Here is a 72,089-nt window from a genome sequence, read left to right on the forward strand (position 1 = left end):
GATAAGACAGCCTACAAAAAAAAAAAATGGTTAAAACAATATTGTTTAAGGGCCATTAGGTCAATAGGGTAAAATGTTGGACACTAATTTGATGTTTCTAGATTTCTTTCACTGCATTATAGCTATGTAATATTAGTGTTAATCTGGTCCTTGTAATAAGAACTAAATGGCCAAGCAAGGCACATAATGAGTTTTTGTTGATGTTTTGATATAGCCTGCTGATTTCATATCAATGCATATAGATTATCATTACAATGTAGTATCATTAAACTGTTGGAAACAGCAATGAAAAAAAACTTGTTTAAATTGCTGGGAATATTTATAAATAAATGCACAGATGTACAATAAATGTTATATATACATTCAATGTAAGAACAAATATCATGAAAATAAATCATTGTGCAATACATTTTGAGAGTTGTTACTTCAAAGTATAGGCTTAATGACCCATAAGGCCACCCCACAGCTTTAAATTTATACATGTGTGACCAAACCAATGAACAGTTAGCTGAAAAAAAATTAGACTGGCCTTATGATTGTGGTCTAGGCTGAAAGGCTCGTTGGGGGGGGGGGGGGGGGGGGAACGGGTTACTATGACCGGGTATACAGGGTTGCTCGTCAGGATTGACTCATTTTGGCAATTTTGGTCTATAGAAGTATAGAGATGCCCAGGCCCCTTATCCAAATAAGGTATAATAATTTGGGTCCTTGACAACACAGGTCTAGAGATGAGCTATATTGAACTGTTAATGCTTGCCATAATGATATATCTTAGTCTGAGCAATTAAAGGTAGTTTTGTGAAATTTAAGTTCTATATAATTATTTCACCATATAAAATTAGGTCTAGAGATAGGTCACTTTTGCCACTAGACGAGGTCTCTTGATACCCGCTAAATTTTCCAAAGCCAGGTCTAAAGGTCAGAATTCACTGAGGAGCATCCCGTTCCAAAAAAATGGAAGAACCCCCACCCCACCCAGGCTCAAAGGAGCAGGCAGAGATGCAAAGGCTAGATAACACAGAAATCCTAGTTATTCTAGGGCCTACTGTAGTTTATTTTAGGCTCAACCCTACAGTTTTATGACTTAAACTTGTAGGCCTGTGCCAAAAATTATATTGGGGGATTTTTTAACAGAGCACTTCGAGAGACAAAGATTTTACTTAAGTTGCACAGATCCATAGCTGTAGGCCTACTTTAGTCATCTGTCTTATCACAGCATTTCAAATTATTGTTTACAGCAATAGTTTATGGTAAAATATTAACATTTGTGTACAACTAGCCCCCTCCTTCCCCCTACCTGCTAAAACAAAGTCATTGTAAGTTAACTTTCAAACAATAAGGAACAACTTTATTTTATTAGATCCTTGTAGGGAATTATGTAAGCTTTGTAACGAGCCATCAGACAAGAAAATCCGCGCAATATTAAGCGAATAGTGGCGGAAAAACGCCTGCTGCATTGTTTGAATTACCGCGCCAAGATGGCGGACTTGTTGACGTATGTCCGGCCGGCCGATGCGGCATCTAGGCTTTTATATCTATGGTCGAGTCTATTTTTGAAGCCGGTTTTAAATGGAGTTTCATTGATTATTTTCTTGAGTATATTTAATATATATATATATGTATATATATATATATTATATATATATAAATATATCTATTATTTATTAAGATATATATATTATATATATATTAAGATATATATATCCTTATATTAAGATATATATATATATATATATATATATATTATATATTATATATATATATATATATATGAAGATATATTTATTATATTATTATATAATTATATATATATATATATTATTATATTAAATATAATTTAAAATTATAATATATATAATAATATATATATATATATATATATATATATATATATATATATATATTCATATATATATGACATTTAAGTCGCTCATCTTTTTCTTTTCTTCTTTCCCCGTCGAACACCATAACTAACGTGTTGCGAAAAAGAAGAAGAGGAATAAGAATGGAAGGATGAAGGAGAAGAAGGAATGAAAATTATATAATTTATTTAAATTAATAATAAGTAATATAATAAATGTGGAGAGGAGGAGGATGAAAAATTACAATAATAATAAATATAATAATAATATAATAATAATAATAATAATAATATTAATAATAATCATAATAATAATAATATATTGAGGAGACGGAGGAGTAGGATGAAAAAGAAGAAGGAAAAATGGAGCTGTATTATTAAAAAAAGAAATAGCTTATTTGGGAGTTTACGGACTATTTTTGGCCAAAATAGTGGATTCGTGGACTTCCGAAGGTCAAGAATCTGTGAATGCCCAACAAAACTAATTAAAAAAAAAACTTGTGAGATGTTTGCTGGTGGTGTCCTACGCTCCGCTGACCCTCGTGGTTATAACGCAATTTAACTTTCATCTTACGCTCTTGGCTCCAGCCGTTCGTTGAAGGCATATACATACAGATCGCGGACAACAGAACGACAACAATTATGACTGAGATGCTATTCACGGCAAAGAGAGGCATAAAATACATGTATACATATACATATCTGTGGATTTGTTTCTTCATTTTAAGACTCATGATATTATTATTATTATTATTATTATTATTATTATTATTATTATTATTATTATTTTATTTTTTTATTTTTTTATTTTTTGCTCTATCACAGTCCTCCAATTCGACTGGGTGGTATTTATAGTGTGGGGTTCCGGGTTGCATCCTGCCTCCTTAGGAGTCCATCACTTTTCTTACTATGTGCGCCGTTTCTAGGATCACACTCTTCTGCATGAGTCCTGGAGCTACTTCAGCCTCTAGTTTTTCTAGATTCCTTTTCAGGGATCTTGGGATCGTACTTAGTGCTCCTATAATTATGGGTACGATTTCCACTGGCATATCCCATATCCTTCTTATTTCTATTTTTCAGATCTTGATACTTATCCCTATTTTTTCCCTCTCCTCTTCAACTCTGGTGTCCCATGGTATTGCGACATCAATGAGTGATACTTTCTTCTTGGACTTTGTCAATCAACGTCACGTCTGGTCTGTTTGCACGTATCACCCTATCCGTTCATTATTATTATTATTATTATTATTATTTTTTTTTTTTTTTTTTTTTTTTGTTTTTTTTTTTTTTTTTTTTTTTTTTTTTTTTTTTTTTTTTGCTCTATCACAGTCCTCCAATTCGACTGGGTGGTATTTATAGTGTGGGTTTCCGGGTTGCATCCTGCCTCCTTAGGAGTCCATCACTCTTCTAACTATGTGTGCCGTTTCTAGGATCACACTCTCTGCATGAGTCCTGGAGCTACTTCAGCCTTCTAGTTTTTCTAGATTCCTTTTCAGGGATCTTGGATCGTGCCTAGTGCTCCTATGATTATGGGTACGATTTCCACTGGCATATCCCATATTCCTTATTTCTATTTCAGATCTTGATACTTATCCAATTTTTCCCTCTCTTTCTCTTCAACTCTGGTGTCCCATGGTATATTGCGGGACATCAATGAGTGATACTTTCTTCTTGACCTTGTCAATCAACGTCACGTCTGGTCTGTTTGCACGTATCACCCTATCCGTTCTGATACCATAGTCCCCAGAGGATCTTTGCCGTGATCGTTTTTCTATCACTCCTTCAGGTTGGTGCTCGTACCACTTATTACTGCAAGGTAGCTGATGTTTCTTGCACAGGCTCCAGTGGAGGGCTTTTGCTACTGAATCATGCCTCTTTTTGTACTGGTTCTGTGCAAGTGCCGGGCATTCACTTGCTATGTGGTTTATGGTTTCACTTTTCGTATTGCACTTCCTACATATGGAGAGATGTTATTTCCGTCTATCGTACTTTGAACATATCTGGTTCTTAGGGCCTGATCTTGTGCCGCTGTTATCATTCCTTCAGTTTCCTTCTTTAGCTCTCCCCTCTGTAGCCATTGCCATGTGTCATCGCTGGCTAGTTCTTTAGTCTGTCTCATGTATTGTCCGTGCATTGGTTTGTTGTGACCAAGTCCTCTGTTCTTTTCTGTCTTTCTCCTATCTACGTTAATTTCTGGGTCGTTTCATCTGATTTTATTAGTACCTTCTTTAACCATGCCACTCCTTTAGCCACTCGTCTTCACTGGTTTTCAGATATTGCCCCAGTGCTCTGTTTTCGATGTTGACGCAGTCCTCTATACTTAGTAGTCCTCTCCCTCCTTCCTTTCGTGTTATGTATAGTCTGTCCGTATTTGCTCTTGGGTGTAGTGCTTTGTGTATTGTCATATGTTTCCTGGTTTTCTGATCTATGCTGCGAGTTCTGCCTTCGTCCATTCGACTATTCCTGCGCTGTATCTGATTACTGGCACCCCTGCCATGTGTTTATGGGCTTTTTATCATATTTCCGGCGTTGAGTTTTGACTTGAGTATCGCCTTGAGTCTCTGCATATATTCTTTCCTGATCGTGTCCTTCATCTCTTGGTGTTTTATATCTCCTCCTTCCATTATTCCCAGGTATTTGTATCCTGTCTCATCTATGTGTTTGATGTTGCTCCATCTGGTAGCTTTATCCCTTCAGTTCTCGTTACTTTGCCTTTTTGTATGTTGACTAAGGCGCATTTTTCTATTCCAAACTCCATCCTGATGTCCCCAGATACAATCCTTACAGTCTGGATTAGGGTATCTATTTCCTTGATGCTCTTACCATACAGCTTGATGTCGTCCATGAACATCAGATGGTTGATTCTGTTGCCTCTTTTCTTGAGTTGGTACCCGGCATCCATCTTTTGTCATGGGAATCATGGCTACTACGAAGAGTAGTGGGGACAGTGAGTCGCCCTGGAAGATCCCTCTCCTGATATTAACCTCTGCTAGTCTTATTCCAGAGCTTGTAAGTATTGTATTCCAGTTGCGCATTGATTTTTGAGGAAGCTGATGGTATTTTCCTCTGCCCCATATATTTTCAGGCATTCTATTAGCCATGTGTGTGGTATCATGTCGAAGGCTTTCTTATAGTCTATCCATGCCATGCTTAGGTTGGTTTTCCTTCTCCTACTGTTCTTCATTACCATTTTGTCTATGAGGAGCTGGTCTTTTGTGCCCCTACATTCCTTCTGCAGCCTCTGTTGGTGGGGGATGGTGTTTGTCTCTCTAGGTAGTTGTATAGCCTTTCACTGATGATACCTGTTAGTAACTTCCACATTATTGGTAGGCAGGTGATAGGCCTGTAGTTACTGGCTATATACGTATTAAAATTATTATTACTATTATTTTTTTTTTTTTTTTTTTTTTTTGCTCTATCACAGTCCTCCAATTCGACTGGGTGGTATTTATAGTGTGGGTTCCGGGTTTGCATCCTGCCTCCTTAGGAGTCCATCACTTTTCTTACTATGTGTGCCGTTTCTAGGATCACACTCTTCTGCATGAGTCCTGGAGCTACTTCAGCTTCTAGTTTTTCTAGATTCCTTTTCAGGGATCTTGGGATCGTGCCTAGTGCTCCTATGATTATGGGTACGATTTTCCACTGGCATATCCCATATCCTTCTTATTTCTATTTTCAGATCTTGATACTTATCCAATTTTTTTCCCTCTCTTTCTCTTCAACTCTGGTGTCCCATGGTATTGCGACATCAATGAGTGATACTTTCTTCTTGACTTGTCAATCAACGTCACGTCTGGTCTGTTTGCACGTATCACCCTATCCGTTCTGATACCATAGTCCCAGAGGATCTTTGCCTGATCGTTTTCTATCACTCCTCAGGTTGGTGCTCGTACCACTTATTACTGCAAGGTAGCTGATGTTTCTTGCACAGGCTCCAGTGGAGGGCTTTTGCCACTGAATCATGCCTCTTTTTGTACTGGTTCTGTGCAAGTGCCGGGCATTCACTTGCTATGTGGTTTATGGTTTCACTTTTCGTATTGCACTTCCTACTATGGGAGAGATGTTATTTCCGTCTATCGTACTTTGAACATATCTGGTTCTTAGGGCCTGATCTTGTGCCGCTGTTATCATTCCTTCAGTTTCCTTCTTTAGCTCTCCCCTCTGTAGCCATTGCCAATTCGTCATCGCAGGCTAGTTCTTTAGTCTGTCTCATGTATTGTCCGTGCATTGGTTTGTTGTGCCAGTCTCTGTTCTTTCTTCTTTGTCTGTTTGTATATTTCTGGGTCTTCGTCTACTTTTATTAGTCCTTCTTTTCCCATGCACTCTTTAGCACTCGTCTTCACTGGTTTTCAGATATTGCCCCAGTGCTCTGTTTTCAATGTTGACGCAGTCCTCTATACTTAGTAGTCCTCTCCCTCCTTCCTTTCGTGTTATGTACAGTCTGTCCGTATTTGCTCTTGGGTGTAGTGCTTTGTGTATTGTCTATGTTTCCTGGTTTTCTGATCTATGCTGCGGAGTTCTGCCTTCGTCCATTTCCACTATTCCTGCGCTGTATCTGATTACTGGCACTGCCCAGTGTTTTATGGCTTTTATCATATTTCCGGCGTTGAGTTTTGACTTGAGTATCGCCTTGAGTCTCTGCATATATTCTTTCCTTTCCTGATCGTGTCCTTCATCTCTTGGTGTTTTATATCTCCTCCTTCCATTATTCCCAGGTATTTGTATCCTGTCTCATCTATGTGTTTGATGTTGCTCCCATCTGGTAGCTTTATCCCTTCAGTTCTCGTTACTTTGCCTTATTTTTGTATGTTGACTAAGGCGCATTTTTCTATTCCAAACTCCATTCTGATGTCCCCAGATACAATCCTTACAGTCTGGATTAGGGTATCTATTTCCTTGATGCTCTTACCATACAGCTTGATGTCGTCCATGAACATCAGATGGTTGATTCTGTTGCCTCTTTTCTTGAGTTGGTACCCGGCATCCATCTTCTGTAGTACTTTTGTCATGGGAATCATGGCTACTACGAAGAGTAGTGGGGACAGTGAGTCGCCCTGGAAGATCCCTCTCCTGATATTAACCTCTGCTAGTCTTATTCCAGAGCTTGTAAGTATTGTATTCCAGTTGCGCATTGTATTTTGAGGAAGCTGATGGTATTTTCCTCTGCCCCATATATTTTTCAGGCATTCTATTAGCCATGTGTGTGGTATCATGTCGAAGGCTTTCTTATAGTCTATCCATGCCATGCTTAGGTTGGTTTTCCTTTTCCCTTCTCCTACGTTTCTTCATTACCATTTTGTCTATCAGGAGCTGGTCTTTTGTGCCCCTACACTTCCTTCTGCAGCCTTTTCTGTTGGTGGGGGATGGTGTTTGTCTCCTCTAGGTAGTTGTATAGCCTTTCACTGATGATACCTGTTAGTAACTTCCACATTATTGGTAGGCAGGTGATAGGCCTGTAGTTACTGGCTATATACGTATTATTATTATTATTACTATTATTATTATTATATTATTATTATTATTATTATTATTATTATTATTATTATTATTATACTAGTTATGGCAAAGAAAGACAAAATATGTGTATACATATACACATCTGTGGATTTGTTTCTCCCATTTTAAGACTCACGATATTATTATTATTATTATTATTGTTATTATTATTATTATTATCATTATTAGATTATTATTATTATTATTATTATTATTATTATTATTATTATTATTATTATTATTATTATTATTATTATTATTATTATTATTATAGTAGTGATGGCAAAAAAGACAAAATATATGTATACATATACATTTTAATTATTATTATTATTATTGGTTGCAGGTCCACAATAATATAACATGTGACAGTTGATGGTCTTTAAAAAATATTAATAGCTTTCGAACCTTGTGCTAGATGAACCTAGCACAAGGTTCGAGTGCTATTAATATTTATTAGAGACCCTCAACTTTCACATGATATATTATTTTGGACCTGCAACCGTTGTCATCATTTTCGACACGCAAAACTGTTCCCGTTACTATTATTGTTATTACTAACCTTCTTAAGTATTGAATGATCTAATTCTACATCTCGTTTTGCTCCCAGTATAGAAACAAAGAATCAATGACAATTGTACAATGATGCTTTCAGAATCAAAATTTACATTATGATGATGGTGAGCAGCTCATGTGTGTCTAAGAATAGCAACGGTTTCGCTTCACTACAGCCCTAGATAATAATATAAAACACACACACACAACACGGGGGTGGTCCACACAAATTTGGAAGAAACGCGCTGCAGTGTTCGAGATAAAGCGGTACCAGATAAGACTATCTATCGCATTTCGTCATAACAAGCATTTCCTCTTCGCCAATGTCGTGTCTATTTTTGTAATCCATGCCCTCTCTACCCAGCAGAGCAAGATTCGCGGATGAATACAGCGAGAATTGAGGAAAGATAAGGAATATACCCTTGTCTTCGCCACGAGGAAACGACTGGGAGTGGGAACTTCTGTCATTTGTCATGATCGAGTGTCGAGTCAAGTGTCGAGGGCTCGCTCGGGTGATTGGAGCGAAGATATTCGACACCAAAGCAACAAAAGGAGTTAACGGAAAATAAAGATACCGAGCCTCTTATCTTTTGTGAGTTGCTGAATAAAAAAAGGTTACAGTTATACTTATTTGTGGCTGATAAGTTTACGGATTTCCTCCCATAATATTGATTAGTATTTGTTGGTAATCATGGTGTAATGAAAAAAACAACCGTCACTCGGAAACTAGAACGACTTGAACTTTATTAGAAAATGAAGAATCGGAAGCACTCATAGAGTGCATTCTCTGAGTGCATACTTCCCCTAATCCAACAGGAGTATGCGGACTAGTATGCAATCTTCTAGAGTGAAATTGTCAAGGCATCCTAAATAGTATGCCACCTTCCAGAGAGAGACTGTCAGGGCATCCTGAATAGTATGCAATCTTCTAGAGAGAAATTGTCAAGGCATCCTGACTAGTATGCCATCTGCTAGAGAGAGATTGTCATGGCATCCATAGGGTTAAATTCCTCATCTGTAGTCTTACCATATGTTTTGAAGATATAAAAAAAATATTATAAAAATATTACTCTTTACTGAAAAGGTAAAAAAAAAAAATCGTGGATCTGCCTCCAACTCCAATTTAAATTCTAGGGATTATTTCCATAAGCCGTATCTTACGTTTGCGCAAAATAATAATAATAATAATAATAATAATAATAATAATAATAATAATAATAATAATAATAAAATAATAATAATAATAATAATTATAAACTGAAATTTTATTTATAACTTTCCGAGCTATTTTGCACAGTGATAGATTTCGGAGAATACAGAACTTCAGTTCAATTTCGATAGCAGGAGAAATGATCATCTTATTGTACTCAATTCCACTCATTGCAAAGGACGATATTGCAAGGCACGATTGTTCTAGTCTATGATTCATGCCATAGAATTAAACTATGAAATAAAGATTTGCTTATATTTCTAATTTGGAAGAGCTCCGCTCTTTAAAATTCAATGATAGACTGAAAAAAAAATTAAAAATAAAAACAGAAGACGAATAGTTGGTGGGCGAGTGAGACCAAATCTCTCTCTATTCTCGTCACTCTCTCTCTCTCTCTCTCTCTCTCTCTCTCTCTCTCACTCTGAATGCCTTGCTGGAACATTTTATGCGAAACCCTAAATATATATATTATATTATATATATATATATATATATATATATATATATATATATATATAATATATTTATATATATGTATGTATGTATGTGAGTATATATATTTCAATGTATACACATTTGTACTATATATATTCATATATATATATATATATATATATATATATATATATATATATATATATATAGAGAGAGAGAGAGAGAGAGAGAGAGAGAGAGAGAGAGAGAGAGAGAGACTTGAATTACCGAGAATCACGAACGAAGTTGGTTGAGTGCGTGCAGCTTGAATCAAAATTTATCAAAAAAACATTTTAAAATAGTAAAAAAAAATGACAAAAGAACAGACACAGAAATCGACGATAATAATGAATAAATCAATGAGAAATGACGGAGGACATTACAAAGAGTGCAAGGGTACAAGTACAGCGAATCTCGTTGCTGGAAGTGATAATAAAAGCGAAGGAAAATTCAAATTAGATGTAAGATACGTTAGACGCAGTGGCAAAGCAACGTCAGTGATAATAATCGGTCATAAGACCGCAATTTGTGTTGATGACGATCAGAAAGATATAAACTAGACGAGGGCAGTCTTGGAAAGATTATAAGCATTATAGGTGAGAGACTTTTTGTAATAGAGGCAATGACTTGGAGACAGTAAGAGCGATAAAAATATTATTATCATTATTATTAATAATAAAAAATGTAAAGCATTTTTAAAGTAATTAACTTGTACAGGTAAACAAAGAGAATTGACATAGATTGATATATTTTTATGATTTATATATATATATATATATATATATATATATATATATATATATATATATATATATATATATATATATATATATATATATTATATATATATATATATATATATATATATGTGTGTGTGTGTGTGTGTGTATTGTAAAATACATAAATACAATTAAATTCAAAAAGAGACAACAATAATAATAATGATAATAGCAACATAAAGACAGCACAAGCCGTAAGAAGGTACGATCAACCGAAAATCTTTATCACTAAATACGAAAAAAAGAGAGAAAAAAAGAAAAATATGAACCGATGACACATCGGTGTCTCCGCGGAATAAATAGCGTAATTGGCAACTCGAGTAATAACAGAAGATAAACCAGCTGAACTATCAATGCGATAAAATGTGTAACCATGTCTCTCGGAGGTCAGTGCACCTGCGACATCCATTTACTGAGCATGAATGTGATTTTGCCCTTCTAAAGAGTTTCGTGGTCTATTATTATTATTATATTATTCAGGATCAGGGTATTAGCGACATAATCGAGCCTGCAAAGCAAACAAGTGAATGCTTTCATATATATATATATATATAGATTATAGTTATATATAATATTATAATAATAATATATTATACTATATATATAATATAAGCATGTTCTCCTCCTTGAACTCTCGATTAGCAAGATAATATCCCCGTAAATTTGTTTCATGGGAATTTTAATGAATTCTGCATAATAATAATATAATAATAATAATAATAATAATAATAATAAAATAATGATAATATACGTATATAACTACAGGGTGTCCATAAAGTCCCAAGTACCATTACAAGTATTTATTGCTTGTAACGGTACCGGGACTTTATGGACACCCTATATATATATATATATATATATATATATATATATATATATATATATATATATACATTATAATATTGCTGAGCTGTATCCACATTCTTTTATGATGATACCAAATACGTTTCCAATTTCCACTGATATCCATCAATAACCTTTTAAGATATGCATTTGACAGATGGACAGAAGGACGAACAACAAACACACGTGTATGGACAGATACATACCCTCTGTCCATCGTGAGGTCTCGTGGACAGGAAGAAATGTGTAACCTCCCCCCCACAAAAAAAAAAAAACTAAAAAACTAAAGAGGCAGCCATAGATGTAAACAGAACGTCCGTCCAGCATCACATTCGATGTTTAAGAATTCAGTTTTGCACAGACAAATTATTTTAGAATAATACGAAACGAAACCACGAAAGCACCTCCGAAAGAATCGCCGTCCATAGCCGTGAACTATAACGGTGCTGAAGCACTGTCTAACAATAAGCGTCTGATAACGAAGGTACATTCTGGTTCCAAAATAGCTGCCTCAGTGCACTTGGAATTATCTCCAGGCAGGAGGAAGAATGACACTGGTTTCGCGCGATAAGTGTAGCTTTACGTTTAGTTAAGTGTCGTTAATTCGTCAGGATTTCTCGCCGAGCTCGTATATTCGTCCTAGTCCGCCTTCCTTTGTTTTCCCTGAGCTAAACATTGTCGATTCATTTCGTTCTGTTATTTGTTCTGCACTGGAAGACCTACATAGGCCTACTTGGATGAGAAACATGAGCCGGAAGGCTGAGAGAAAAGTGGAGATTTGTAGAAGCAAAAGCACAGGGAAGACACTAGTGGCGGAATTTCACAGATGACGAATCTTCCTGAAAATAAATTTCATTATGTTTCCCACACCCAAATATTCAATAGAATTTCCTTTGAACTAACCTAACTCAACCCAACCTAACCTAACCTAACTCAACCTAGGGGCATGGCAAAAAAAAAAAAAAAAAAAAAAAAACCGGAGCTGGTGCAATACTAGCACTATACATCTCGGGAATTTGCGTACAGGTACCCAATTTTTTTTTTTTTTTTTTTTTTTGATTTTTTTTTTTTTTTTTTTGAGATTTGGTCATATGGGAGTTTAAGAAACATCCAAAGTTCCAACAAATAGGACATGCTAAAATGAAAGTAAGCAATAATTTTTGGTTTGTTTTAACGTGTGTTGATTTATGTCACCATACTTAGTAGAAGTCTGCATCTATTGACGACTTTGGGTTTTATTGGCACTAAAAACTTATCTGACACTGTTTGGTCTAGCTCTTCTTTGTATCATTCTTAACTCCTGCACGGGCTTAGGTCAAGAATATATAAACATTTATTTAACTTATATAATGAATAGTTATACTATTATCGCTATTATTATTACTTAGGGATACATTTCTTCATTTGAAGCAAGTCTATTGCCAATGAAAATACCCTAGGCCTAGAATAAGAAGAAAAGACTTAACGAAAAGAGTATACGAAAGGCGGGGTAAACGGAAAAACAAATACTCACAGACAAATGAAGCAACGACCTAATTAATATACTTGTAGAAGGGCAGGTAAGTCTACTGGACTTGACTTAATCAACGAATTATATCTTCTTGTGATGCAGAACCTAGGAACGAATAAAACGCAACCTTTCCCAGCCAGGTGAACAGTTGTTGATGCTGACGCTCGCAAAACTTGAGGGAGGAGATGTAATGCCACTCAAAAATAAAAAATCTCCTCTCACACCCCCCCTCCCCCCACCACCGTCATTTCGAATTCGCGAACGTCAGCATCAACAACACTGCAAAGAAGACTATTCAACCGTTTTACAACGAAGGTCATGGAAAACATGTGTGGTGTCACGACACCTCAAGAGAATGTGGATGCTGACACTGGGAAACGAGAAACACCACTACTCTCGCGTTACGTCTAACCTTGGGCTTAGTTATCCTTTTCCGAAGATTTCCCGTCTGAGAAAATTCTACACTTTTAATTTTGCACATTTTAAAGCTGATACATTGTGTATCAGTTATGCCTCCCACGTTATAAGAATGATAACAGTGATATTAATGATCAAAGGAGAGTTGTACAACACCAAAAGCTGTAGACACAGCTTCCTGGGAGCATTTTGTAAGAGGCCAGGGACATGTACCTACAGCAACCTCTCATTATGACTGTTGTTTCGAAAGTGTTTAACCTTCGGGCTCTCTTTGAAAAATCCGTAGTGTTTAGTTAATCTTGCATAGCTAGAACTAAAATATATACATACTTTCTTTTTTTTCACATTGCAGAATCCACGCCATTACTTCTACCTCTCTGCAAATAAACTTCCAGTTTACCATCTTATTATGTAATTCCTCAATAGCTCACATAGGTAGCTCTGGAGCTGGAGCTTCATTATGACTTAGTGCTTCTCAGATCGGTCTACTCCACGCCTCTCAGTCTAGGCCTAGCTCCGTCTGGCCCCGCCGTTGCTCTCATGTGACTTGTCTTCTTCTGGGTCTAAAAGTAGATCTGCCAATCGCAGCCAATGAGATTCCTAAAAATTAAGGTTATGTAATGATGATAGGAAAATTAAAATCAATTATGGCGGTGAAAGAAAACCAATAATTCCCCTGCAAAAGGGCAAGCAAATAAGAGCGAAGAGAAGCAAATAAATAACAAATGGACTTATTAATTGACAAACCCTATACTCTCAAGCCAAAACAACAGCGGTCATCGACGTCCAGAAGTTAAGGAAGCTCTCTGGCTGTATACACATGGCTCGAGCACCAATGAAAAAGAATGAGATGTGCATAATATTATGATGGTACTACTCATACAGAATGACAATGAGCTGTTCGTATACACCGTGGGTGTCTATTAATCATTCCTCAGCGGAAATTATGGAAGGGTGACGGGAATCCTTAGAGATGCAAGATTGAGCTGGATCAATAAATAGTGATTTGTAGTTGGTATCTGGTAATGTTAACGGCAGGCTCGCCACCTCCTCTACTCTTCTCTTTGGTCCTTGCTAGAAAATAACTGAACAGAAAAAAGTACATGGGACTAGTAAATTCATTTTAAAATTCATTGATTCAAAATTGGCAACTTTTGGCTCGTGCAACAGACATTCGGAGTCTGCTGTGAGCGACAATATGTCAGAATGAGGAACAACACGCTACCAGAGTAAGTGAGAGACACTACTGTTTTATATATAATTGAGTAAATGAGTAATCTATTCTGTTTTCTTATGTGAAGAAGCTGATGCTTTAGTTTAAATATATAATGCTTCCGCAGGAGACGTTATGTTACGTTTAACCCCCATAATTTTTCAAGGCTTAGAGACCGTATGAGATTTTGAAGTCTCCTGACAAAGATTTAACGAGAAGTTTTTTTTTCTCTAAGTTGGTTTGGGTACATTAAATTACCCCATATGACAAAACCAAAAGATGCAATGCATTACTACTCTAATAAATCTTGCATTTTAATTTTTACCTACATTTTTCAAAAATTATTTATTAATTTGTCAGTTTATTTCATTTTTCAATAAGTGATCTTTACGTTCTGTATTTCCCATTTCCTTCTGTTGTTTCTTTCTAATGAACGCCATATATTTTGGAAGATTGAATTTCAAGTTAGTGGCCTCTGAGGTCTTGTTCCATACGAATGAGTTTCATCTGAACAACAACAACAACAACAACAACAACAACAACAACAACAACAACAACAATAATAATAATAATAATAATATAATAATAATAATAATATAATATTATAATAATAATCTTTTTACCAGATACACAAGAGGGAAGTCCACATTATATCTGTCTACAGGAGAATAATTGATTCGACTCCTGCCATTAGCTGCATAATAACGTTAGTTACGTCACCAAACGCAATTCAACCACCGGTCACGTTCACCAAGCCTCAAACGCACTACAGTTAGCGACATTTAGCTACGGCTATCATGTGGCTTTTCTTGACAACCTTTCGTTAAAGACCTACAAGAATTAGTAAAGATCTCTCTCTCTCTCTCTCTCTCTCTCTCTCTCTCGCTCTCTCTCTCTCATCTATATATATATATATATATATATATATATATATTCTATATAATATAATATATATATATATATATCTAAAATGAGATTCCAAGACTAACATCTTAGCATATCCTAAAAGAGCCTAAGGCAACAGAGGTCCAGTTAGGCGCCAAGTAGTAGGGTAGAGAGATCTAGACCATGGGTAGAGACTACAGACGCCGAAGAACAGGTCTTCGTGTCCTTGGGATTTATTTTGGTACTTTTTTTTAGTCTTTTTTTTTTTGAATTCTTACTACGCCCTTTAGCACGACGCGAGGCAGCGCTGGTAGTACCATGGCTAGACGTAACAGTTAGGCGTAGAAATATGAAGCAGTGGTACTGGTCATTTCCCTGAAGTTCTGTTTAGTTGTGATAATAAGCAGCGTCTCTTCGGCCCATATATATATATATATATATATATATATATATATATATATATATATATATATATATATATATATATATATATATATAGCTGCAATTCCTTTCATTATTCATTTTGCTTGTACCTCGTAGGTCCTAGCGCTAGGCCTAAATTTTATATCCTATTCCATTCAAGTAATGCTGTTTTTTTTTCAGATTTCTTTAATTTATGTTTGCTCGGAACCTAAATGTATAAATTCAAACTGAGGGTTTGTTGTTTAGGCTTTAAAATGTGTGTCAAAGGCTGGTTTGACTAGTAATTAATTAATCAAAACTAATAATTTAATTAATCAAAACTAGTAATTTAATTAATCAAAAACTATATTGATAGTAGTTTTTGATTCATTAAATATCAAGTGTTTTATTCCCTTTTTTGCAAAACCTCTCTTAACTACCACTTTTAGTACTAAAGTATAATCTCATTTGCACATATATATATACGTATGATATATATATATATATATATATATATATATATATATATATATATATATATGCATAAACAAACACATACATATGCAATTATATATGTATATAAACACTCATAGACGTCTGCATGGAGACAGATTATGCAGCCTCGCTGTGTACCCAAAATACAAAACCAGGTATATATACTTGGTATGGTAGCAACAGTTTCTCATTAACACTTATTTCTGTACCAGGGTGCAATGGAGCAATTGAATAACCAGTCATAGAGTTGCCGTGTATACATCGGAGTAACTGCATTCCAGCGAGAAAAGGATACACAGATTCCAGGAACCTTTGTCTTGCGAGGCTAGGAGACCTTACAGACCTTACAGACCTTACATCTTGTTCGGGTTGCCCCAGGTCCCTCAGTGTGAGGCACCTCTAATGTCTACCAGAGAGTTGCTAGTACATCTTCCGGTATATTTTGCATCTTCCAATCTTGGATGGTCTGGGATGCAGTTTAGATATTTGTCGAGCTTATTCTTAAACACATCTACGCTCACTCCTGATATATTCCTCAGATGAGCTGGCAACGCATTGAATAGACGCTGCATTATCGATGCTGGTGCGTAGTGGATTAATTTCCTGTGTGCTTTCCTTATTTTTCCTGGTATAGTTTTGGGCACTATTAATCTACCTCTGCTTGCTCTTTCTGATATTTTTAGTTCCATGATATTTTCTGCTATTCCTTCTATCTGTTTCCATGCCTGAATTATCATGTAGCGTTCTCTTCTCCTTTCCAGACTATATAATTTTAAGAATTGTAGTCTTTCCCAGTAGTCTAGGTCCTTAACTTCTTCTATTCTAGCTGTAAAGGACCTTTGTACACTCTCTATTTGTGCAATATCCTTTTGATAGTGTGGGTACCATATCATATTGCAATATTCAAGTGGACTACGAACATATGTTTTATAAAGCATAATCATGTGTTCAGCTTTTCTTGTTTTGAAGTGCCGTAACAACATTCCCATTTTTGCTTTACATTTTGCCAACAGAGTTGCTATTTGATCATTGCATAACATGTTCCTATTCATCATCACACCAAGGTCTTTAACTGCTTCCTTATTTGTGATGGTCTCATTATTAGGTCCCTTATATGCATATAGCTTTCTTTCTCTGTCTCCATAATTTATTGATTCAAATTTATCAGAGTTAAATACCATCCTATTTACCTCTGCCCAATCATATACTTTGTTAAGGTCTCTTTGTAGAGCGTTCCTATCTTCATCACAAGTAATTTCTCTACTTATTCTTGTGTCATCTGCGAAACTACTCACTACCGAATCCTTAACATTATTGTCTATGTCTTCAATCATAATAACAAACAGTATTGCAGCTAACACCGTACCTTGCGGCACACCGGATATTACCTTGGCTTCATCCGATTTCTCGTCGTTTGCAATAACTATCTGTTTTCTGTTGTGTAAAAATTCTTTTAACCATCTTCCTACTTTATCCACGATATTGTGTTTTCTAATTTTCTTCGCTAATATATTATGGTCTACTTTATCAAAAGCTTTTGCAAAGTCTAAATAAACCACATCTGTTTCATTTCCGCTTTTCATATTTTTGAATATGTTTTCACGGTGGACTAACAGTTGGGTTTGTGTACTTTTTCCGGGTACGAAACCATGTTGTCCTTTATTAAACAAATTATTTTTTATTAAATGTTTCATAATATTTTTCTTCATTACCCTTTCATACACTTTCATTATATGTGATGTTAGACTCACAGGCCTATAATTACTTGCCTCTAGTCTTGATCCACTTTTGAAAGTAGGGGTAATATACGCTAATTTGTGCTCATCATATATCTTGCCTGTATCTACACTTTGTCTTAATAATATTGCAAGTGGCTTTGCGATAGAATGAACTACTTTCTTTAACAAAATAGCAGGAATTCCATCAGGCCCTGCAGCAGCTCCATTTTTAATTTCATTAATAGCCTGCACAATATCAGCTTCATTAATATCTATGTCAGCTAAATATTCACTATTTTCATCCCTTACTTCTATATCATTATCTTCATTATCTATTCTAGGGGTGAATTCTCTCTTATATCGTTCTGCCAGTATGTTGCAAATTTCCTTTTTTTCATTCGTTAATCTCTTCAATTCTCAGAGGGCCTATTTCTATTCTTCTTTTATTCATCTTCTTCGCATATGAGTATAATAGTTTGGGGTTTTGCTTGATATTTAATAGGGTTTTTTCTTCCAAGTCCCGTTTTTCATTTTCTTTTGATTGTATAATCTTTTTTTCTGCATTTTCTATCTTACTTTTTAGTTCTATAACTTTCCATGCATTTTTTTCTTTTGCAAGACCTTTTTTTCCACTTTCTGATTTTCTGGAACAAGATTCTTCTGTCTCTTGGTATGCATGAATGATGTTTACTTTTCTTCTTCGGTATATATTTTTCCACTATTATCTCCAATATTTTATATAATATCTCCGTATTTACCCTTATGTCATCACTTACGAAAATGTTATCCCAATCTTTGTTTAATTCTTCATTAATTTCTGACCATTTTATATTTTTACTGTAGAAGTTGTATTTTCCATATCCTTCCCACTTTTTCATTTCTTGCTTATCTCTATTTTCACTTGCTTTGGAATGAACTGTTAATTCTATGACATTATGGTCTGAAATACTCGCATTATAAACTATTATTTCTTTAACATAATTCATCTCGTTCACAAATACTAGGTCTAAAGTATTTTCCTTTCTTGTTGGCAGGTGATTTATTTGTTGAATGTTGTATTCTAGTAGCATATCTAATAGCTTTTCAAATTGCCTCTTATCTTCTGCACTACTATTACTCTCTTTTTTATATGTATAAGTACAACCACAATCTCCTATTCGTTCTTTCCATTCTACGAAAGGAAAGTTGAAGTCACCAGATAGGAGAATAGTCCAGTCCTTGTGATTTCTACATATATCATCCAATTTTTCAATTATTAAGTCAAACTCTTTAGTATTAGGAGGTCTATATATTACTATGTTCATCAATTTTTCAGATTCAAATTCTACCGCTATTAGTTCACATTCTGAGTTACTATATTTCTCATATATTTTTTCCTTGTTTTTTGTCTTTCCCATATATTGCGGTTCCCCCTTGATTCCTATTTTTTCTATCTGATCTATAAGTTTGGAACCCTTTTATTTGATCATCATTCCCAGTCTCTTGGGAATACCAGGTTTCACTTATATTCATTATATCTATTTTCTTTTCATTTTGGGTTAGTTCTCTAAGTACTCTATTTTTCTTTTTGAGTTACTCGTAACTAAACCCTGCGCATTCATCACTATGATGGTTTGCGTGTTTTCTCCTTCATTTAATACTGATAGTAATAAGGATTTTCCCATGTCTCTTTCCTGTTCTGGTATGTTGTTCTTTTTTTTCATTTCCAGAAATTCTGACATTAAAAAATCCAACTTTTCCATAATATTTGATCTTCCTTCATCATAATTATTCATTTTGTGTCTGAATCTGCAATTTTCTCCGTTTCTGCAATATCCTCTTGCATAATAAATACAGTTATTATCTCTTGAGTAGAATTTCGGAGCTGATGCTTTGAAATTCTTTGCTGACACCTCTGCATATCTCATTGGTGGTTTGCTTTTCTCTTTTACCTGATATCTTGATTTCTCTCTTTATTTGTTTCTTTCTTATTTTGGATTTTATTACTTGGTTGGTTATTTATTTGATTATGATTCATGGCTACAGGGTGCATATATTTGCATTTTTTGTCGAACTTACATCCTTTTCCTTCTTTTAGGTTTTTACATATTTTTGGATGCAGATCTCTGCAATCATCCCATATCCATCTAAGTATGCACATTTACCATATATTTCATAGTTTTGACATATCTTAGGATGTTTGTAGTAACATCTTTCTCCAAATCTGCAATTCCCTCTTTTCAAAAGGTTGCAGATTTTGTCTTTCTTGTCTATTTTTTCCTCTTTCCCGTCATTGTATAGATCTGGGTAGAGCCTCTTCGGGATTTGCTTTTCTGTTGTCATATCGTAATTTATTTCTTCGTAGGTATGCTGCTTTATTTGCCTCATATGTAGTATCAATGAGTATCTCTGCATCCATACTTTTATCTTGTTCTTTTGTTTTCCTTATTTTTTTCTGTCATTTCATTTTTGTTTACTTCTCTTCCGTTTTCCTCTTCTTCTTTTTCTTCTTCTTCTTCTTCTCTTCTTCTTCTTCATCCTCAACTATTTGTACATTCAATCTTGATTTAATAACATTGTCTATCCATGATAGACATGTTGAACAAAAAATTCTTGTATCTTTTCTCAAATCTTGTATTACCTCAGCACACTGTGGATGGGTCGGAATGTTGCATGCAGCACATTTTCTGATTAGGTTTTGTGGATTGACTATGCTATACCAAACCTTACACAGTTTGCATGCTTTTGGCATTCTTTTTCCTAATGCATCAATTAGTATATTCACAAGATTCACCTTATTCATTTTCTTTGTCGGAATATGTTGGTTTATGTATATTTTCTTTATGAGTCTCTTGACCACTTGGATTTTATTTGGAACTTCTTCAATTATTTTCAAGATGTTTTCATTAGATTTGTTCCAGTTTGAAGGATTATATCCTTCTAATATATCTATGAATGCTTTTGTATCTTTTTGGTTAGGACTGTTGCTGATTTCATAGAGAGAGAGAGAGAGAGAGAGAGTAGGGTATTGTTATCATTCATCTCTCTCGTACTATACAAAAACCTCTCTATCTCTCTCTAACTTATTTCGTCTTGTTATAGTCTGTTATTACATTGCTATTCGAAACCAACATATCTGAGACAAAGTTAATTTCCTTCTTAAATTTAGGCTTTCGCGTGTTAGGCTTTCTGGTCTCCTTGTGACTCATTTCCGATAGTACCAAACCACTTTAATTTTTTGCCCTCAAATGACGTTTCTTTATTTTTAAAGACCGTGGTATTAATACGCTCAAACCTCCTGGTTTATCCGGCATAGATATCTTATTTCTTTACAGGTTAAGCATTAACTACCATAAAGATAATCTTTGTTTATTTCTTTATAACATTCATAAATTATTTCACACTAACATTATCATCTTTGGTATAAATCATTCAAGTCAGAGTAAACCACTGATCTCATACTTGTCAACAAAACAACAGACAAAAATATACACACTTCTTAATTAAAAATCACAACTAGTTATCACAGGCTCTTGAGGTAAAATTTACGTAAGGAAAAAAAGACTTACTGTAAATATCTGTCAATCACCAACAAAGAAATGTATAAGAGATTTCAGTTCATTCATACTTCTACGAAGATGATTTTTATATAGCAGGCTAGTGACTTTTGTAAATCAAAATACTTAAATGTTGCAAGACTGATAAAGACTTTTTCTTCAAAGGTTATAATGGTACGTTCGTGTTTTGGATTGCTGTAGTAGAAGCAGGAAGACGACATTTTATTTAAAATGAAAATCGAAGTGGAAATTAAAAGAAGAGCTTAAATAAGGCATCAAATACTTGACGTTAAATATACTGTATATATAGATATATATATATATATATATATATATATATATATACATACATATCTATCTATATATAATATATATATATATATATACAGTATATATATATATTATATATATATTATATAATATATATTAATAGATATATATTATATATATATATATATATATATATACACTACATACATAGATGTGTAGATATACAGGGTGTCCATAAAGTCCTAGTACCATTACAAGTATCTATTGCTCAGAATGGTGCTGGGACTTTATAGACACCATGTGTATTTATGTATATATGTATGTGTCTATGTGTGTGTTCAACTAATACATTACATGATCCAGTCACGATTAATCAAAGAGAGAGAGAGAGAGATGCAGCCGTTTTTAACGTTGTCCCCATCTGGTCGCGGAACGAGAGGCCGCTGTTGTTACTGACGGTGCTTGGACGGTACTCCGCATGTATCAAGTCTCCTTCGTCAGTATTAGCGTTCTCAAGCCGTCGATTCATATCCAGCAGCTCTCCTCCGATTGCTGACTATGTAAGCGATCAGCACAATCACCACTAGCCCGCCAAGGGCGCAACCCACCACGATTGGTATGATACTGTTCGACTCCACTGGACAGTTTGTGGCTGAGGAGGATTGGAAAAAGACGGGATTATTAGGCGGTAGTGCAAGGTCATCTCGTTGGTTTACTAATTTACGTCTGAGAGAGGGGTGGAAAACCACTGGATTATTAGTATATCTGAAAGGACTGCCACTCTCGCTAGACCAAGTAGGAGTCGGTTTACCTTTATAACTGTTTATATCTTCCTGAAAAGTGAAGATGATTGATAAATAAGGCTTTACCGTATGATGATTTGGATCGTCTCTTCTCCCTCGTGTCGTGGAATTGGTCGTGGCTGAGGGATGATTGAAAAGCGCTGGATTAAATTATTAGATCGTTTTAATGGTTTCTGTCCACTTCGTGAGGCACTTAGTGGTTTGAGGGATAAATTGAAAATCATTTGATATCTGATTATTTTAATTTTCTCACTGCACTCTCGGGACAGTTTTTTGGACCGAGAAAGGAATTAGATAGTAACAGATCAATATCGAAATTTGAAACTTGAAAGAAAAAAAAAATGAAAACCCAACAGAGTGGAGAACAAATTTAATTTATTCAAGAAATCCACATATCTTCCCCTTCAGTGTGGAGAACCAGGAGCCACTAAATCCTAGCCAGGCTCTCCACCCTGGAGTAGGACTATGACGCTCCAAAATGGTATGTGGATTTCTTAAATATATTAGTATTCATTTTTTTTAAGGAATCAGATACTCTAATTTTTCTCCTTTTTTTTCTATCTCGGGTTTAGTCAGAGCCGAAGGAAGACTGAGAACCCTCAAAAACCAAAACTGGATGGCCATCTTCTCATCTTAGTTTCTCCCTTCTGTCTCCTCACACCATTTTCTAAAAATCAATAGCAGAGCCCTTAAAAGCATCCCAAACAACTCTTCCTGCCCTTTCCCCCTCATATGGACTCGTAAGTGGAACTTCTTCGTCGACGGCCCGCCATGTAAATAACGAGTACAACGAGGACCACACCGGCAAGAACGCAGCCCACGATGATGGGGATGATGGTTGTCTTTGGGCAAATTGTTGCTGGGGATTGGAGAAGATTCAGGCGTTACACTTGGACTTATTTATTATTATTATTATTATTATTATTTATTATTATTATTATTATTATTATTATTATTATTATTATTTTTATTATTATTATTATTATTATCATATTGAGAAAGTAAATCCACATTAGTATGCGTGTTTGGTTTTGTTGTTTGAAATACATGAAGCAGAAAGCTTACTATGACCCGCACTGTCCTTGTCAATCTCGCATACTACTGTGGCTTTACTTTCCCATTATTAATTCATGTGATTATGAGTTTCTTTAAATTATTATTCTTGTTATTCAGAAGATGAACCCTATTCTTACAGAACAAGCCCTAAGGAGCCATTGACTCGAAATTCGAGCTTCCAAAGAGTATGGTGTTCATTCGAAAGAAGAAACAAAAAGTAATCGGAAGTACAGAACGAGGGAATCGGTCAGAAAAAGAAACAGACAAATTGATAAATAGATAAAAATGTAAGTAAAAATAAAAATGTAAAGAAAAATATATAATAATAATGATAATAATATTAATAATAACTATTATTAAAATAAATATAAAAACTAATAAAAGAGTAACACTGGACAACAACAAAAGTAAAACTGCAGATCGATGAACTGTATTTCTCGTGACGAATCCTAATCACTTTAAAGCTTACTGGGCCTTTGCTTAGCTCTTCGCTATCTGATTAGAATTTAAATAGTTCTTGGAGATGATCAGACTGACAAAAGTTATAAGTTCTAGGTAACTGTATTTACCGGCCATTTAAATATAATAAAAGGCTGATTTGAGTGTTACCGATATTACTTTGTTTATTTATTGCTTGTGCACTCAAAGCAGTTTAGAATTAAAATTTCATGTTGGACAATATTTTGTTTTCGCACTGAGTACAGTATCCTTCTTATAAAACTTAGAATAAATTTATTCTGTCAGTAGATCTGGTAACCTATCTATTCTTTTGCTCAGTAATTGATAGTGATTTTCATAATTAGCAGATTACTAGCGGGCAATGCCTAGTTTGCACTACACGTGGTGTACAGTTGGCCCTCGACCTACTGGTGCATCACTTTCTGCCCATTTGCCTTTATCTATTCCCTTTGAACCATTAGAATTTAATCATCCATATTTCTCATTCTGTTTGGCTCCAGTTTTTACACCTCACTGGGGTAACTCCTTCGGTGCAGCCACGTGAAATCCAAGCCAATGACTCAAAGGTCGGGTGCACTGTTTTATATAAATCCTAATATGTAGGAAAGTATAGTATGGACCAATCACGGAGCTAAACAAACGCATGGAACGAACCTGTGGTGAAATTTCCGTGCGCCATCAGGTTGTAAGCCTCCAGCTGGAAATCTTGTCCCAGAACTGCCGTTATTTCCAGGCCGTGTGAGGTCTCCCCGTCGATCGCACCGGTAACGTTGTCACTCTTGAAGGAGGAAATGCAGCTGTAACTGGTGTTGACCGGGATGTCACTGGGTCGAAGATCGAAGTGGGCCACGATGGTCAGCGTCTTATCTGCGGTGGAGGATAATGGCCAGAAGAAGGCAATTAAGTCCAAGGTCTTACCTCGCTTTTATGTTATGGTGTGTTGCTCCTCTCTGACGCTACGTGTCTTGTGGTCGTAGACTAATTACCAGTGTTTTTATCAGTATCTCTTTGCTTGGTTGTTGAATATACCAAAAAACCTACTTAAAATATTAATAGAGTTTTGCTAGATGATGGGCTAGAGGCTAGGGTGAGAGACTTGACTTTGAAATGGATCCAGTGCCAAGTTTCATTTTTTTTTTAATTAGGGAGGTAGGCAGATTTTTTTTTTTTTTTTTTAATTTGGGAGGTAGGGCAGAAACTTTTTTTTTTTTTTTTTTTTTTTTTTTACTGTAGGAGGTAGGCAGAACTTTTTTTTATTTTTTTTTTTTTTTTTTTGGGGGGGGAAGTAGGCAGAACTTTCTTTTTTTATATTTGGGAGGTAGGCACAACTTTTTTTTTCAATTTACTAAAATTTTATAGAAGCAATTTTAACGATCTTGATGATTTTTCAGCAAGGATCCAAAGTGGTGTACAGGAGTGTATATATATATATATATATATATATATATATATATATAAATATATATATATATATATATATATATATGACCTCTATCGGTATTTTGTCTCGAAACTGCAATAAACGAAAATTTGTTCTTGATGTTTATCCCTTTATATTGGTAAGAAATTGGTGTCATGCTAATGTTCGTTTAAAATAGTCACGAAAACTAGTATGTTCTATTTCAATTCTTCGCATTACACGAAAAAATACTGGCTACATGTCGCAAATATACGGCATATTGTTAGTTGCCAAAATAAATTGCCATTTTAAAAGCCTTTTTATTGTATTTTTTCTGTCAAACATACAGCTTAATTGTGTTTCATAACCAACACTGATGTTTAGAATGATTTCAATCAGCTGAATTAAGAGACAAACCTTATTTATGGGTCATTAAGAAATATGAGGAAATCACTAGGATTCAACAGTACCATATACGTACTAAGCTCAAGACAGTGTAGGTCTAGCTATCTCAAGGCTAGCCAAAAGCAAACTATAGTAGATTCACATCAACGGAGCATTTCATGTCCAGGCCAGTCCCTTACGACGCTCCTGAATGGCTGTTGATAAGCCTATCACAGGGCTGGAAACTCAGTCTCTCTTGAGAGTTCACATGGGTAGTATCTATGTTCCACCTCTCCTGAGGGGAGGTAGAACATATATCCTGCTTATGTGAACTCTCTCGAGAGAGACTGAGAACTTCCAGCCCTGTGATTGGCTCATCAACAGCCAATCAGGCGCGTCATAAGGGACTGGCCTAGACATCAAATGCTCGGTTGATGTGAATCTACTATAGCAGTAGATCTAGACTGAACGAAACAGACTCAGAACTCACTGGCATTAACAGCATCAGGGAAGGTCTTAGGATCCATGAATATATTGGCTGTCACGGCGTTCAGACCCCAGGTCTTGCCATCGCTGGACTTGGAGAAGTCCATAGTGATGTTGTGTTTGCCGGATTCCCAATCGAATGCCAAGAACTGACTCTTCCCACATGATCCTGTGACTACCGCTCCCTCTTGTGGATGCTTGGGTGAAGTTATGCTGGCTGTCTTGTTGCTCTGGAAAATAGAATTTGTGCTGGGGTTTGTACTCGAACGTAGACACACACACACACATATTCGATGTATATGATATATATACATATACATACGTAATACACATATATACACATACAGTATATATATATATATATATATATATATATATATACATATATAGTACATAAATGTAGGCCTATGTATATGAATGTGAATATATTTACAATTAAAAAGCTGCTTTTAAAACAGGGTGGTTTCATAGAACTTGCAGTCATTGGCATGTTTATTCTCTAGTTGTTGGATATTCTGTTCATTAAGCTTCGCAGAATTTCCATCTGCATCACGTCGACCTTTCCATAAAAAAAACCGTCGTTTATCACCGACTCACACGTACTACCACACTTTGTCTTCCGATTCTAAATAACATAAGTCATAACAGCCCATCAAGCTATAAATATGCCAATAAAAAGAAGTATACAATAACTTTCTAACACTGTAACGAAGTCCTAACAGTTGCGTAGCAATTTGTCCTAGAAGTCTCATGTGATCAGCAGTAACGCAACGGGTATTATGCCAGAAAAGGACATAACAGTGCAGGGATCTCATACCCAAGGAATACTTTATATAATATATATATATATATATATATATATATATATATATATATATATAACATATATATATAAGTATTTATAGTAAAAAGTGGCCACATCATTAAAATTAGGTCTATGATCTATGGTATACATAAAATACCAAAAAAAAAAAAAAAAGTTCAATAAATCATAAAACGAAGCTGTGGGTCTGATTATACATCACAGCCAAAACAAAAACAACGAGAAACATCATCATCATATTCATCATCACCATGGAACATCATCAAACATCAGAACTCAAACTCAACATCATCATAGCCAAGATGTGTAAGATGAGGTGAGTTACGCAGAGGTCGAATTTTCAAATTTCCCGCGCGTGACGTCACAAGGTAACCGTTGGGGCCGGTACCTCTTTCCCCTTGCACGTGGTAACAGCACGGCGGGAGTTTTCACGAATTTGTGACAGTTATTGAGGTATTTTATGATTTAGCGCATTATTGCCATGGTGATCTATGCTATTTATCGCTGCTGTAACACAGGAAGTGACGATATTGGAAGTAAAAAGGTTAGCTTTGACCGAAGTGGGTGAACGAACATCTGCAGAAGTAGTAACCATATCAACACCAAAAACGCAAGAGTATGTTCGGTTCATTTTCAACAAAGCGTTCATGTAAGACACCTTAGGCTATGCATGAATTACTTAACTACAGCCATGCAAATGCAAGAAAAATGAATGAAGAGCCCATACCGAACCAACGTTTGCCTCTGCATGATAGTGCCACGGTTGATACAGGTATTTAAACATCTTGACTCTAGTTTGGTCTAGTCTCCTTGTTACATTTTAAATTGTGGATAATTATATCAACTATAGGCTGATATGAATACGTCTATCAACTAAAATGCATAAACGTATATTCCGTACGGTCCCCAATGTAAGTCAACTATATTTAGCTGGATAAGAGTGATAAGATTATGAGATTGAATTAGGCCTAGACCTATGCCTAGTTAAGAATGCATGCGGAGTGGATATACTAGTCTGTACGAGATATACAAACACGAACATTTTATAAAAATTGTTTTCGTGTGCATGGAATGGGCCTATTATTTGTCGGGCAAAGGAAGGGACAATTATTTTCGAGGGAGAGAGAGAGAGAGAGAGAGAGAGACTGCAGAAGAGAGAGTTTTGGGTAGATCTTAGCCGGTATTCCGCGGCGGGCTAGACCATGGCATTTGACGTTTTTCTTTAGAATTTTACCTCCTGAACTAGAATTTAAAGTAATTATAGGTTTACAAGGATACTTGTAGCAATTAAAGTGCATATACTGTATGTAATATCTTCCAATCGTTTCCTAATGCAAGTAGATAAACCATGTTCACGGGGGGAGATCGACAAGATTGGAATTAGGCCTATAGACCTAGGTTTGTTGAGAATAACTGCAGAGAAAAATGAAAATGCTAGTAAACACAAAAGCGAGATCGGGGGCAACATATTATTATAATTGTTTTCATGTGTATGAAAAAACCAGTTATTTGTTTGGTAAAAGAAGGGGAAGATTATGAGAGAGAGAGAGGAAATTCACCCCAAATTTTTTCATGTGAAAAATCCTTTTAAATTTTCGTTGTAAGGGACGTCATAATGATAAAATACATATATATATATATATATATATATATATATATATATATATATATATTAAGTTTCTTATCACATCATTATGATTCATATACATGCATTGAGCTACATGTGTCTTTAATATCCAATGCGCTCTACCTCGGAATTAATATATTCCTAATATATGCTAACCGAAGCGGAATATTTTAGTTGACAAACTTCCTCCTCTCCTAATTTCTCCTCTGTGCGGTGGTTCGGACCCACGAGAGGACGATCTTGTTATCAACAAAAAATTTTCCCTTCGGTTAACATATATGAAAACATATTAATTCTAAGGTAGAGCGAATTGGATATTAAAGGTAATATGTGGCTTAATGCATGTATGTATAAATGTATATATATATATATATATATATATATATATATATATATATATATATATATATATATACATACATATATATATATATATATATATATATATATATATATATATATATATATAGAGAGAGAGAGAGAGAGAGAGAGAGAGAGAGAGAGAGAGAGAGAGAGAGAAAGGATTCATAGCACACAAGTTTTAGGAAATAAGTATCCATCATGATACAGATGGAACAAGTGTGGATTGGATCTTATATGTAAAGAGCACAATATTATAGAGGCCTGCGCAATTTCAAAAACGATCCGATACATATTGAAGAGTTGTTCAAAACTTTTCATGGAGAAACGTTGGAGCCGGAAGTCATGGCAGTATCCAAGAATATATAACATTTTCACAGAAGAGTACATTTATGAAAAAAAAAAAAAAAAGGTCTTCTTGATATTTTCAAGGACAAAAATATTAAATTTCAAAGGGAAACAAATATTGCAAAGTAAAGGCAATCAAAAATGAAAAAAAAAAAATTAGTTCAGTAATTTTTGATAAACTTAGATAGATTTAAGGCAGTGAAAAGGGAGTGTTCAGTGAAATATAAATAGTTTGCATTATTTTCCAAAGTTCAATTTGCATTTCATATGTGAGATTATGAAGAAATAATCATAATTTTAACGAAAACAATGCTATGAACTCAAAGAGGCACCGGTAAAGTCGTATGAACGCTCAGCACCCAAGCTAGACTCGTGACGTCACTGAACACAACCATCCTTATCTTCATACATTCTGATTAGCGCCTCAGTGGCGTGGTTGGTTTGGTGTTTGCTTCTCACCTCGGTGGTCGCGGGTTCGATTCTCGGCCATTCCATTGAGGAGTGAGAGATGTGTATTTCTGGTGATAGAAGTTCACTCTCGACGTGGTTCGGAAGTCACGTAAAGCCGTTGGTCCCGTTGCTGAATAACTACTGTTTCTATGCAACGTAAAAACACCATACAAACAAACAAAACATACATTCTGATTATAATAACATCACTTACCGTTTTGCCTTCCTTCGAAGTCGCCTCATAAGTGATGTTGTAATTGAATTCCCCTTCGAAGATGATGCAATAGGTCACGTTCTTCGCGCTGTCGTCGGTGACGTTGTAATAATACACCCGCTTTGGAATTGGGGTTGGGGTCTCCGTGGTTGTGGGGGATTTAGTGGTGGTGTTTGTTGTAGCATTGGTTGTAGTTGTGTGAGTGGTTTTTGTGGTGGTGGTGGTGTTAGGAGCGGTTGTGGTGGTGGTATCTGCGGTTGTATGAGTGGTTTCTGTGGTGGTGGTTTCTGTGGTTGTGGTAGCGGCGGTGGTGGTGGTAGGAGTGTCTGTTGTGGTAGTAGTGGTAGTAGCGGTTGTTGTGGTATCGGTATTTGGGATGGTTGTAGGAGAGGGTGTTTGAGGAGCGGTTGAAGTACTGAACTCGCACACAACACCTAAAACGAAAGATGGAAAATTATATGAGTACGGAAACACGGAAGCAAGAAGAGAGTTTCAAAGCTTGTCAGCAGATGGCGGCGAGATAATCTTCAGAAATTTAGTTCAAGTCATTTTAGCCAACGATGAGGATGAATTGTTTCTATCATTCAGGTGTTCATAGACCAACGTGTGTAGCGCGCTGAAAGAATATCTAACCTGGAAAGGGACTTCGAGAAGACTTAGAGAAAGGAAATGGAATGTTTGACGAAGAAAATTAATAACAGCAGGAGAGGAGGAGAAAGTCATAGGTACCGGCTTGAGAATGGAATGACCAATTTCGAGTTCAGTTGAGAAGTATAGAAGTGTAGACTCTTCTGTGTGACGACCATCACATAAATACCACCAGTTTCCAAGTCCATCTTACATTTATTATTATTGTTACGGCTCGCGTTTAAATGTTCTGCTGCGGAAAACTGTATTCCTAATGAAAAGACTCGTGCAAATTTTATTAGAGTGAGTCTAAATACTGACGCCGATCCCAAGTCCTATACAGTAAGGGAGGGTTTGGGTGTATAGGTCTAGTATATGGCGCATGCGTCAATGGATCGTAATAACGGTCTAACCGCAACGAAAAAAAAAAGTCATCAGTATGTGGTAATTTATCTTACTAAATAAACAGTATGACGGTCTGACCCTGATAGCAAACAGGGAGGTGGTGGCAGCCTGCCCATGTTTTGTCTCCATCGGCTAAACAATAGTACAATGACAGTTGCGGTAAAGATAGCAGAAGGTTAACCGATAAGCGTTGCGTCAGATTTTACGTCAATAGTCAGAGTTTTGCTGTTATAATAGAAATCTAGGATATTATTCTGGGGATAGCAGGGTTGGAGAAGGTGAAATCTTGGTATGCAGGTATCTACCCATAAGAGGTTGATGAGTATTTGATGAAAATGATATAGAGATTAAATCACTCTCACTTGTTCATTCATTAAAAAAAAAAAACGAGATATGAGCGTCACTCAAAGAGTTCGAGGTTGTTAGATCAAATTGGATAAAAGCCTAAAGGAACGGAACGGAAGGGGAAATTGAGCGTAAAAAAAAAAAAAAAGGTTAAATGTGTAACAATAGGAAAACCTCGCAGTTGCAGGCGGAAGGCAAGATAAAAGAAGGATAATAAGACCGGATGTGCAGTAAAAGGAATGAAATGGACTGCAGCTAGGGTTCGAGGGGACGCTGCAAAGAACTTTCAAGTAATGCCCATAGTATACCCCGTGAGGCTTGCAATTTGAAATTCTGTTTGTGAAGCTTTCCAGCCACTCAGTGAAAGTTTATAACCAATACCTTTCCTCATCTAGTAATTTACTTGTTTGCATCGTCCCAAAACACGACTGCGGAATGATGTTACTTGCCGACGGCTTATCCTGGTCCCCGCACCACTTCCATGGCGCTAGCAGGACCCCCATGATTAAATTAACAGTTTATTCATCAGATATATTATATCACTGCAAATTCCACATTCACTGTTTGATCTTCCACATCATAGCATCGATGAAACAAAAAGGCTTTAGGTTTCTTTTCGAAAGACTTCAAATCCTCAATCTGTCTCAGCTCAAGAGGAAGCTTGTTGTATAATCTAGGAGCTGCACATATTTAAAGGCTCTGGTCTAGAGCCACAGACTGAGGGCGAAAAACTCGGATCTACCAGCTTGAAACCAGCTGTAACTAGTTTTGGTACCGGGTCGATTTATTGGTTGCATAAGCTGTAGTAGCTCCCTCAAATAACAGGTCACAGATAGTCAAGAGAGTGGGATATATATACACATAAATGCTAAACCAGCAGCTATACTCGCCCAACACTTATGAAGTTCAGATTGTTTATAGAGTCTAACAATTTCCTACAACAGAAGGTTCTTAATTTGTCACTAGATAATCTCTAGAAGTTTTTCTCTCTCCTCTGCGATATAATATATATATATTATATATATATATATATATATATATATGTATATATTTTACATGATATATACGACATATATATATATATATTTATATATATATATATATATATATATATATATATACGTATGTATGTATAGTACACATATTTTATCCATCTTTTATGATACTTCTTTTTTTGCTAATTTTCTTTTGTACATAGAGATATTCTGTGTTGTAAAGGATATTTCAACATATTTACCAGAGTTTAATACATGACTAATATGACGTTTTGCGTTTTTTGTAGTTTGACCAAATTAACACGAACCGCTTTTAAATCTCATAATTACCACTGACCTAAATATTAACTAGGAGTTAAGCACGTACTACGTTGGTTCGGTCACTAACTTGAATGGTTTAAGGTCTTAGCTACTCGGATCTTTTATTTTAAGCCATTTAATTTTTATTTTATTATTATTATTTCTTTGATAACTATGAAACAGGTTATAGCTTAACTTATTTCTGTGTGTTATTTGTATGTTTATCGCTAATGGCAAGTTTTGAGCGATAATAATAGTTTAATGAGACTTGTTTATGATTTGTTGACTGGCAAGACTAAATTGACGTCACAACAACCATGATCATTAACGAATTTTAATTATAAATAATTATAAATAGGTTTATTAACAAAAGAGCTAAAATATATATCACCCTAGCGGGGTAGTGCCGTCAGTGCACCTCTTGCAGTGCACTGTAGTCATTACATAAGGTTCTCTGCAGCGTCCCTTCAGCCTCTAGTTGCAACCCATTTCATTCCTTTAACTGTACCTCCGTTCATATTCTCTTTCTTCCATCTTAGTATTTTGCCATATGCGTCAATCTGCTTATGCCCAAGACCAAATAAAAGGGGAAAGTTGCTCTTTCATGAACAGAAAACTTGCACCAAACTTGAGCAATATGGTGCAAAGAGCAGTGAGTCTTAAGGACTAAAAGCCAGTAGATTAATAATATATAATAATTTCTCATTTATATTTCATACAAATCACCCACATCTTTTCCGATCAAGAAGATTATTCCCGTAACACACAGGTGTTCAGAAGTTTTATTTACATTTTTTTCATGTTTGGGTACGACTGATGTAACCAGTTTATAGCATATTTTAGAGAGCAAGATTGCTAGAAAGGATTTGGTGACGAGAGAGAGAGAGAGAAGAAAGAGAAGAAAGTCAAAGAGAAAGTTATTCACATATATGCAGTGTATATATGTGTCTGTGTGTGTAAGAGAGAGAGAGGGGATATATATATATATATATATATATATATATATATATATATATATATATATATATATATATATATGTCCTCTTGTAAAAACCACTTCAAAACTGAAATGTTGAACCTAGGTTGAAAACTTTCATTTCAAAGAATGGAATAGAATATGAAATTTGGGCCAAATGCCAAGCGTTGGCACCTATGAAGCCAGTGAGCCCTTAGAGAGAAATTGAGAGTAAAAAGGTTTTAAAGAAGAAACGGGAAGAAAATTTCCCAGTTGTACTAAGAAACAATACTGTTAAGAATGGCTGGAAAATAAGTTGAAATGAAAGAGAATATGAAGGGACGTACAGTAAAAAGGAGAGAAAGAGGTTGCATCTAGGGGCCGATGGGAAACTGCAAAGAACTTTAGATAATTATATAATATAAGATATATATCTATATATATATATATATATATATATATATATATATATATATATATATATTCACTCAATCTCGATGAACCTCCTCGCAATTTAAAATATCACCTCACATGACTTACCAGTCACCAGAAGGAACGCAACGGCTAAAGCGACCTGTTGCCTGGCCATCGTATCGTTACGAACGAATCGCTTCCCGATTACAGAATCCAAAGGGAAAAGGCGAACTATCCTCTACCTGGGGGACGTCGAACAACGACTGGCCTGCCAGAGAAAGAGCCTCCTTGTCGACTGCAAGTAACGAAGACGCCGTAATATTCAAAGTCCCTGCAGTGTCACGCACTAACAGCTGATTAGAGGGGCGGTGTTCGACGATACGCTGATGACCAATTAGGGAACAATCAACCGCGGAATCTTATCAAGTGATGTCATATTTCTGGTTAGCTCGTGACGATTGTACCATGGGACGGACCAAAGGCTCTATTTTCAGAGCGGGTATTTTTCAGCTTAGTGTTAGCTTAATGGTTTCCAAGGGGTATTTTATTCTTTGGAATGTCCGCGTAGGGGAGTAGCGCTGTTAGTGTACTTAAGACATTATTTAAAGTTGTTTGCAGTTTCCCATCGGCCTCTAGATGCAACCCATTTCACTCCGTTTACTGTACGTCCGTTCATATTCTCTTTTTTCCATCTTACTTTCCAGCCCTTCCTAACAGTATGGTTTCTTAATGTAACTGCGAAATTTTCTTCCTGTCTCTCTTTTAAAATCTTTATTACTCCAAATTTCTCTCTCGGCTCACTGGCTTCATAGGTGGCAACGCTTGGCATTTGGCCTAAATTTTATATTGTATTCCATTCTTTGAAATGAAAGTTTTCAATCTAGGTTCAACATTTGAGTTTCGAAGCGGCGAAGTGGTTTTTACAAGGGATACTTCGTTCAGTGCCTCTTAACATGAGGTTCAAAACATGCTGTTCACAGGGAGGTTTGAAAAAAAAAGAACTTCATTACTTGTATGAAGGGGTTTTTTGACTTGGGTTTTCAACTTGGGCTTACAGGATGGTTTACAAGTTGTCCCACAGTGACTTCAGCGTATTTCGTGTGTAGTTTCGTGCTGTACGCGAATTTTGATTTTGATGAATTGTTAAATGATGATTATATTGATGTTTCAATTTTTCATTAAATTTTGTTGTCCTGTCTTCTGATGAATTAATCTTAATTCCTGACCATTCTACAGTGTATGTTTTGTCAGGTTCATTGGGGTTCAGGTCGGTTAGTCTGATACATCAGGCATAAACGTAAGTAATAATAACTGAAAATCCGTTAATATACATATGTATTGTAGTTGTATATATGTATATTATATATAATAATATATGTACATATGTATATACCAATATATATGTATATATATATATATATATATATATAATATATATATATATATATATATATATATATATATATATATATATATACAGACAATTGTGTGAGCAATAATACCTTGGAAAGCGTCAGCTTTTGCGAGGCATATGACGTCAGCGCTTATTCTCTTTTGTCACAGCGCGGCGGTATAATTCCTTCTATCGTTTCATAAAAAAAGAAAGCTTATGCCATTAGCGCAATCCTTCGTTTTTAAAGATGGATGACATCAGATAAAAGCCAAATTCTCTCTCTCTCTCTCTCTCTCTCTCTCTCTCTCTCTCTCTCTCTCTAATCCCAGGGAAATTACTACCATTAACCAAAGAGTCAGAGGCAGAGAGAGAGAGAGAGAGAGAGAGAGAGAGAGAGAGAGAAAGAATAAGGGTCGGACTGCAAACCTTATGGAAATCAAGATGAATAATTGTATGCCACTCATACTTCACACATTGCAATTAAGGTCGTATTTGTCGTAGTGGCCTCTGTTGGCAATTAACCATTAGATATTTCATAACATTTATGCCAGGCAGTCACTGCTGTCATAACGTACTAGTCCAAAATCAATGCAATGAAGTTATATACTACGATAAGCCATTTCTATTGATCTGTAGTAGTACAGCTGTAATTTCTCTGTGCTTTCACAGAGTTCCTTAACGGTGACTCATCAACTTTTGTTACATAATTTTTCTCATTAATGATATTTTTTGTTGTAACGCCAGGTTTAACATCTAAGCCAATCAGTCAGTCAGTTCCTTTCAATTATTTTTATTCCGATAATACTCAAGAGTTGGTCATAATTTCAGGCAGCTTCGTTCTGAAACAAGGTTTCACTTTTACTCAGTAAGCTGAACTGGATCGGATTTTGTGTCATGATTTTACACAAAAGACAAATCGTTGCGATAATGACCCTGAGGTAGGGGTGTATACTACCGCCGCTGGTCCTGCGTGTCGTAAAAGGCGTCTAAAAGGACAGTTGCTTCCTTGCAGTCTCACTTTTTAGTAAAAGGCTAGGCCCATCGCCAATAGCTGTGGAAACTGCTGCTTTGCAGTCTTACTTTTTAGTAAAAGGCTAGGCCCACCCGCAATAACTGTGGAATCTGCTGCCTTGCAGCCTTACCTTTTAGTAATTGGCTAAGCCACTGCCAATAACTGTGGAAACTGCTGCTTTGCAGTCTTACTTTTTAATAAAAGGCTAGGCCCATCGGCAAAAACTGTGGAAACGTCTGCTTTACAGTCTTACTTTTTAGTAAAAGGCTAGGCCCATCGCCAATAACTGTGGAAACTGCTGTTTTGCAGTCTTACTTTTTAGTAAAAGGCTAAGACACTGCCAATAACCGTGGAAACTGCTGCTTTGCAGGTGGACTTTTTAGTCTTAGGCTAGGCCCATCGCCAATGACTGTGGAAACTGCTGACTTGCAACCTTACCTTTTAGTAAAAGGCTAAGCCACTGCCAATAACTGTGGAAACTGCTGCCTTGCAGGTGGACTTTTTAGTAAAAGGTCAGACCCACTGCTAATAACTGTGGAAACTGCTGACTTGCAGTCTTACTTTTCAATAAAAAGCTAAGCCACTGCCAATAACTGTGGAAACTACTGCTTTGCAGGTGGACTTTTTAGTCAAAGGCCCACCGCCAATAACTGTGGTTGATGACAGCAAGGGCACGCCGTCGTAAAAACCCCTTTGCCAAACAATCAAATATCATGCCTGATGTTGGTGCAGGAGGATGATGCCTTTAAATAGAAGGCAGTGGAGGAGGAGGCGCATCAGGCAACCGACCTCTTAAGGTAGGGATAACGGTGCTAAGAAGGAGACATATCGGTACGATGATAGGGCCAGTACATCCACATGGTGCTTAGCTTGCAATCTTGAACTGGTGAACGAACTTCCGAACTCGATTAAATAACGGGTTTGGAGGCACAAGCTGGAAAGGTCCACGCAAATTTGAGCCAAGGACGAAGCCACAATTTTAGCCAAGGACGAGAGCACTACAACAGCTTATCGTCAATTATTATTAATTTTTAACAGTAATTCGAATGAACATCATCAGAACTCATCGACATGAGCACCCTATTTCCGGTATCTATCACTCAGCTCAAATCCCAGCCTCCGTTTGATGTCGGGTGCTAAAAATATAGATAATAATATTGTCTACCTGTACAGCTTCCGTTTTTTTACCCGGCTCTTATAAATGCCAAACGTTGAAGAGATCGGCTTTTCGCTGCTTGCCTGCCGGGTTAAGCCTCTTTCTATTTTTTGTATTTTTTTTTAATTCTTGCCCTTCTATTATTCTTTTGAGGGGTCGGTGATATATAAGAGCGTTTGGTTATCTTTCATACTACCCTTTGTGTGCTAATATATATATATATTATATATATATATATATATATATATATATGTATATATATATATATATATATATATATATATATATATATATATATATATATATATATACACGCACACACAAACACAAACATATATTTCACTGAAATATTTTCTTTAAAAACAGAATTTCATCTCATTTTCAAAATGTTTTGGTGTTTTTACGGGCTTCTTTTTATTAAATATATATAGGTATATATACATAGCATATATACATATATGTACATATAGTATAATATATATGTGTGCGCGCGCGCGAGTTGAAGTTAAAAACAACACCGTGCAGGTATACTCATTAGCGACCATTCGTGATAAACAAGAGCGTCGCTTTATAATGAGGGGTTTAATTAATAGATAATCAGGAGCGAACAAAAGGTGGGGATGTGGCAGGGGTGCCGAAAAGCTTCATGGACGGTTAACGAACCTGCGACCTTGAAAACGCCGTCCACTAATAATGTAATATCAGTGGCTCTGGGAGGTATCAATGCGGTTTTGCTGCCCTGGTATTACGTAGCAGGAACCTGCCTGGATCATATGAATCGGTCCCATCATTACTGATAATGCAATATTCGTCCCCGTAGTGGGCGGGGGTTAGTGCCGTCAGTGCACCACATTCGGTGCAATGTAGGCATTACTTAAGGTTCTTTGCAGCGTCCCTTCGGCCCCTAGCTGCAACTACATTCATTCCTTTCACTATACCTCCGTTCATATTCTCTTTCTTTCATCTTACTGTCCACCCTCTCCTAACAATTGTTTCTTAGTGCAACTGCTTTGAGGTTTTCCTCCTGTAACTCCTATCAAACCTTTTACTGTCAATTTCCGTCTGAGCGCTGAATGGCCTTAGTTGCCCCAGTGCTTGGCATAATGCCAGAAATCTATATAAATCAAATCAAATCAAAATCAATTTCAATATTCGTGTGAGAAAATGAGGAATTTTTTGCTGATACTGCAATCTTTCTCTTGTTATGCAGATAATCTCGACCCTTTCTTAGATTACGGATGTTACCATACTTTTAGACTTCTCTGTTTATTTTGCTTCTGTTTCTTTTGACTCTTATTTAATTTTCTTTCTTTCCTTTTCCCTTTTTTTCTGGCTTTTATCGGACTTGGTCTTTGCACTAGGCGTACAGGAAGTTTGCTGTTTCAGGTCTTTATAAGGCAAAGGACGTTATTGTATAATATTTTGCTGTTCATATCAAGTATTTTTTCCTTATTTAGTGATTTTATTTTTCGGTTCCAAATGAAAGCCTCTAGCAGTTTCACCTGGCATTGAGATAACGTCTCCAACATCACTTCCTGCTCAGGTTTTCTTTTGAATTCAGCGAAAAAAGAACGCAATTAATTGAATCAGTGCTGAGTTAGTATAAATCCGCTGACAGAACTTCATAGACACTTTAAAAATGCTTCCTAAGCAAAAATGTTCATACTCGTTACCACCAACTATACAGAGTTGTTTATGTTTGGGTATTTTTGTCATGACAGTTTGTCGAAACTTTGGAATTCCGTACACGTTTCCGTATCTCCTAATTCCCATTGATTTCCTTCTCTTTATAGGTGGATTTAGATAACAAAATCCACACTGGCAAGTTGAGTTCTGGTGCGAGTGGCCACTGGGTCACATTGAGGCCGGAGTGCCAACAAGGATTAGGATGTCTCAAAGACTTGTTAGTCTATCCGAGGAGACATAGTGTGCTCACTTATCTGTAGGAGCAGGTTTTACTGTGCATTCACAGTGTCCTAATGACTTTGTCTAGCTTTCTTTTAAACTCTTCCACACTGTTGCTGTTTACAACTTCTGGTGGCAGTTTATTCCATGTGTCACATATTTTGTATGTAAAGAAGTTCCCACAATGGGATGTATTGTATCTCCTCAGTTCTAGTTTTCATCCATTATTACTTGTCTGGTTTTCGTTTAATGATGGCTAGGCCAAAATGACACGATAACGATTGCTTGGAGAAGGTCTGGCAAGAGTTTAAGTCAGTCACAACGAGGCCAAAGAACCAACGGATTGAATCATTAACGGCTCTCAAATGATCTATTTAAATCTGCGGTAATTTGAACGTTCATTTTACACTTGTAACGCATTTCCTGGAAGCGCTCCACGGAAGTAATGAGCGAAAACAGTATGAAAACCACTATGACAAAAAAAAAAAAAAAAAAAAAAAAAAGGATACGCTGCCCTTCTATTGTTCTCTTCGTGATACAGGTAAACGTAGTAGCTGTGCGGAGAACCGAGTCTAAAACAATACTATTCTGCTGTTATCCACCGCTAACACCGACCTTGAAAAGCTTGGATCAGCCAGGCTGAGTATGATCTGAAAAAAAAAAACAAAAAAACAAAAGCAAGTTGTCTACTTCACTTTTTTTTTTAAAGTCGACATAATTTCGCTTCCCTAAAATCTGTGACTATTCCGTATTTATGTAATGCAAGCTTATGAACACCAACTGCGTTCGAGTGCAAGTGACCTTTTATACTTAAAGTTTTATCCTGTTGCTGTGCAACTTCCACTGTCTCTGCCTCGAAATTTTCCCCTCTTAGTTCCGGAGCTTAGTTATCAGAGGTTTGGTGAGTCGATCTTACACGTAGGTCATATAGCTAATTTTAGGGTATTTGCAGTTTTGAACAGTACTTTTCTTTGGTTGCAATGACTCTTGATTCAAACCAGTTTCTTGGTAATGAAGCTTCCTACGAAACTAGATTCATGTCACTTATCGATGCTACTGATGTTAGGTCATGTTGTAATACATAATAGGATTATCCAACGAACAGCTCTATACATCGCGTTGAATTTGCTTATTGGCAATGTGAACATACGCGCTTATACATGTATACATATACGCAGAGTCAAAGTATTACTTTGACTTTGCATATACGTATTCAGATATGTTTTGAAACGAAACTATATTATCACGGATGTTCTGTGTTTACTAGATACGTCAGTTCAATCATTTTTTTTGTAGCATTCCTCGTCCTGTTGCTGTTTTGTCATTTTTTTCACAATGCATAGTATTAACTCCATGTTGGATTTTTTTTTTCTTTTTTGCATTTATCAGGCTGAAACCACATTTCTCTGCCTTTCAGGATCATTTCCCTCAACCTTCCAACGACGAATTGGTTTCATGAACGTCCCTCTATGAGGCACCATACGCGGTAATATGTCACAGACTTTGATCAAGGACTTTGTTTACGTTGCTGTGGATGACGTCACAGATTGGTGCTTGATATCATCGTATCCTGCTAGTGTATACTCGTATATGCGCGCTTCATTAATCTAGCTGTGAACCTATGTGCTATCTCTCTCCTCTCTCTCTCTCTCTCTCTCTCTCTCTCATTATTCCGGTAAGGGTCGGGTATCATTCCCAGTTCCATATATCAGGTGACGCGTGGTCATATGATTTCAGTGGTCGAAGCAGCATTGCGTTGCAGCGTATACATTCGTTATCTGCAATAGGGTTGGTAGGATTTCCAATCTGAAGTGGAAAGATGAACTTTATACCAAAATGACAAGCACGGGAAATTTTCGTAATCTGACAGTTTGTTGTGGTAAACTACTACTTATTTTGATCAGACTTTATCAGTCAATAAAAGGTCTTCTCAGCTTTAAAATAAAAGTTTAAATAATGACAATTATATTAAAAGAAATAAAACTGATCCTATTTACATGAATGCAAGCTACGAATATATTTTATTTTCCTAATTTTTTAATAAGTGCTATAGGTTTTAGCGGGGCTTAAACCATGTACCCTCAGTCTACCTTTTTTGTCCGAGTTTTTCACCGATATTTAACCAGGTCGCCGCTGACTCCTGTATTTGAAGTTATAGTAACGTAATTATAGGTTATACGTGCCGCTATCAGTTAGTAATTGGTCACTCTCGGAGGTCGGTAAAATCTGATATGTGAGGTTATATGCTATCTATTTTGACGTTTAAATTGTGCAGTGGAGGTCGTTTCTATTAGTTTGCAACGACTGATCCAACTTTAAGGCGTCACTTATATCGGGCACTGGAGGTCGTGGTGTCACAAGTTGGATATTGAACTACGGCTAGAGGTTTTTGGCGACTTAAGCTGGTCTGAAGCCTGGATGAAAGGTGAGGCTTATGCGAAGGATTAACGCCCGTCTTCTGAAATATTTGGTGATACTGAAACTTGTAGCAAGCCATAACAGTCGGGTATTAGCAGCGTTGGGTCATGATGATGCCTGAAAGCCAGTGGGCTATAAGTGATCACTTAATTGCGCAGAGAAGGAATGCATCTATAGATCTAGTTGATGTAGCGAGGTAAAAGGAGAGACGAAAGAGAGAGAGAGGAGAGAGAGACACTCACAAAAAACACTCAATGACTCCATAGTTTTTCACCTAAAAAAAAGGACACCACTTAATTTCTTTCTTATAAACTGAAAAAGAAGGAAGAAACGTCATTAAAAATTTATTTATTCTTGTTGTCGCAAAGTTTAAAGAGAGAAAGAGAGGGATACAAAAAACACTCAATGACTCCATAGTTTTTCACCTAAAAAAAGGACACCATAGCGCTTAATTTCTTTCATATAAACTGAAAAAGAAGGAAGAAACGTCATTAAAAATTTATTTATTCTTGCTGTCGCAAAGTTTAAAGAGAGAAAGAGAGGGATACAAAAAACACTCAATGACTCCATAGCGCTTAATTTCTTTCATATAAACTGAAAAAGAAGGAAGAAACGTCAGCGTCACTAAAAACTTATTTATTCTTGTTGTCGCAGAGTTTAGCGAGAGAGAGAAAGAAAGAAACAGAGAGAAAGAGAGGTAGATCGCATTTCCCACGAAGTTGCAGCCAATGAATGATGCACGAATGCGTGGGAGGAGGAAACTCGCCGCTGCGTCGGTCGGTGCTTCGTGGCGATCGATAGGAGGACACCTTCTCCTTCCCATCTTAGCCGACAGAGGAAGAAGAAGAAGGAGGAAGAGGAGTTTTCTCATCCCACAAATTGCAAAAGCACAACGAGATATGTGGCGGTGAAGCTGGCGACCTAGGGAGAAAAAAGAACGCGCAGATGATCAATTTATCATTTACATTGCTCAAAATCCTATCGTCCTTGTTGCTAAAAACAATTTACAACATCGTGATTCAATTGCTGGATATGAAAAATTGACAATAATATCTGAACTGTATTATTTGTGAAAGTTAAAAGCAAAGGATTTCGATCATCCTCACTTGTTGCTAAAAAAAATAATAAAAATCGACAATTACATCAATAAATTATTATCTATGAAAGTTAAAAGCAAAGGCTTTCGAACATCTGAATGATCATCCTCGGTGTTTACGTTAGATGAAAAGAAAGAGAATCATTGTTATTAGTAATAGAGGTAGTAGCAGGTTCATCTTGATGAGTATTATATTATAGGTAAAAGAGGTATAAGTAATAGAGTCATCATTATTGGTATCACTGTTAAAAAGAAAGTTAGTAGTTTCATGTTTATTATTATCATCATCATCGATAAAACAGGGAGTAGTAGGTTTATTGGCAAAAGAGGCAGAAGTAGGTTTATCTTCATTAATATCATTGGTAAAAAATGTAGTAGTAATCTTATATTTATGAGTGTTATTGTCATTGTTATCATGAATGATTCGATGTATTTATCGTAATTATCACTGCTCATGGTATGCATGTAAATTTTCAAGCTCCCCAGGACCGAATGGTTTAAAATGTCTCTCTTCCAAAAAAATGGTTTTTAAACTGAAAACTTTGTCTTTATCCTGTTCTTACTACTATTATTATTCTTACTATTAGTCGTAGTAGTGCTAGTATTATTATTACTAGCAATCTACGGGCATAACCATCCCCGGTTCACGGGCAGAACCAGCTCCGTTTCAGGGAGTCCCTTCTCACCCCCACCCCCTTGGGGGGGGAGGTAGGATGAAACCCCATTATAAACCATCTTAGGGGTCCCCACTATAACCCTGCCAAGTTTTCATGCCCATCGGACCAGCCGTTTGGCCGTGATTGAATGACAGACAACGGTCATTATAGTAAGATTATTATTATTAATTATTAGTAGTAGTTGCAGTACTATTATTATTAGTAGTAGTACCAGTGGTAGTGCAGAGAATCTGATCTGAAACGATATCCCACTGACCTCGACAAGCGTGTGATGCCCCAGGGTGAAATATCCGCTCACGTCGAAGGTTCTCATTCGATCCAGGGTCATCAGGATAACTGTCATCTGTCAATCATTTAACGCTATGTTAAAAATAAGTCTTTTCTTTTATTTTTTTTTATTTACTAATTTTCTCTACTTATTAATTGAATGTAATTTTCAGATGGTTTTTCATTCTTTTGTTTGTTTATTCAGAATGATCATGAAATAATCTTCATTCATATATATTAGCCAAACTTAAAATTTCTGAAATTGACGTATAGAGTAGGACTGAAAAAATGCTTTTTATTTCACTGTCAAACGAGTCAGTGGTCCTTTTACTGCATGTCTAAAAATTCACACGAGTTTCAGTACCAGTTTCTGTTTTACGTATAAGAGTATAGCGTTACCTTATGCACCATCTTCTTCGTCCATCTGCTGAATGAATAATTAAATGAAATTCAGGCTACCAAGCCAACCACAGGGGTGGGTCTAGTGAACACGGGGGTGCTTTGAGAAACGCCTGCATTCTTGAGTCACAGAGCCTCGTTTTGGCACTTGATTAGTTCTCTTCTTAAGGAAAAGCAAGGAAGCCATAGCTTCGGCGGCCCGGATGCAAATTCCCCAGATGTAGTATACTATAGTAGATTCACATCAACCATGCATTTGACGTTTAGGCCAGTCCCTTACGACGCTCCTGATTGGCTGTTGATAAGCCAATCACAGGGCAGGATGTATGTTCCACCGTCGTAAGGGACTGGTCTAGACATCAAATGCATCTATTATACTATTGCACTTAGCTCCGGTTTTTTTTTTATTTTTTTTTTGCGTTGCCATGACACAAGGTTAGGTTAGATTAGGTTATTTCAGTAAAAAAAAAAAGGGATGGGATATATAATGAGATTATTTTCAAGAGGATTCTATGGTTAGCTTTTAAAATCATAATATTATGACGTCCTGCCCTTTTCCAGGGAATATCTCGGTACTCGTTACAGTTCGGGAATACGCACCCAGGATATATAATATGGTCGCGGCTCAGTGGGACGTTCCAATTGAACGACAATGGGGAGCTAAATTACCTGCAAACTGAGATAGGTCAGAAGGTTCCCGTCAGGTTTTACAATATTCCAGGTAAATCAAGGCTTTAACTTGAAAGGCAATATCAGTGGATGTATCTTTACTTTTATAACGCGATGATGTTAGTGAGGAGGTATTTTCAGATGCGACACCATCTCACTAGAAATTGGTTCGTAGATAAATAACTTGAACGCATATCGATATTTTTTATTAATTTCTTTTTTGCTCCGAAATGAGGGGAACTTTTATTTTTTTTTGAGAGACTATTCTTACTCCATAAATAACTTCAACGCTTACCGATATTTTAGAAATGTTTGTATTTATTAATTTTTTTCCCGGAATAAGGGGAAGAAATTCGTGTTTTTTGTAAGGAGAGACTATTCTTACTCCTGAATAACTTAAACGCATACCGATATTTTAGAAATGTTTGTATTTATTAATTTTTATTTCCCGAAATAAGGGGAAGGAATTCGTGTTTTTTTTTTTTTTTTTTTTTTTTTTTTTTTTTTTTTTTTTTGTAAGGAGACTATTCTTACTCCTAAATAACTTAAACGCATACCGATATTTAAAATTTATTTATTTATTATTTTTTTTTTTTTTGCTCCGAAATGAAGGGAAGGAACTTTTTTTTTTTCTTTTAAGGAGACTCAATTCTTACTCCTAAATTGAGTAGTGGGTTACACAACGCTCCCGACCTTGTCACAGAAAGCGTTTATTTATTTTCGTCATTTTGTCTTACCTTTGATAGCACTTTGGGGTCTGAATTCTTGCCAACTATTCTCCGGATTTTTAAATGGACTTTTCCTATCTATAAAATAAAAGAAAGAATACTCAGTTCAAAGTATGACATGATTTGTCAGAAGTATTGAAATAGTAATATGGCTCTTATTAGTAATATATTGGTGTGTTTGGAGAAAGTATGTATGTATGTATGTATGTATATGATTTACAGCCAGTGAATTTTTTTTGTGAAATAATGCTTACTCTCACGTCTGAAATCATATTGAAATAAAATACGATCACTGAACTTTTCACAAGATACAATATATTTATTTGTAAAGTCTATAATAGATTGTGGTCCTCATTAACAAAGGTGGTGGTCAAGCCATCACAAACCTGGTATCAGTAGTATTAATAATACTATAAACTGCTGAATATGTCACTTTGAACGAGAAAATATATACTTATACGTAAAATTTGTAATAGATTACTATCATCTCTATCAATGGCAGTTGTAGTTATCGTAGTGGTAGTAAAATCCTTTCCATCCTTACATGGTCACCGTAGTTTTGAGCTGAATGACAGATGTTAATATAAGCCACAACAATGGAGGCCACATCCACCACGTCCCTCAACTCGGGTCCCCGCGAAAGGATCCTGTATAAACACGTGATGTCGATAATGATGGTGCCCAAGAAAGTGCAGAGTAAGAAGCCGCTGATGTACGACGCAAGGAAGCCTTGAAGCTCTTCGATCTGTGCAGAAAAATAATAATAAAAAAACTTAAGAGTGTGATATGGGAAACTATTATTTGATGTAACTTGAACCGAGTGAATGTTAACATGATGCTGAGGAATGTGCAAGGTTACCTTGAAGCTCTTCGATCTGTGCAAAAAAATAATAATACAATTAAAAGAAATGAAAAAAAAAACTTAGTGTGATATGGAACACTATTATTTGATATAATCAGATCCGAGTGAATTTTGGCGTGACATAACATATTGCACATGAATGTTAGCGTGAACGGCATTTATCTGTATACGATTTTTCATATTACTGTACAAGGAAAAATAATGGGTATGATAATACGTGTTTAAAATAAGGAGCAATCGTCAAGTCAGTACAAATAGTGAAGTCACAATGTAAATGAACTTTAGGTCTCGTTGTAACCCGTTGCCCATTCGCATCGTATTCTCCTCCCTATAAGCTCCGTCGCAAGCCTGGCTTCCAGACTTATTTAATTCAAAAGGCGGGATCCTTTATCCCGGTCAAGGCCTTCCCCCCCCCCCCCCCCCCCCCCCCCCCCCCACCCCCCCCCCCCCCCCCCCCACCCCCCCCCACAACATTGTCACTATTTGCTGAAGTCAACAGACTTGTTTTGGGGTTTGGCTGGGCATCCCTCATCCCTACAACACTAACCCCCCACCCCCCCCCCCACCTCACACACAAACACCCTTCCCTGGTCCAATAAAAAGAGAGAGGGAGAGAAGACGATACAACCTTTACCCTTTTACTGTTCTCGAACAAAATGTAAAATGGAATCGAATTAAAAAAAAAAAAAAAACAAAGTTCCTTCATACTTATAATTATTATATGAGAGAAATATCGGATGTTTTATAAATCTTCTTGAAATGCTTAAGTATGTATATGTATATATATATATATATCTATATATATATATATATATATATATATGTATATATATAATCCAACAACTGGCAAGTTTTTTTAACGAGCTGGATTTCAAAAGACCATAAACAGTGCGACGGAAAGAGCACAAAAAGGCATGAACAAGCTTCTGTAGCCATAGACATATCTATCTTATATTATAATATATATATATTAATATCTAAAGAATAGAGATATATACATAACCATTACATATAATATATATTATTACATAGATATATAAAATATCTATAGAATATATAAAATGAATCGACGCCATTTCGGCAACAATCCTAATTTTCCACGCACTAACTTATTCAAAACTGAGGAAAAGCAAATGGGAATATTCTATTTATATTTACGTTTCTTGCTCAACTTCACTCCACCGCTCCTGGATAATAACCGTTAATTAAGCAAACAGTCACCGAGAACACAGAGAGAGTCAATTATCTGAATAATTGCCCAAACCTAATTATCATGCGCAGGTGAGAGGGTCTTCGCGTATTGCAACCGGTAATGACCAAACACTTATGCGTTAATGAGGGGGTGCGCTCATCTTGCCAATGTGATCGTGGACCTTATTTGCAGCGGGATTAACGATTGCATCAATGCCTGAAAAGGCGGAGAAGATGAAGGACTGAATGAGAGATCATCGAGTTAATCAAGAATTCATTCAAAGTATATAAATGATCGGATGAAGGATAGGAAGAGGGTAGTTGGTGAGTTCGTGTGATCTAAATGATTATCTCCGCCAGGGAGACTTTTTTTTATACCAGGTTTTATTTGTTTGTTAACATAATTACGTACCAAATGAATGCATCTTGGGAAAGATAGAAATATAAATTTGGGGGTGAAATAAAAAAATTGGGGGGCGGGGACTTCTTCAGCTTTGACGGAGGTTTGCAGTCTCCAAGGACTTTTATCCTCTCTGCAGTTGCTCTAGACCAGAAGTGGTCAAAGAGTCGATCGCGGCCACTTGTTTGGTCGATCGCCATTCCCCCACAATCCTGTATAAACAAACAAAAACACAAACACACACACACACATATATATATATAATATATATATATATATATATATATATATATATATATATATATATATATATATATATTTGTGAGGCAATTGTACCCATGTTTTATCGTACTATGGCGCTATTTGAATTTCTTCACTTAATAATGTAATTATGTAGAACGATAGATCGTAGAAGAGTTCCAGTCTTTAGAGTAGATCTCTGGGTCCAAAATTCTGGCCACCCCTGCTATAGAATCCAGAGCAGCTGCAGAGGTGTTGCGCAGAGTTATTCAGTTTCATCCTTTCTGTCTTTATTTGCAAATTTTTTATTCAACAGAAGATTATAACTAACTCTGTAACTCCGAGATAATTGTACGTATGAAAGAATAACACAAACATTGCTTTCATTCCTTCCCTGAGTTATCAGGCATTCGACCCTTACCCTGAATAAAAAAAATAGTCATTAGAGGGTGCTTACTTCCCCTCATCACGCCCCTCCCCTCTCTTAAAACCTCCTCCCCTTGTCGTCTGTTATTTCATACCTTATCGATATGCTCGCCAGTGCCGGATAGTCGCTTCCAGACATTTCCATGGCGCTCTGGAATGATCGATGCTGGAAGGATGGTTTTCACAGCGAATTCTGAGGACTGATACTTTTGGTCCCGTTCCATGGCGTCTTCTAAATCCTCAACAACGCATTCGAGGTAACAAGAGAGCTTTTTCAGTGAAACGATGAAGACGAGCACAATTGCAGTGGATGCTGTCATTATTATAGCAACGCAAACAGACATCAGAACACTTGAGACTTTAAAATCTTGAATGATGGCGACCACGGACTTGCTGGAAATTAAGTAGATTGTTTCGATGAAGGCTAAAATGCAGAATACGTTCCTAGGCATGATGTGAAGAGCCGATTTCATTTTCCCACGGCACACGCCCTCTGAGGCTGCCTCGAGACCGCGCACTAAAGCCACCAGATGCCTCGATTGGCACGCACTCCAGAAGAGACTGCCGATTGTTCCAACAAAATGCGAGGACCCGATTATGGTCAGAATCATATCGCCAAGGCGGCTGCCCTCGGGACAAGCTTCGGCTAATTCAGACAGGGAAAGGCAGCTCTGAACCACCAACACACACCAGATAATCACTGACCAAAGACCCAACTCTGGGCTAAATGCAGGATATTTGTGGGCGGCGGTATCCCGCCCGTAAGGGAAGAATCCAAGGGCTTGAAGGACGAATATAAGGGGCTGGAAGCCTCCCCAGGTTGTGTTCTTGATCATGATTATCCAGTTTAGAGCTTTCAAACCTTTACATATTTTATCATCCAAAAATTGATCAGTTTCAGGCCCTTTTGTAGGCTACTTTCAAGTACCGCTAAGCCACTTAAAGAAAATGTCCAGTCTTTCTTCAGTAGGGCGGCTTACTAAGTAAGGTAGTGGTCCTGTCCTGTTCATTCGATCAATAGTACTCTCTTTATCTATGCATTGGCAATTCATAGTGAGGGCGTTGGCTTTAAAAGGCACATGACATGTTTAAGAGGATAAGTGTTTCAGTTCCGTAATCAGTCATAATTTGCCTGCTGTTCAACTGGGTTTTGATTTACATTTTGTAAAGATGAACCTTTTTTGGGAGGCGGGGGGTTGTGGGAAAGGACTGTGTCGTCTAATTACTAGACCTTTCCTGCTAACTTGCAAACATTGGGTATCTTATATATCTTATATCTACTCAGTCATTACTAGAATTCCCTATACCCAAGATAAATAGTGTAGGTCACAGTCAGGAGAGTCACCTCCTCTGTTTGTATTTCCTGTTGATTGAAAATAATGAGCAAAATGGAAAACAATGAATAGATTGCTAGTACATGTGTGTGTAAACATTTAACATTAATTGCACAGTTTCGATTTGATGTACTCCTTATTACCTAAAGTCATTTAACCTGCTTGTTTGCGAAAGGTTGGGTTACATTGCTCGGGTGAAAAGCCCAACAACATCAATTTAACGCCCTAGTGTGTTTGTGTTGGGCAGCCTTGCTCGTTTCGGCCACTTCACACACACACACACACACACACACACACACACACAATCCATGACTCCTCTTCTGTCTCTGCGAAAGACAGTCATTTTCCCTGTGAGTCGTTTTAAGAAAATTGCAGAAAAAAGGGTACTTAGTAAGAACCGCATACCTCCACAAACAAAACAAAACAAAACAAAAATATTGAGCTCCAAACATGCCTGAAACAATTTGATTAGAAAAATAAGTTGTTTAATAGACAGATTAACGAAAGAGTAATACACGTAGTTTCACAAACTGGAATAGACTGGGGAGAGTTAAGTCACAAACAGGGAAGAGGCGATTGTTTTAGTAGACGGTAATAGAAGACACACTGACTGAAGAGAAGTTGAGAGTTTCGTAGACAGGAATAGACTAGGAAAAGAAGTCACAAACAGAGAAGAATTGAGGTAGCTGGCAACGCCTAGATAAATTGTTGTAGAGAAGATAGAAAGATGTTTTGGAAATCTTTCTCAGTAGGAAAAGAAGAGCGCAGGTAAAGAGCCACCCCATTTGATTTGCGACGCGCTTCGTTGTTTCTTCATAACATTCCCTAGACTAAACGTGATGTCTCTTCTAGGATTGAAATATTATTATTATTATTAATTATTATTATTTCCGTAGATGAAACCTATTCACTGATGGAACAAGCACACAGGATCCATTGATTTGATATTCAAGCTTCCAAAGAATGTTGGTTTCAACATTCCACTGCAGACCCCCACACTGCAGCAGTAACTGTTTATGATACAGACCCAGAGCTTAACACGTGAACCCGCGACATCGGTCGGTTTGGTCTAGGCCTGCCACCTCGGTGGCCGCGAGTTCAATTCTCGGGCATTCCACTGAGGTGTGAGGGATGTGTATTTCTGGTGATAGAAGTTCACTCTCGACGTGGTTCGGAAGTCACTTAAAGCCGTTGGTCCCGTTGCTGAATAACCACTGGTTCCATGCAACGTAAAAACACCATACAAACAAACAAACAAACAATCTGAGTGGCACTCCACGACACCAACCATTATTCCCAACGGACTAGCTATGAGAAATAACGAAACGAGTTTCAAAATACTGTGTGTGTGTGTGTGTGTCTTCTTTTCCTACTGAGAATGAACTTCTTGTGAGCGAGGCACAGACGCTATCGATAGGCCGAAGGTTAACTGATCCAAAACACTTAACGGAGCCAAGTTTAACCCATAAATCTGTCCAGCTGTAGATCCAGTCGCTAACGACCTTAATTGAGCAACGAAGTGGAGAGCGCAAAAGGATAATTCGGTGGTTTCTTCGAGTCTAAAAGAAGCATCCGTCCTGGTCAGGACTTTCTTGATAAATCCGGGGCCTCCGCCCCCTCTCTTCCGCAAAATCAATACATGACAGGAACTCCTTTCTTTTGGCATGAACCGATCCTCCGAAATGTGTGGAGGTATTTCCAGGCGTTTCAGGAGAAGCGAACGACACGAACGCTTAGGAAAACAGGTTGTGGAGTGAGGTTGAGTGTGTATTCAGAACTGGATGAATGGAGCAAGTTCTCTCTCTCTCTCTCTCTCTCTCACACACATATACATATATACATATACATATATATCTCAAGTGTTAAAGATCCATTAAAACACGTTGGTTTAAAGCTAAGGACTATATTACGGTGGACCAACTTCCAAACTTCCACCCTTATCAAGTAGTGAATTCACTACTTGATAAGGGTGGAAGTTAGGCCACCGAAATATATTGTCCTTAGCTTTAAACGAGAGTGTTTGAATGTGCCATTTATAGTTGAGACGTATCCTGTTTTGCTGAAGAATTTATTTACACACACGCACATATATACATACATACATATATATATGCTCGTTATATATACATATAAAATATGTGTTTGTAGAGAGAGAGAGAGAGAACACTGGAAGTGCTGTGTGTGTTCTTGTAAATATATATCTGTACTTGTATACACAAGATCGAAAGGCAAGATGCAGCTTTTTAACTGATGACTGTAAATTATGAATTAATTCTTAGCTGTGAAATGATTGTGCAATGTTCATGAATAATGAGAGCTGTCAATTAATTCAGGAAACGTTTCTTCATACAGTGACGAGCGAAATCCGTTTAATTCAAAATGCACTGCTGTTGAATGCATTCTCTTTATTTACCTAGGATGTCACGTCACCTTTTCATAATGTTTGTATGTTTTACTTGAATCTAAGTATAAAAGAAGTTTTCCTTTCGCGATGTTCGGTTTTCTCAGGCAAAATGTCGATTCTATTTGCCATAAGAGACATTACTATTATGCATCCATTTTTCCTATGTGAATTTCCTGTCATACATTTTAATCATATAGCTTCATATATAATGAAATTATATGATTAAAATGTATGACAGGAAATTAACATATGAAAAATGGATGTATAATAGTAATGTCTTTTATGGAAAATAGAATCGACATTTTGCCTTATAAAAAGGAACATTGTGAAAAGAAGAAACTTATTTTCCTCTTTTTTTTTCTTTACTTTAATTGAAGTAAAACGCAAAAACGTTAATAAAAGATGTAACTCCAGGTTTAAATAAACAGAATGCATTCTACAGCAGTGTATTTTGTATTAAACGGATTTCGCTCGTCACTGTATAAAGAATAATTTCCTCCACTGAGTAGCTTTGGTTATTAGTGAATATTGCATAACTATTTCAAAGCCATGAACGAATTCATGTTTTATAAAGCTTACCTTTCGATCCTCCCTTTAGACAGCCGCCACCCCTCCCCCCCCTCCCCGACCGGGCACTTTCACCCCAGTTTGACTGTCCTTGCTGAACTTGCTTATAAACCTAAAGGGAAAATGCACTGACCGCCCGCGGGTTTCCCAGAATAAAACTTGCCCAGCATGACGCAAGCCTTACTGGCGGTCGTCACCGAACCCCCCACCCCCGCCGTCCTCCTTTCCATGAGTTCCTTTACTACATTCTTCTGGCCTCTGCTTCATTCTCAGCTTTCCCTTCACACTTATTCTTTCGCCTCCACTATTCTATGTTTGTCGTCATCTCTTCTTCTTTTTAATGTTTTCTATTCCTTCTTTTGGTGCTTTTGCCTTTGCAGTTGCTTTCATTCTTTGTCGTGATCTATTATTTATTTTTAATGTTTTCTATTCCTTCTTTTGGTGCTTTTAGCATTTGCAGTTGCTTTCATCATTTAGATTTGCTTTTCCTGACATTCTCACTCTTTCATCACGTTTCATTCCCAAGTTTTCTAGTTTTATTCTTATATTTTTCTATTTCTGATAAAAAGAATTCTTTAGATCTCTATAATCTGCTAGCCTTACATTTCCCGTCCATGAATTTTGTCTATTTCTAAAAAAAATAATGTTTTACTCCCAACATTTTCGACAGTTTTCAGTAATCCATTAACGTATCTAATTTTCCTCTTTGTTTCCAGTCCTCCGTAAACGTATCTAATTTTCCCCTTAGTCAGCATCAGTTCATTTCCTGTCCTCCTTCCTTCACACGAGGAAGGTAAAGTCAGGTCGGACATTTTTCGGACGAAGTCGATGCGAGGGGAAAGGTCACCGGTGAGTGCAGTCGTTCCTTCCCCTGTGAACTCGTGAACACGAGAAAGGAAGAATGATTTCGTCCATTAACAGTTGAAAAATGCGAGTTTTCAGTACAGCATATGATGCTGTATGAAGCTCTCAGCCGCGGCTCATGAAACTCTTCCTTGTGAACTTTCACACAATACAGGAAGCATTATTTTGTCCATTAACAAGTGAAAAAATGCGAGTTTTCAGTACTATGAAACTCTCAGCCACGGTCCACGAAATTCTTATTTGCAGCCCATGAAACTTTCAGCCATGGCCCGGTGGTGACCTGTGTTGTTGGCACCTTGGCGTTGTGGCCCCGTTTTGGCCGGTTTCACTTGTTAAGGGGAGGTTTCGGCCTTTTGGCCCTGTTTGGGCTAGCGGTGCCAGATGCACGATTATGGCTAACTTGACCATTGAATAAAATAAAAACTGCGGTGGCTAGAGGGCTGCAATTTGGTATGTTTGATGATTGGAGGTTGAATGGTCAACACAGAAATTTGCAGCCCTCTATCCTCAGTAGTTTTTAAGACCTGAGGTCGTGTGGACAGACAAAGCCATCTCAATAGTTTCCTTTTACAGAAAACTAAAAGAGACTGATGAAGGAGCGTTTTCCATTATGATGCTTCGCGTCATGATAAATTTATCAATGAAATTGTTGGTAAAAACGCAGACAGAACGACCAAGCGTGAATTAGAAGGGACAATTAATAAAGTTTAATTTGATAGAGGTAGAAAAAACTCGATGAAACGTCAGCAAATAAAGGAAAAAGAAAAATCAAAACAATAAGAAAACGACAAAAATGAAATCGTGAAACGATATGAAATCTTATCATTAGGAAAAGAAAACATATTACTCCTTTCATATCAAGACCTTATCAAACGGCCACGTAAAAGAAGCCACAATTTTTCTCCGTCTCTGGATATAATCAGTCACGAAATGGCTTTTTGTTTTTTGTGAAAGAAAACTATTGAGATGGCTATTTGTCTGTCCGTTCACACTTTAGCTGTCCGCCCACAGATCTTAAAAACTACAGAAGCTAGAGGGCTGTAAATTGGTATGTTGATCATCCACCCTCCAAGCATCAAGCATACCAAATTGCAGCTCTCTAGCCTCAGTAGTTTTTATTTCATTTAAGATTAAAGTTAGCCATGATCATGCGTCTGGCACCGCCATAGGTGCCAATAACATAAACCACCACCGGTAATGCGCTGAAGAAATTTTTGAGATTTTTTTTTACCTCATAAACAGAAAATGAGAAAAATGTCAAGGGTAAAAATAAGTTGGGCTTAGGTCGATAATACAATATCTGCCCCTTCATCCGTTCATAGAACATAGTACTATATATAGAGACAGACCAAGTAACTGAAACGGAAGTACCTCTTTGTATTCGGCGTGTTTGTTTGATAGGGATAGGCTTCCTGCTTGTGTACTTGAAGTACAAGTGCTCTCTCTCTCTCTCTCACACACACATACACGCATACACACACACACACACACACACACACACACACATATATATATATATATATATATATATATATATATATATATATATATATATATTGAGTTGAATTGAATTGAATCCTTTATTCCAGCTATAAGCTATATACATTATATATATTTACAAAAGAAACTTTACAGAGAATATTGCCTAAATATCCATACCTTTAAAAAGTAAAATTTCTTATATATATATTTATATATAAATATATATATGTGTGTTTCTGTGTCTGTATGCATATATGTATGAATGTATACAGTATGAAGGGGTAAGACAAGTGTAGGTGTGGGTCTTCTGACATGTGAGTAACAATAGAGAGGACTTACAAGTTAACGCGAGTTCTTGAAAGGAAGACGAGTACATTCCCATCCACACGGATATGTACGTACGTAAGACCTGTCTCTGAGGATGAAAATAGATAGGTATTGGTTTTCTTATATGTTTATCGATAGACTCACGTATAACCGTTGCGTGCAAGATAGAAGTTAATTGCATAGAGAAAGAGAGTATGTGCGTGTGTGTAACGTATTTCGTACGTGCTGCAAATGGAGCCTCCTGTATAATATATGAAGAAGCAGCTAATGTTTTGGAAATTTTATGCATAGGAAGTTCTACAGTTTATCCCTGAATATTGGAACTGGAATATAAGATTTAGGCCAAAGGCCAAGCGCTGAGACCCATGACGTCATTCAGCGCTGAGAATAATGATGAAACAATTGTTAGAAGAGAACGGAAAGTTAGATGGAAGAAAGAGAAAATGAACGGAGTTACAAAACAATGAAAGGGGTTGCAGCTAGGGGCAGAAGGCACGCTGCAAAGAACATTAAGTGATGCTTACAGTGCACCGCGTGAGGTGCACTGATGGCAGTGCCCCACTGTGGGGTAAGCCTGCATGTGATCATACTCCTTCCTTATAATGGAAGCCATCCTCTATTAGAGAGAACTGCTTTATATATAAAACGTTAATTTCATAAAGTCATACATGGCAAACAAAGGAACAACTTTCATTATACTGAGTTCTTTTAGCAGTGAAAGTCATCGCTGTCTGCACACCGTTCCAGAAGGTTTGCATGTATTGCAGGACCAGACGCCGGTAGCAACAGCAAATGTTTCATCCGTTGCATGCACTTGGAAAAAAAAAACACGTAATGCAGAGAAAAACCCGCATTGTAAGTACTAGTTACCTAAGCGCTAATTGCACAAATGAAAAGAAAAAAAAACTATTTTAATTAATAGCCTCTCAAAGTAAGGGGACACACGAATCAAAAGTCAGGTCAGACAAAGGAAAAATGATTACACTGAAGACAGAGATAAGACAAAAGTTAAAACAAAAGATGTTATTTTATGTTACAGTGAAGCCAGTATCGATCATTCTGCAGAGCCTTGTTCGAAGGAGAAATAGGAAGCGCTGACATAAGGCCTTCTTGCAAATCTAACAGAAACTTGTGTGGTTCTTAGTTGATCTTTCTTTGGTATTGTTGAATTGAATTGAATATAGAATTTAGACCAAAGGCCAAATAACCTCTGTATTTCTTAGTTTATCCTTCTTTGGTAGTTGTTGAATCGAATTTAATTGAATATAGAATTTAGGCCAAGCCCTGTGACCTATGAGGTCATTCGGCGCTGAAACGGAAATCGAGAGTAAAAGGTTTGAAAGGTGAAAACTTCGCAGCTGCACTATGAATCAATTGTTAGGAGAGGATGGAAAGTAAGATGGAAGAAGGGGAAGATGAAACGAGGTACAGTAAAATTGATGAAAGGGGTTGCAGCTAGGAGCCTTCAGAAGGCACCTGCGAAGAACCTTAAGTAATAATGCCTACAGTGTACCGCATGAAGTTCATGACGGCACTAACCTCCTACGGGATTTTTGGTAGTTTCCAGAATAATCTTTGTAACTTCTATCAATCTATAACTTCTATCAATCTATATTTGCTATGAATGTAATGATAATAAAGTAGGACAAATAAAAATCCAAGATATATGAAAGAGCAAATATGGCAACAGTAATGGGATATTTATAAAATAAACAAAAAATAAGTCGTCGTGATATAAAAGTAATTAGTAATCACAATAAGTCATTCTATACTATACATTAAAATATCATAAGAACAAATAAAATTCACGATAACCAAAAGACAAGCAAAAATATGTAGTAGTAAATAATCTAATAAACGAAGAATGACAGTTACATTACATACCAGGAAATAAGTATAGAAATAATCAATAAACAAAAGAGCCAAGACAGCAGGTGACTGTGTTCACTTACTCTATCGTGTTGTGACCTTCACAGCCGATGTAACTTCCTTTTGTTTTCCGTTTTCTATAAGAATTTGCTGCCGCTAGGAAGGTATACGTAGTTAGGTGAAGCCGGTGGTGTTCTCTGCGTAGCTATGAGAATTGTCCCAAGGTCTGTAGAGACCTTGAATTGTCCGTTACTGTTTACCCGAATTTAGTAGTTTACATATATGCACATGCATATTCCTTTCCTGTTTACCAGAATTTAATAGTTGATATAAATACACATGCATATTCCTTTTCTGTTTACCAGAATTTAATGGTTTATATATACATACACATGCATATTACTCTTATATATGTATAGAGAGGGCGATATTGGGTTATGGGAAATGAGCTGCATTTACTTCCAAACCGCTTTTTGTGACAGTAACTTTTTTTTCTCTTATCAGAGAACCGTTAGCTAGAGGAACCGCCGATTTCAGAATTCAGATTCATCAAGGAATTATGGAAAATACGTGGACACTTTATATATACATACATATAAATAAATTTTTTTCATACGTACCTATGCATATAAATGGTGTCCATGTCCTTTTCTTTTTAATGTCTTGATGATATCGGGGATTCCGCTAGTTAACGGTTTTCTCAGGAAAAAAAATGAAAAACCGTTATGGTCACAAAAACTGGTTTTGTAGTGAATACAGCTCATTTTCAATACTCCATTGTCTCCTTCTATATTATATATAATGTGCATGTGTAGGTATTTAGATACACGTGTATATATATATATATATATATATATAGTATAATATATATATATGTAATATTTTTTTTTTAAACGGAATTCCATAAACCACCGAAAGGGTAGAATTCTTAGCGGTATATTTCGAAGACAATATATATATATATATATATATATATATATATATATATATATATATATATAGGATATATATATATATTCAAAGTTGACCTATACCTACTGGTACACAGAGGTCGACGAGGAGGAGGAGGAGGAACTTAACTTGCACTGGAATTCTTAGGCCATGACCAGCTTTCCAGAGTTTTCTCCGATGCTATCGATCTCCGGCGTATAGTATTGCTGCTGCTGGTGCTGCCTTAGCTGGTGGTTTAAAAATAATGCCGTTGTTTGTCGGCTCGAGGGGTTTCTTGAAGCAGTATTTGCTGGCTGATGTCAATATATGAGTTGGTGCAGCACGATCGTTCCTTACAACCTGACAGGTGCAGGGCTGGGATGGTGCAATATTGATTTCTAAGTGTCCTTCAAGTGCCTTCACTCGTTTTCATTCATGCCACTGCAGTTCGTTGGGGCGTTGTTGTTGTTGATGTTGTTGTTGTTGTAGTTAGCTTGTTACTGATATTGTCAGCACAATAGGAATGCCGTTGATGTTATAGTGGATGCGTTGCCTGTTGTGTTATTTTACTTTCAATTTCTCCTTTCGCTTGCGTGGATATGTAGGTAGTGTTTTTGTAGCGTACTTTTTACCCCCTTTTTTTCATTCTCTCCCCTCTGTCTGAACTTCATGTTTTACTTAGTGGGAATTCATCTGAATTCATCGCTCTCTCTCTCTCTCTCTCTCTCTCTCTCTCTCTCTCTCTCTCTCTCTCTCTCTCTCAACTCAGTGCAAGTTCTTTATCTCTCTCTCTCTCTCTCTTAACATCGAGTTCTACTCAGTGGAAGTTCCTCATCTCTCTCTCTCTCTCTCTCTCACTCTCTACCCACTTTCATACATCTTTATTTATTTAAGCTATGATTACGCATACCTACCAACACCTGTCGCAGATGATTCAGGGTCACCTGTGAAATCTGTACTGCTCATGAACAAGGCTGAAGGCGTATTTTGTTGATGATAGGCATACAAACAGTTAGGCACATTATTATTATTATTCAGAAGGTGAACCCTATTCATATGGAACAAGAAACAGGGGCCACTGACTTGAAATTTGAGCGTGTCTAAAGAATAATGGTGCTCATTAGCAAGAAGTGACAGGAGGTACAGCGGGAAAGACTGAAAGAAGATATCTCACTTATTAAAAAAGAGAGAAAAAAAATTAAAATTCAAGGAGAATTATATTAGGTGGCAGTAATGCATTGAATCTTCCCTTGAACTTGTGGATGGAACATGTCACTTTTATAAGTAAGATGAAATGTAAGAATGATTAAAAGCACCAGAATGGAAGGGTGAATGAAATGGAATTCTCAAGGAATGAAAGAATTCGCTTGGAATGAAAGATAAAATCGATCGTGCAATAAAAAAAAAAAACGCTCAGAGAAGCGTTACAGACTGGAATGCAGGCAGTTGGGATATAAATTATACCACCAATATTATTTTGAGATAATATTATGTTATCATGTAGCGTTTTGAGTCTATATGAAGGTACTTGAAAAAAATATTCGAGAGAGAGAGAGAGAGAGAGAGACGAGAGAGAGAGAGAGAGAGAGAGAGAGAGAGAGAGAGATTTTTTTCTGTATATTTGCAAGAGTTCATTGTGAAACTATAGTCTATACATATGTATATAAATATATTATAATCAGAGACGACGATGGCAATGAGATGAGACTAAAGATAATCCCGATAATAAAACGTTGACAAATTATGATTATGAAGTAAACGACATGACCTCAGTAACACCACTGGACTCCCAAAGAAACAAATATATAAAATGGAAACTAATCCAGCGTTATGAAATCGTCCTCCCAATTTCATCACTTGGAAAAAGATTTCGTTAGCGCGGGAATTTCAAGCAGGCAGACTCTCACAAATTCAACCACCGCCTCATTAAGTGACGGTTAACCGCCCGAGTAATGAGCGCGATCGGTGGCGGCTCGATCGGTAAGGTTTCGTCACCTCAGTCACTACTATATACACCGTGCTTTTCTACCATGGCCGCTACCGTATCAGCCGTGGAAATTGAGAGAGAGAGAGAGAGAGAGAGTTGGTAATTATAACCAAAGAGAAAAGCTGCACAATTACTCTTTACATCACTTTAGCATGATATAATCACTCACGGATATATGTTCGTTGAATATATATATATATATATATATATATATATATATACATATATATATATATATATTATATATATATATATATTATATACAGAGAGAGAGAGAGAGAAGAGAGAGAGAGAGAGAGGTGGTAATTATAACCATAGAGAAAAGCTGTACAATTACTCTTAACATCACCATAGTATGATACAGGGTGTTCATAAACTCCCAGCACCATTACAAGTATTTGTTGCTCAGAAACCATATAACATAGAGTAATGCAGATTTTTGTAGAATGTTTTAAATTTCCTCAAGTTAACATTCAAAGCACTTCATTCTATACAGAACTGCATTACTCTATTTTATATGGTTTCTGAGCAATAAATACTTGTAATGGTACTGGGACTTTATGGACACCCTGTATAATCGCACACGGATATGTGTTCTTTGTGAATGTTTTATATAGTATATATGTATATAATATATATATATATATATATATATATATATATATATATATGTAATGTTCACGTGCTTCTTAAATACGACGCATCGCTAATTGCAGATATATGACGGTAATTGTTATATAAGCTGTAATTTGGGTTAGCCCTATTATTATTTACGATTGATCGAGTCATTATAAGGAAGAACATGTTCCCAATTTAGGATTCGTAAACTAGCAGGGTGGAGAGAGAGAGAGAGAGAGAGAGAGAGTTTTCACCGTGCCAGTCTTAACGTGAAACAATGGGCAATGACAGTACCGAGAGCAAAAAAAATTATATATAAAAAATAAAAGGTCTCCGTGCAGTGACATAAAGGCATACGTACGTGAGATGACGTCAGCAACGGCATGTGGTTTTGATCCGATCATTAGTCTTTGTGGAGAGTAAGACGCCATAGAATAGGCCCCGTCCTTGATAGTCTGGGGAATGAATAGAAATAGTCTTTTGTAAAAAAAAGAAGAAAAAAAAAACTCGAAAAAGAAAGTGAAGCGAGATAAGGAGGTTAGACCGAGGGAATGTTATTAGACCGAAGTATATACGGCTTTTCACAGCGCCAGTTCTGGGTCTACTTCAACGGATATCAGAGCTTCTACCGGGTGACCTAGACCTAGTCACAATTATGACAAAGCTGTAAAAACAATTCGGCACTGTTGTGTATTATAGCCTATTGGTTATCATTGTAATGACACTATTTTGCAGGTTTCCTATTGTTTCATAATTTTACTCTCTCTCTCTCTCTCCACCCTGCTGGTTTACGAATCCTAAATTGGGAACCTGTTCTTCCTTATAATGTCTCGATCAATCGTAAATAGTAATAGGGCTAACCCAAATTACAGCTTATATAACAATTGTCGTCATACATCTGCAATTAGCGATGCGTCGTATTTAAGAAACACGTGGGCATTTTAGCATTGCTTTGAAATAGATTTTGACTGAAGTTTTGTATAAAATCATTTCGTTTACCAGTTTCATTGACTGATATTGAAAGGAAAGGGAATATATATATATATTATATATATATATATATAATATATATATATATATATATAAAGAGAGAGAGAGAGAGAGAGAGAGAGAGAGGAGAGAAAGGGGAAGGGATAGTAATGGGAGAAGTACATACAAAATCCCCTTCAGTAAGTTATAGTACTGTGGCGAGAGAGAGAGAGAGAGAGAATATAATATACAGTCTTATTATGTCTCTCAGTACCAAGGTCAACAGTACGACCCGAATAATCATTAACTGAAAAACAAAATATGTTGTCATCATCACCCGAGTCTTAAGCGGCGTCGTCGCCCTAGCGAGCTGACGGACACTCTGGTGCAACAGGGTTACGTATAGTACACTTGTAGCCTAATGGCACCATATAACACCGACAAATTCTATAACAATTATCTAAATGCTAAGATAACATAGTTGTGGTATGATTGTTGTTCCTGGGAAGCTACCTAACACACACACACACACACACACACACACACACACAGCACACACACACACACATATATATATATAATGATAATATATATATATATATAGTATATATATATATATATATATAATATATATATATATATATATATATGTATATATAATAATATATAATCATATATATATATATATATAATAATATTATAGATTATATATATAATATATATATATATATATATATATATATACATATATATATATACACCTTTTTGTATATATACATGCATTAATGTTTTGTATATATATATATATATATATAATATATATATATACATAATCATTTGTTTATTGTTGGGTAATTCGCCGAAACCTAGGCCAGGTCATGTGCTTAGGGTCACATCCACGCACTGACCTGACCTGAGGATGAGCTATTTTAACGGAAAAATGAGCAATGTTGTAACTAGCATGGCGGTGCGTGTAGGGTCTCCCCAAATTTTTTTTTTTTATTATTTATTTCCACGCTGACAAATTTTTTTTTGTTCCTTCCTAGCTCTTTACCACGAACCCGTTAAGTAAAATAAGTATTGCACCAAATTTTTATCATGTAGAGTGTATTCTGTAGGTGTCTTACAAAATTTGGCGCCAAAATGTTGAGGCAAAACCCCCGGGGTATTCACTGAAGTGTTACGTAACGCAACTCCCCCCGCTTCCACCCTGGCAGGGCGTCGGTTGAGAGGATCTCAGGAAAAGTCAGGAAATTCGTAGTTAAATTTATCCATTTCTGCAGAACTTTTCCATCCTTATGTTAAGTCAAAAGAGTCCAGCAATAAACAGAAAAAAGGATGCTATGAAGGCTAATTCCTTACATACACATTTCAGAAAGGTGTCGGGACTAAAATTAACGGCTCAAGGAAATCTGGTTCATCATCTGGTGAAGTACGCAAGTCAACCGCCTGGTTTTAATGGTGAAACGCTGGAATTGAAGGATCAAGAAACTCCTACCCAGAGTCAAAATATACAGGGTCTGCTCACGAGGCGGTACTCAAACCTATCCCCGCCCCTTGTGAAACGTCATGAGTTACAAAAGGACCATATCTTTATGAAACCATATTTACGATAACATTTTCATATAACTATTTTTGCGATGGCGTTTTTTTTATATAAATTTTCCTTTTATTGCATGTTGCCGTATACTACGTTAAAGTACAAAGAATGCTCTTTCAAATGATATATAGCACATTACAATTACGATTACTTTCAAACCCACAAGCGCGCACAGAAAAAATTATCTACGCACACAAAAACAAAAAATGGCAATTACTTCATCCGTCAACCTACATACATTCACGTTTCGTAGCGTATCTGACTAAGGGATGATGATAGAAAGAAACTGAAAAATGGATTAGAAAGCTGATAAAATATACTATATAATGCATAGATAGAATTGATAGGCGTTCTCAGAAATTTTCGAGGAATTCTAGGTCAAGGACGGACCAAATTTTTAAATTTTATGTAAATATTTACCACATTTTTCTTACATAGTTTTTCATCTTATTACGTTTTGCCATATACCATGTAAAAGTACAAAGAATGCCCTTTCAATTGGTATATGACACATTACAATTACAATTATTTTCAAACCCATAATCGCGCACAGAAATATTATCTACGCACGCAAAAATTATACAAAATTAAGCGTTCGTGGGAGATCTGAAATCTAGCCCCGCCCCTTGTGAAAAACGTCATCAGATACATCCAGTCAGACTGACGCATAACTTTTTGTACTTTTTTCGAAAATATTATTATCGTTTGAGGCATGCATAATTAATACCTTTATGTATACAGTTTGTGTTATATGTAAACTTATGTGTTTGGAAGTATATTTATGTGATATGAAGTGCTAATGAGAAATTTGCTGGAAATGTGTTCCCTGTATCATTTTCTTCATCATTTATTCCTTTGATACCTTATATCGTATATGATGTAATTCTTATACTTTTGATATTGTTTTCTTTTTTGTGGCCAAGTCGTGCAAATGCAACTGCCATTTTTTACACTGCCTGTATACACATTTTCTTTGTATTTATTGCATAATAATAAGTATTTACAATAAGATTTGGAAAATATAATTAATCTATCATTCTAGCCTTTATCATAAAGAAAGTTGATTTTCAAAGTGAGGTATGAACACAGTGACAGAACTAAATACATTTCTTAAGAATTATTTAAAATCTTGATAATATTACTACCTGAAAGAAAGAGAGAGAGAGAGAGATTGTCATGTTAAAAGAATAGACTTGAAGAGAATACAGCAAACCAGTATATAGGTAAGTAAATAAATAAGTAAAGAATAAACATATGAAGAAAGCTGGAGTAGCTATGTGTGTTCAAACTGGTATATTTTGTGCAATAAAACAAGGTTTGGTGACTAAATGAGAGAATGGGTATTAAAAAAATCAAACATGTGACCTCTACAGATTTTATCATCAAGATTTTATGAAAAACACCACGCGATATGGATTAAATGTATAAAAACTAAGGGTTCTTTAAGTAATTCAGAGGAGAAACACGGGAGTGTTACTCTTGTGACGTCACAGTATTAGCTCCGCCCCCACTGCCGAGTTAAGCAGACCCTATATACTTTGAATGGTTATTAAAAAACATCAAGCATGTGACCTCTTTACAGTTTTATAAAAAAAAAACCATGCGATATGGATTAAATGTATAAAAACTAAAGCTTCTTTAAGTAATTCAATGGAGAAACACGGGTAGTGTTACTCTTCTGACGTCACAGTATTAGCTCCGCCCCCACTGCCGAGTTGAGCAGACCCTATTACTTTGACTCTGCTCCTACCATGGACCCAGACGGTACGTATTCAAAAGGAGGTAAATGGAATCTCTGTAAGTATTATTATTTTTTTCTTTACATTTGTTTGTTTCTCATACAAAGTGAACTGTCATAATGCCTAAATTTCGATTTAGACGAGATAAGGTGGTGATGAGCTCTACTAGGTAAACGGATGCAATGCATACAACATAAGATTTAATAAAAAAAGAATTAAAGTGTAGGCCTACGTCATATGATAGATAATCACTGAACATTTAAAACGAAACTTTCTGTTTCTCTGTTCAAAATTAGGTTTTCTACGAAATCCTGCTAGTTGATAGGTTTAGAGTCATGGGCTGCTAGGCCTATGAAATGCATTTTTCTTGCTATGGAACTCTGTTTCGTTGTTGAGATAGCTCTCTGCCGCTCTTGCAATATTTGTTGGATTTTTTTTTTTTTAACATCAGTCTTTGAATGTTTACTGGTTATACATTAGGACATGTATATCGTCGGCAGTTTGACTGAGAGGTAATTTTTCTATATTTTAACAGTGTATAAATGTAAGAGGTATGTTTATTCGTTGCTAGAAATGAAGGTAACAGATTAGAGTATATATCGAAATTTCTCCTCTCACCCTATGCAGTAAATAAAAAAAATATTAAATTTTCATGCCTGAATATAAAATCAAAATAATAAAAAATTGATATATACTGATAAAATCTTATATGGGTAATTTTGACATTGAAATATATAGATTATTTGTAAAATGTACAAGATAAAATTTTGTTAAATTCCGGTAAATTTAAGTCAACTTTAATAAAATTCTGCATGTAATACTATTAAAATGGTAAAATATTGCATATTTTCTCTAATGAAAGATAAAAGAATATATAATTTAAAACAATGAATCACAGCTTTACATCTCCATAACAATGAGACGATTCGATTGTGGAAATATAACACAACAAAAATTTAGATCTGTGATTCTTAACCGGCGCCGTGAGGGTATCGCAGTATTTTGGGGAAAATATCTACAAACTGTGGAAAAATATTTTTCTATCATCTTTTCTCATTCTCATCTCTGGTATCAGCGGTATCGATCAATGGGTATCCCCATGCCCTTCAATTTTTGTTCAATTCTAGTAAATTTAATTCAGCTTGGATAAAATTCTGAATGTAATTCTGTTAAAATTGTAAAACATTGTATATTTTCTCTAATAAAAGATAAAAAAAATCTCATTTCTTTGGCCCAGTGTAAACCGAGACCGTTAGGTTAGAACGTTTAAAACACCCGTTTTCTACTGTTTTCCCACCGGTCTCGGCAGTCAGAAGACTCAATTCAAATTTCAATAATTTCATTTGCCTTGAAGGCGAAGTCGGGAGGATAGAGGTGTGTGTGATTTTTAGTTCTTGGTAAAATTGAAGGCAGAAACCTTCCAGTTTTATTCGAACTTTTAATTGCTTCAATAAACGCCTGGCTGTGACACATTTTGCTCTTGCCTGAACACTTTGAATTGTTTTATTAAGAAAACATGTTATAATAGAACGTAAATATGTTTTTCAACTGTAACTAACAAGCGGAATTTTTGTTTAAAAAAAGAAAAGATACTGACGTGGTAGCATTTTTCTGTTGTATGAGTGTACCCATCACTGAAATATTTAATATGCAACTGCTCTAACTACTGTTAAAATAACATTTTTATTGCCATTCATTTGACGTTCCATAAAACATCTGAGTAATGGGTATTTTTCTTTTTCAACTTGTCTAGGGAGAAAGTTGTGTCAGTGACATTAAATTTATTGCATTATTAAATGTAATAAATCGCTGGAGTGGTATCTCGCAAGGTAGTGTTTTTCTTTTCAATTATCAAAGTAATTCATCAAATAATTCACTATCCAACCGAGAAAAGTTACCGAAATATTGTGGCTCACTGAATTTTAACTGCTTTAGGGGATTGTCGTGTGAACAGTTAGGCCTACTCCTACATCACTTTTTTTTTTTTTTTTTTTTTTTTTTTTTTAGCGGCGCTTTTCCGTTGTCATATCATCACGACTGTACCCTGTTTCAAGCTCATTTGTCACCGAAATATTATTCATAGGGAATGTACACGCCCGCTGACATTGGATAAAAAGAAATATGCTTGGGAAAGGATACGAGAGAGAGAGAGCGAGAGAGAGAGAGAGAGAGAGAATTGACGGCGATTCCATGTTTCACAGCATCGTAATATAGGACTAGGCCTCCACTTTGTTTTCGAATTGTTGATTAATTCCGGAAATTAATATTTCTTGCAAGATTATTGTTGCATTAAATAACACGCCATCCCCTTTTATAAGCTGGTTCTTGTCGAAAAGTGTTACCTGGTTGGAGGTGAACTCGTAACACTAGAAAATCGTACATCTCTCAATGCACCTAAGCAAATATATTTTTTAATTTCCTTTATTTGGGGTAAGAAATACATTTTCAAATAGGATGAGCTTTTGCTGTATTCAATGATGGTTTTACTTCACACCGGTTTTGTCCATTCATAATACCCAACATGCGGTTACATGGATTTGTTGTCAATAAATTGCTGAAGGTTAGCAAGGCAGAAATGTATTTAAAAACCATGAGAAATACGGTGTTAATTAGCATTATTCTAATTAGAACTTTATTTCCATTTTACAACAGTTGTTCTACGTGCTGTATTTTGGAAATATTGCAATGTAGAGAGAGAGAGAGAGAGAGAGAGTATGAGTATACTGATGAAACAAATAAGATTTCGCGTTTTTGATTCATAGCTTGATTAGGCTAATTTGTATGCTTAAGCATCCTTTGCGGCACGATTTCTATAAAAGTACAGCACGGCTTTGTTAATAGCCTCTTCTCTGATGTTTTCCCTTGGGAATTTATAAGTATCTGTGGCTTTTTCCTTCACTTCCGCCGCTCTAAGACCAAGTCTTAGTGGGTCCTGGGTACACTATAGGCCTAGCGCCTCAGTGGCGTGTTCGGTATGGTGATAGCGTACCACCTCGGTGGCCGCGAGTTCGATTCTCGGTCATTCCGTTGACGTGTGAGAGATGTGTATTTCTGGTGGCAGAAGTTCACTCTCAACGTGGTTCGGAAGTCACGTAAAGCCGTTGGTCCCGTTGCTGAATAACCACTGGTTCCATGCAACGTAAAAACACCATACAAACAAACACTATAGGCCTACTACGCGTTATTTTTATGACGTGATTTTTACGTCCCTTCTTAAAACAAGCGATATAAGGAAGGTTATTTTTGAGGCCAGTATAAAAAAAAGGAAACAAATATGCAACATTCGGATTATAAGGAATTTTGAATTTTGACAGTCAGTCGTGTCTTATTTACGAATTCATCGACGACATAATGACTTTTATCAGTTATACAGAAAACTTCCCGAAGAAAAGACGTAACTGAAGTAAGTAAGTTAGACATTGATTGGTTGTATAAACGGGTCGCATACTTTTAAGAAGTCGTAACAAACCCACGCAGTCTCATGTATCTACTAGTACTGATGTTTCCTGTTTGATAGCTTGTCTGTTATAAAACACAACAATCCCTATTATCAGAATATTGTGCAATTGGGTCTTTTGGCATATTGACAGTAATTTTATAGATTTTCAATGATGCTTTCGTAATATATACATTACAGACTGTCAGAGTAGGATAATAGCGATAGCAGTTCAGTTTCAACTGAAGCTCTGAATAATAATGTCAAGTTAGATTCCGCCATACGCTTTTTATTTATTTATTTTTTTTAAGTAGACACTCTTCCATCAAGTATGTGGAGAGGATTCTGTTTTGGGCCCAATCATTATTATTTACGTCCTTAATTGACACGAATATGAGCGAAATTATTTGTAGCCGATGGATTATCTCAAGTACCACATTTAGTTTGATCATAGCGTGAGGTGAGCTTACAATCGATGCCGGTGGTCTTGAATCTTGCTCAGCGAAGTAGTCTCAGCGCTACGAGTTCTCTTGCCTCAGTGGCGTGGTTGGTTTGGTGTTTGCTTCTCACCTCGGTGGTCGCGGGTTCGATTCTCGGCCATTCCATTGAGGAGTGAGAGATGTGTATTTCTGGTGATAGAAGTTCACTCTCGACGTCACGTCAAGCCGTTGGTCCCGTTGCTGAATAACCGCTGGTTCCATGCAACGTGAAAACACCATACAAACAAACAAACTAAGGTACACTTCCCCTTGATTCCTTGATTATTTTAACTTATGTTTATGTATTTTTTTTAAATACGATAACCATATCAATTAACGCTCCTGCTTTGGTCATGGCCACGTGGATGCGTTCTTTGGCAGTAGGCTTATTATGAATCGTAAGGACACTCATTATTATTATTATTATTAATTTGGTGATGGACCTTGATTCTCCTCTGATTTAAATAGTTCGGCTTTTTTAGTTTTACTTTCAAGATGGAAACGAAGAGATTGAAGATACCTTGCGAATCTTTGTTCAAAAGAAATGAAATAATTTTCCCCCATAGAAAAAGACACAAAGAACAAGATAAATAACAAGAAAAACTACAAAGAGACGCTCATGCAGAAGAGCAAGAAAAGGAAGATGAAAATGTCAGCGATCGACATATTGATTTACATTTGTATATATCACGGGGGAGAACGGTGACTGTTCTGAAGGTCAGACAATGTTTTATATAGCTCACTCGTCGAACATTGTAGTGCTTTATACTGAAAGTTTTTGCGTGTGTTGAAAGGGACGAGAGCACACTAGTGAAGAAGTTGGTTTATTAGAATAATGATTAACATGAAATTGCTTTTAGGTTAATAGTTATGATAATTAACGTTATACGGTTCTTTGGGGTGGGAATGTAACGGGTTGATTCAGTTCGTGCTGTGTTTAAGCGCCTTGGCAGCGAGTTGGAAGGTATTAGTTGCTACTCTCTCTCTCTCTCTCTCTCTCTCTCTCTCTCTCTCTCTCTCTCTCTCTCTCTCTCCGTTTCACATGTATGGACATTCTCTTTGATGAAAGCCTGCTGTGTGAGTTGACGGATTTTCAAGCTTGCTTTACGGCAATTTTATTCATATTTTAATACTAATGATGATTACTTTTTATTTATTTATTTTTATTTTATACGTTCTCATAGATCGACAAAATTTTTTAAAGCACCGAAAGACAGTTATTATTGCTGTTATTCATGCGAAAACTATAAAAACAATGGAGGAATAAATAAATAGCAACAAACAGCACTGGCTACGTACACTCGGAAACAGATAAAAAGCAAAACTGAATACGTCATTCAAAGTGTAAACAAAATGAACAATAAAAATGAGTCTATAGGGAAAAGAAAAAAATAATTATTTTCTCAATACCTAACGGACTAGAGCATATTAAATTAAATTTTCCCTGAGCATTAAAACGAAAAAAATTATATTTTTTCTATAATCAACAACGAATTTGTCACTTTTCCCAATATCTTGACGGACTAAGAGCATGAAAATAGAAATTTCCACGAGCATTCAAACGAAATAAAGTTATTTTTTTCGAGCTCATATGCGTATAGGTTACGTAGAGAGATAAATTTTGCTATTAACTGTGAACAAAAATATGTACGACAAATAAAGCGAAACCGAAGGTGTTCGATTACTTCAAGGAGAGTGAAAATACAAGAGGCGATAAATCGTCCAAGGACTGGAGCCAATGTTTAATGTTTTCCAGGAACATTTTGGTCTTACTTTCGACTGCGGTTCTTTTATGAGCGTCGCGAATGATCGCGGTCTTTAAGAATGACGCTGTAACGTTATAACATTTTTGTGTAATCGAAAGTAAATAAATTTAATAATGTTTTGCTCTGCTGCCAGCCTAGCGTACTTAGTATGGCCTAGAGTCCTAGACCCTAGGATAAAAAAGAATATATATATATATATATATATATATATATATATATATATATATATATATAAGGAGCCCATAAAAACGCCAAAATATAGAAAGTAAGTGCTACATTTCGGAGACTGCTGTCTCTCTCTTCAGGTAAGTAATGCATGCTCCCTTTTTCTGTAAGTTTTCTCATTCATCACCTACTTGAAGAGAGAGACAGCAGTCTCTGAAATATAGTAATTACTTTCTATATTTTGGCGTTTTTATGGGTTCCTTTTATTAGATGGAATTCTGTTGTAACAACATATTACCATATATATATATATATATATATATATATATATATATATATATATATATATATGAAAAATGGGAGCAGAGGAAAGAATAGGGTTCTAGCCCTAAATGAAATAACGTATACGTCTTTTTGTTGTTTTCAAAGTACGATCGTTAAAATAGGGGAAACTGGGAACAGGACATGAGTTCCAAAGCTAGGTAACAGAGTTGAAACAGTTATTCTTCATCTTCACTATGGGGAAGTTATTTGCAGATTCCTGGCACAAAGGTTCCCACGAACGTGTATCTCAAAATCTTGAAGACTCCTCGAGGAGTC

General features: G+C 36.2%; 1 protein-coding gene and 1 long non-coding RNA gene across 3 annotated transcripts; both read right to left on the reverse strand.

The window, feature by feature from the left end:
* Positions 1-21,860: 21,860 nt before the first annotated feature.
* On the reverse strand, positions 21,861-34,433 carry LOC135224298 (salivary glue protein Sgs-3-like). 2 transcript variants are annotated; one of them, XM_064263151.1, is made up of 5 exons: positions 34,241-34,432; positions 30,074-30,507; positions 26,256-26,481; positions 24,637-24,849; positions 21,861-22,316 (listed from the first exon to the last, which is right to left on the reverse strand). In XM_064263151.1, the coding sequence occupies exons 1-5, from the start codon at positions 34,287-34,289 to the stop codon at positions 22,177-22,179; spliced, it is 1,062 nt and encodes a 353-aa protein (XP_064119221.1). In that variant the 5' UTR covers positions 34,290-34,432; the 3' UTR covers positions 21,861-22,176. The 2 variants fall into 2 exon arrangements, with proteins under 2 accessions (XP_064119221.1, XP_064119222.1); XM_064263152.1 differs by lacking the exon at positions 21,861-22,316 and adding an exon at positions 22,691-23,326 and having other exon boundaries at positions 34,241-34,433.
* A 7,898-nt stretch (positions 34,434-42,331) lies between these two features.
* LOC135224299 (uncharacterized) lies at positions 42,332-53,401 on the reverse strand. The gene is made up of 5 exons (XR_010316696.1): positions 53,271-53,401; positions 46,379-46,579; positions 45,844-45,912; positions 44,028-44,114; positions 42,332-42,919 (listed from the first exon to the last, which is right to left on the reverse strand). It is a non-coding gene; the product is annotated as an uncharacterized LOC135224299 (long non-coding RNA).
* Positions 53,402-72,089: the final 18,688 nt, after the last annotated feature.

This window comes from Macrobrachium nipponense, chromosome 12 (assembly GCF_015104395.2).
Source record: "Macrobrachium nipponense isolate FS-2020 chromosome 12, ASM1510439v2, whole genome shotgun sequence".
NCBI lineage: Eukaryota > Metazoa > Arthropoda > Malacostraca > Decapoda > Palaemonidae > Macrobrachium > Macrobrachium nipponense.

Excerpts from the sequence above, each read along its gene's own strand:
- LOC135224298 (XM_064263151.1), bottom strand. The coding sequence starts at position 34,289 with ATGGCCAGGCAACAGGTCGCTTTAGCCGTTGCGTTCCTTCTGGTGACT. Across the intron at positions 26,482-30,073 it reads CTTCGAAGGAAGGCAAAACG|AGCAACAAGACAGCCAGCAT; the intron begins GTAAGTGATGTT and ends TCTATTTTCCAG. Across the intron at positions 24,850-26,255 it reads CCCTGATGCTGTTAATGCCA|ATAAGACGCTGACCATCGTG; the intron begins GTGAGTTCTGAG and ends CCTCCACCGCAG.